Here is a 72,089-nt window from a genome sequence, read left to right as displayed (position 1 = left end):
CAGAGATAGTGGCGGCAATGGACGCTGAGAAGGCATTTGATAGGGTGGAGTGGGAGTATTTATGGGAAGTGTTAAGGAGGTTTGGGTTTGGGAACGGGTTTATTAGCTGGGTTAGACTTCTTTATGGGGCTCCAACGGCAAGCGTAGTTACAGGTCGACATAGATCGGAGTATTTCCGACTATATAGGGGAACAAGACAGGGATGCCCGCTGTCTCCATTGTTGTTCGCGTTGGCAATTGAACCTCTGGCCATGGCGTTGAGAGACTCCAGGAAATGGAGAGGGATGATTAGAGGGGGAGAAGAACACCGAGTCTCGTTATACGCGGATGACCTATTGTTATACGTGTCGGACCCAGCGTGGGGGATGATAGAGGTTATGCGAATTTTGAGGGGGTTCGGGGATTTCTCGGGGTATAGGCTAAACATGGGGAAGAGTGAATTATTTGTGATACATCCAGGGGACCAGAGTAGAGAGATAGAAGGCTTGCCTCTAAGGAAAGTGGAAAGAAACTTCCGATACCTGGGGATTCAGATCGCTAGGAGCTGGGGAACCTTGCACAGACTTAATCTGACACGGTTGGTAGAACAAATGGAGGAGGACTTCAAGAGGTGGGACATGCAGCCTCTATCGCTGGCGGGCAGGGAGCAAGCAATTAAGATGATGGTCCTCCCGAGGTTCTTATTTGTATTTCGATGTCTCCCTATACTAATCACCAAGACCTTTTTTAATAAAATAGACAGGAGCATCACGAGCTTCGTGTGGGCAGGGAAAGTTCCGAGAGTAAGGAGGGGGTTCCTTCAGCGTAGTAGGGACAGAGGAGGATTGGCACTACCGAACTTGGGCGATTACTATTGGGCCGCCAATGTGGCAATGATACGTAAATGGATGATGGAGGGTGAGGGAGCGGCGTGGAAAAGACTGGAGAGAAAGTCCTGTAAAGGGACGAGTTTAGAGGCGCTGGTGACGGCGCCGCTACCGATCTCACCTAAAAGGTTTACCACGAACCCGGTGGTGGCGGCAACATTGAATATGCGGGGACAGTGGAGGCGACAGAGAGGGGTGCGGGGAGCCCTGGTGGGGTCCCCAATCAGGAACAACCATAGGTTCGCCCCAGGAAGAATGGATGGAGGATTTCAGAGCTATTACCAGTTGGGAATTAGGAGGGTGGGAGATTTATTTATAGATGGGACTTTTGCGAGCTTGGGAGCATTGGAGGAAAAGTATAAGTTGCCCCGGGGAAATTCCTTGAGATATATGCAGGTGAGAGCGTTTACTAGACAACAGGTGCGGGAATTTCCGTTGCTCCCGACACAGGGGATACAGGACAGGGTGCTTTCAGGGGTGTGGGTCGGAGAGGCCAAGGTGTCAGAGATTTATCGAGAGATGAGGGAAGAGGGGGAGGAGTCGGTGGGCGAACTAAAAGGAAAGTGGGAAGAAGAACTAGGGGAGGAGATAGAGGAGGATATGTGGGCTGATGCCCTAAGCAGGGTAAATTCCTCTTCCTCATGCGCCAGGCTTAGCCTGATTCAATTTAAGGTGCTACATAGAGCACACATAATGGGAGCAAGATTGAGCAGGTTCTTTGGAGTGGAGGGCAAATGTGGGAGGTGTGGTGGGAGCCCGGCAAACCACGCACATATGTTTTGGGCGTGCCCGGCACTGGAAGGGTATTGGAAGGGAGTGACGGGAGTGATTTCGCGGGTGGTGAAGGCCCGGGTCAAACCAGGCTGGGGGTTAGCTCTATTTGGAGTTGTGGAAGAGCCGGGAGTGCAGGAGGCGAAAGAGGCCGACGTTGTGGCCTTTGCGTCCCTAGTAGCCCGGCGCAGGATCCTGCTCATGAGGAAGGAGGCGAAACCCCCCGGACTGGAGGCCTGGGTAAATTATATGGCGGGGTTCATTAAACTGGAGCAGATAAAGTTTGCCCTGAGAGGATCGGCTCAAGGGTTCACCAGGCGGTGGCAGCCATTTCTCGACTACCTAGGGGAACGTTAGAGGGAAGACAGATGACCAGCAGCAGCAACCCAGGGGGAAGGGGGGGGGAGGGGGGAGGGGGGGGGTAAGTTTAGTTTAGGTCAAAGATAAAGGGGTTTTGTTACTTGTGTATTGTTAAAAATTTCTGTATTGTTATTGTTGCGTTTGCTTTGTAAGAGGGGAAAAATTGTTGTTTGGGAAAAAAATTTCAATAAAACATATTTTTAAAAAATACTGTATTATTGCACTGGGTCGCTCACTACACCTGACACTCGGAAATGGTCAATACCATATTACTGCAGTGGGTCATTCCCTACACCTGACACTAGGAAATGGCCAATTCATTTTACTGCAGTGGGTCGCTCACTCCACCTGACACTAGGAAATGATCAATATCGTTTTACTGCACCTGGTCTCTCATTACATATGACACATCGAAACGGTCAATACCGTTTTACTGCACCGGGTCTCTCACTACACCTGACACTAGGAAACGGTCAATACCGTTTTCCTGCACCGGGTCTCTCACTACACCTGACACTAGGAAACGGTCAATACCATTTTACAGCACCGGGTCACTCACTACACCTGACACTAGGAAACGGTCAAAACTGTTTTACTGCACCGGGTCTCTCACTACACCTGACACTAGGAAACGGTCAATACCGTTTTACTGCACCGGGTCTCTCACTACACCTGACACTAGGAAACGGTCAATGCCGTTTTACTGCACCGGGTCTCTCACTACACCTGACACTAGGAAACGGGCAATACCGTTTTACTGCACCGGGTCTCTCACTACACCTGACACTGGGAAACGGTCAATACCCTTTTACTGCACCGGATCCCTCACTACACCTGACACTAGAAACGGTCAATACCGTTTTACTGCACCGGGTCTCTCACTACACCTGACACTAGGAAACGGTCAATACTGTTTTACTGCACTGGGTCGCTCACTACACCTGACACTAGGAAACGGTCAATACTGTTTTACTGCACCGGGTCTCTCACTACACCTGACACTAGGAAACGGTCAATACCGTTTTACTGCACCGGGTCTCTCACTACACCTGACACTAGGAAACGGTCAATACCATTTTACTGCACCGGGTCACTCACTACACCTGACACAAGGAAATGGTCAATACTATTTTAGTGCACTGGGGCGCTCACTACACCTGACACTGGGAAACGGTCAATACCGTTTTACTGCAACGGGACTCTCACTACACCTGACACTAGGAAACGGTCAATACCGTTTTACTGCAATGGGTCTCTCACTACACCTGATACTAGGAAACGGTCAATACCGTTTTACTGCACCGGGTCTCTCACTACACCTGACACTAGGAAACGGTCAATACCGTTTTACTGCACCGGGTCTCTCACTACACCTGACACTAGGAAACGGTCAATGGCGTTTTACTGCACCGGGTCTCTCGCTACACCTGACACTAGGAAACGGTCAATACCGTTTTACTGCACCGGGTCTCTCACTACACCTGACACTAGGAAATGGTCAATACTGTTTTACTGCACTGGGTCTGTCACTGCATCTGACACGAGGAAACGGTCAATACCGTTTTACTGCACCGGGTCACTCACTACACCTGACATTAGGAAACGGTCAATACCATTTTACTGCAATGGGTCTCTCACTACACCTTACACTGGGAAACGGTCAATACCGTTTTACTGCACCGGGTATCTCACTACACCTGACACTAGGAAACCGTCAGTACTGTTTTACTGCACCGGGTCCCTCACTACACCTGACACTAGGAAACGGTCAATACCGTTTTACTGCACCGGGTCTCTCACTACACCTGACACTAGGAAACGGTCAATACCGTTTTCCTGCACCGGGTCTCTCACTGCACCTGACACCAGGAAACGGTCAATATCGTTTTACTGCACCGGGTCTCTCACTACACCTGACACTAGGAAACGGTCAATGCCGTTTTCCTGCACCGAGTCTCTCACTACGCCTGACACTGGGAAACGGTCAATATCGTTTTACTGCACCGGGTCTCTCACTACTCCTGACACTAGGAAACGGTCAATATCGTTTTACTGCACCGGGTTTCTCACTACACCTGACACCAGGAAACGGTCAATACCGTTTTACTGCACCGGGTCTCTCACTACACCTGACACTAGGAAACGGTCAATACCGTTTTACTGCACCGGGTCTCTCACTACACCTGACACTAGGAAATGGTCAATACCGTTTTACTGCACCGGGTCTCTCACTACACCTGACACTAGGAAACGGTCAATATCGTTTTACTGCACCGGGTCTCTCACTACACCTGACACTAGGAAACGGTCAATACTGTTTTACTGCACCGGGTCTCTCACTACACCTGACACTAGGAAACGGTCAAAACCGTTTTACTGCACCGGGTCTCTCACTACACCTGACACGAGGAAACGGTCAATACTGTTTTACTGCACCGGGTCACTCACTACACCTGACACGAGGAAACGGTCAATACTGTTTTACTGCACCGGGTCTCTCACTACACCTGACACTAGGAAACGGTCAATACCGTTTTACAGCACCGGGTCTCTCACTACACCTGACACGAGGAAACGGTCAATACTGTTTTACTGTACCAGCTATTCTGTCACCTTTCAGTTTAAATCCTTAGGATCGATTACGCACGCTCCTCTCTCTTTCTCTCTCGAATATCTGAACCTGTTTATATCACTTCGCAACCTCTCTGTATCCTCCTGACAGCTTTCGTTCCCCATTTGCTCTGTATTGTCAGTGAATTTGAATATCTTACACTCAGTCTACTCGTCTAAATGATTGATCTGGATTGTAAATATCACAGACAGAAACAGGGGAATACATAATAAGGGTCAAAGAAATGGCTGAGCAATTGAATACATACTTTGGTTCTGTCTTCACAAAAGAGGACACAAATCACATACCGGAAATGTTGGAGAATGAAAGGTTTAGTGAGAGGGAAGAACTGGGGGAGATCAACATTAGTAGAGAAATGGTGCTGGGAAAACTGATGGGATTGAAGGTGGATAAATCCCCAGGGCCTGAGAATCTGCATCCCAGAGTGCTTAAGGGGGTGGCTCTGGAAATAGTGGATGCATTGGTGGTCATCTTCCGGGATTCTATAGACTCTGGAACTGTCCCTGCAGATTGGAGGGTAGCTCACGTCACTCCGATATTCAGAAAGGGAGGTAGAGAGAAAGCAGGGAATTATAGACCAGTAAGCCTAACATCGGTAGTGGAGAAAATGCTTGAATCCATTATCAAGGACTTTATAGCAGAACATTTAGAAAGCAGTGGCAGGGTCAGTCAGAGTCAGCATGGATTTATGAAGTCAAAACCATGCTTGACAAATCTGTTGGAATTCTTTGAAGATGTAACCAGTCCAGTCGACAAGGGGGAGCCAGTCAATGTGGCATATTTGGACTTTCAAAAGGCGTTTGACATAGTCCCGCATAAGAGATTATTGTGCAAGATTAAAGCGCATGGAATTGGGGGAAGTGTATTGAGGTGGATAGAAAACGGGTTGGCAGAGAGGAAACAAAGAGTAGGGATTAATGAGTCCTTTTCAAATTGGCGGGCAGTAACTAGTGGGGTGCCACAGGGATCGATGCTGGGACCCCAGCTATTCACAATTTACATGAATTATTTGGATGAGGGAACAAAATGTAACATCTCAAAGTTTGCAGATGATACCACGTTAGGAGGGAGAGTGAACTGTGACGAGGATGCAGGGATCCTACAGCAAGATCTAGACAGGTTGGGCGAGTGGGCAAACCAATGGCAGATGCAGTACAATTTGGATAAGTGTGAGGTTACTCACTTGAGAAACAAAAAAGGAAGGCAAATTATTACTTGAACGGTTGTAAATTGGGAGAGGGGAGTGTGCAGCGGGACCTGGGTCCCCTTGTGCACCATTCGCTGAAGGTAAGCATGCAGGTGCAGAAGACGGTAAAGATGTTGGCCTTTATTGCGCGAGGTTTCGAGTACAGAAGCAGGGATGTGTTGCTGCAATTGTACAGGGCCTTGGTGAGGCCATACCTAGAATATTGTGTGCAGTTTGGTCTCCTTTTCTGAGGAAACATGTTCTTGCTCTTGAGGGAGTGCAGCGAAGGTATACCAGACTGATTCCAGGGACGGCGGGACTGTCATATGAAGAAAGATTGACTAGGTTGGGATTGTTCTCGCTGGTGTTCAGAAGAATGAGGGGGGATCTCATCGAGACTTATAAAATTCTAACGGGACTAGACAGGGTAGATGCAGGGAAATGTTCCCAATGGTGGGTGTGTCCAGAACCATGGGTCACAAGCTGAGGATTCAGGGTAAACCATTTCGGACAGAAATGAGACATTTCTTCACACACAGAGTGGTGAGCCTGTGGAATTCATTACCACAGGAATCATAGAATTTACAGTGCAGAAGGAGACCATTCGTCCCATTGAGTCTGCACCGGCCCTTGGAAAGAGCACCCCGTTTAAGCCCATACTCCTAACCTATCCCCGTAACCCAGTAACACCACCAAATCTTTTGGATTCTAGGGGCAATTTATCAGAGCCAACCCACCTAACCTGCACGTCTTTGGGAGGAAACCTGAGCACCCGGAGGAAACCCACGCAGACACGGGGAGAATGTGCAGACTCCGCACAGACAATGACCCAGCGGGGAATAGAACCTGGGACCCTGGAGCTGTGAAGCAACTGTGCTAACCACTGTGCTGCCGTGCTGCCGTAGTTGGTGCTAAAACATTGAATATATTCAAGAGGCGGCTAGATATAGCACTTGGGCGAAAGGGGTCAAAGGCTATGGGGAGAAAGCAGGATTAGACTGTTGAGTTGGATGATCAGCCATGATCGTAATAAATGGCGGGATGGCTCAAAGGGCCAAAAGGCCTCCTCCTGCTTCTATGGATCTATGTATCCTGTCCCCCGTGAGTTACAGCTGCCCATCTTGAGAATGATTTGATTATTCCCACTGCCTTCTGTCCATTAGCTTGTCTTGAATCCAAATTAATAAATTTCCCCCAATCCCACAAGCCTTAATCTTGTGTCACAGTCTCTCCTGTGTCACCTGACCAAATGTTTTCTGAAAAAGCCAAATATTCTGAACCTATGTTTCCTTCCTATCGACCCTGCCAGTTACACACTGAAAAATCCATCATGGTTTTGTCAAACATGAATTCCCCTTTCATAAATCCATGTTGACTGTGTCTAATCACATTGGGATTTTCCAAGCTTCCTGTTACCACATCCTGAATAATAGATTCCAGCATTTTCCCTGTTCCTGATGTCAGACTAACTGGTCTAGAATTCCCTGTTTTCTCTCTCACTCGTTTCTGGAGCAGAGGGGTTACATTTACTACCTTCCAATTCACAGGGAATGTTCTAGAATCTAGGGAATTCTGGATGATGAAATCCCATGGGTCTGATATCTCCTCACCCACCTCTTTCAAATAACGAGAAATATTTTTGTTCATTTGGTCATGTGATGTGGGCATTGCTGGCTAGACCAGTATTTATTGCCCATCCTTAATTGCCCTTGTGGAGGTGGTGCTGAGCTGCCTTCTGAACCCCTGCACTCCATGTGGTGTAGGTACACCCTCAGTGCTGTCAGGGAGGGTGTTCCAGGAATTTGACCCAGTGATGAGACAGGTAATAGGTTTGGAAGGTGATGTTAAAGGAGGCTTGGTGAGTTGCTGCAGTGACATCGGCTGGAATATCGACAAGAACCTCCATTAAATACTGTAAACTGAATTGTCCATTTGACACGGGTCATAATCATCCCAAAGTTACAAGGCAGGCATCATCCCAAATCCAAAATAGGCAGCGTATGAGAGAGGTTCAAAGTGACATGGCTGTGATCAGCACCCCTCCATCCAATATGGGATTCAGATGTCAAGTTGTTGGGCTGGATTCTTAGACAACCTATAATCAATGACGGAGTGTCTCAGCTATAGGGGTGAACAGGGAAAGGCGGATAACACAAGCACAGGTCAAGGGCATGGCAGTGGTTTTCTGGCTGGGGGTGGAAGGTCAGTCATTGTTGGCTGATATACATTTGTCTCTTGGATCTATCTGTCCACAGGAAGGGGAAGGATTACAGAATGGAGGCTGTGCCCAATGCTGCCTTCTTGGTGTCACTGCTCAGACTGAGGAGGTGAATAAGGGCCCGGTGCCGTCTAGCACAGCTTAGAGAGGAGCCCTGGCCTGAGCTCATGGTCCAGGGGAGTCCCAGGAAGACCCAGAGGCTGAGGAGGTCAGGCCTAATCCATGGAGGTGAATGGCATGACCAAGTCCACAGCAAAGAGGCCTCTCCTATTTGGAAATGTGCGAGAGACACTGATGGGCATGTCTGATTTGTCAATTGTTGCGCTGGTCCGTAGCTGCCACATTCTGTGGGAGGATGTGATGGTGCATTTACTAGTAACCATTCTCTGTCAGTGCCCCTGAAGGTCACTGTTGCACTGAGTGTACCTGCCAGAGGCTGGTTCCAGGGATCCACAGGGACCCTATGCAGCATCTCTCGTTCCTCAACATATTAATTCAGGAGGTGACAGATATCCTTTACAGTGAGCCTCATCATTATATAAAGTTCACATTGGATGATAAGAACCAGACTGCGAGATTTTGGGGATTTGCAGCAATCTCCGGCTTTCCCAATGGACACAGTGCAATCGATTGTCCACATAACACATAACGGGTCACAGGGCACAAGACATCCAATCATCCACTGGTCTTCATTAACAGAAAAGGGTTCCACTCGATCACCATTCAGCTGGTGTGTGATCATCAGAAGCACATCATACACGTTTGTGCCAGGACCCCTGGGAGTTCCCACAACTCCTGACTCAACCCGAGGTCTCACAGATGTTCAAAAGGCCCTGGCACTTCCAGGAATGGTTACTGGGTGACATAAGGTACCCGCTGAAGGGATGGCCCATTATACCTGGTGTCATCCTCAAAGTGCCTCGCAGAAGAGAGACAACACGGTGGTGGTGGTTCCAGGTGGGGGAGATGGGTGCCCTTGGGGCCCTTCGACCAGACTGGCCTCTTGGAATGTGAGGGAACGGAATGGGCCGATCAAGAGGTCCCGGGTTTTCACCCATTTAAAGAGTCTGAAGTCAGATGTGGTGTTTATGCAAGAGACTCATCTGAGGGATCTGCGGATCAGACGATATTGAGGAAAGGTTGGGTGGTGCAGGTGTTTTATTCTGGGTTAGATATGAAGGTAAGGGGGCTTGCGACACTGATTAGTAAAAGGGTGTCTTTTTTAGCTTGTAGCATAGTGAGTGATCCAGGCGTTGATATGTGCTGGTGAGTGGGAGGCTGGAGGGTGCGCCGTGGTGTTGGTGAACATTTGTGCCCACAACTGGGGTGATGTAGATTTTATGAAGAGGGTGCTAGCGAAGGTTCCAGATTAGTGTTAATGAGGTCAGTCCATAAGAGGGTCGTTTAGGAATCTGGTAACAGGCTGTGATGCAGAGAGATAGGATGCTTTTTATGGTGCATCTGTAAAAGTTGGTCAGGGTTAATGTGGACATGCCGAATTTCCTTAGTTTCCTGAGGAAGTATAGGCGCAGTTGTGCTTTCTTGGTGGTAGTGTCGACGTGGGTGGACCAGGATAGATTTTTGGAGATGTGTACCCCTCGGAATTTGAAACTGCTAACCATCTCCACCTCGGCCCCGTTGATGCTGACAGGGGTGTGTACAGTACTTTGCTTCCTGAAGACAATGACCAGCTCTTTAGTTTTGCTGGCATTGAGGGATAGATTGTTGTCACTGCACCACTCCACTAGGTTCTCTATCTCTATATTTTATTTCTAGATATTTCTAGAATGGCAATAATCGTATTTTTTGCTGAAAAACATAATTTGTTTGAATTGAGCACATGTGCAGCAGATGTTTATATCTTACAGGGTGCAAAGGAGCTGGACACAGTGATTGTATAATGTGACAATCAGTCCCATTGTATTGATTGATGTCAACCAACACAATCATCAATCATTTACTCATAAATGTTTCCCCCATTTTGTGAATGTACAATGTTCGCAATTTTGTGCCAAAAGAGCTTGGACCTCTTTGTGTCTTTTGGACAGGGAAAGAAAGGGGAGTTTTCTTTTTTGTAATTACATCCAATTGGCTATATTTTCTGTGGTTAAGATTTCCGGGTGGCACGGTAGCACAGTGGTTAGCACTGCTGCCTCACAGTGCCAGGGACCCGGGTTCAATTCCAACCTTGGGTGCCTGTCTGTGTGAAGTTTGCACTTTCTCCTCGTGTCGCCGTGGGTTTCCTCCGGGTACTCCGGCTTCCTTCCAAACGTGCAGTTTAGGTGCATGGGAGTGGGTTTCAGTACGGTGCTCTTTCATAGGGTCGGTGCAGACCTGATGGGTCGAATGGCTTCGTTCTGCACTGTTGTGATTCTATGGATTGTAAGATGTTGCTAGGTTTCCATGGTATCCATTTTCTGTTCTATTCTATGTGTTTGATGCAGTCTGAGAAGGCCCGGGGTTCGGACACGTTCCCAGTGAAACTCTATAAAAGATTTGTTCCAGATTTGGGGCCCCTTTTAGTGGAGATGTTTAACGAGTTTGTTGGCAATGTGGAGCTTCTGCCCACATTGACACAGGCATCAATTTCACTAAATTTGGAGAAGGATAAGGACGCAGAGGAGTATGGATCATATCATCCGATATCATTGCTGAATGTGGATGCAATGCTGTTAGAACATAGAACATAGAATCCCTTCAGGGCAGAAGGAGACCATTCAGCCCATCGAGTCTGCACCGACCCTGTGAAAGAGCACATTACCCAGGCCCACTCTCCTGTCCTATCCCCATAACCCCACCTAACCTGTACATCTTTGGTCACTAAGGGAAAATTTTAGCAAGGCCAATCCACCTAACCTGCACATGTGTTGGACGTTTGGTTAAGTTGCTGGTGACGTGCAAGGTGGAGTGTACGGGGGGTGATAGATGAGGACCAAACGGGATTCGTGAAGGGGCGGCAGTTGTCGGCTAGCATTAGGAGGGTGTTAAATGCGATTATGATGCCCCGAGAGGTCAGGAAACGGAGGTGATAGTATCGAGAGACACGGGGTGGAGGGGTATTGAGGGGGGGGGGGGGGGGTGTGGAGCACCGGCTCTCCCTGTATGTGGACGACCTGTTGTTGCATGTCACGGAAAAGTCACAAGGACTTTAAACTAGCAAGTTGGGGGGAAGGGAAGCGTAAAGCTATGGACAGTATAATGGTTAATGGAGATCAAGGCAGCAGGTTACATGACAGGCTATTATGTAGAGATATGGGTTCAAAGACAAGGAAAATTAGGAGAAAGGGTAAGAGGAAAAATAAATTGCGAAAAGTTACTGATCAAGGTGTTAGGATTCATAACAAAGACATAAAAAACAGCATAAGTGTACTTTACCTGAATGCTTGTAGTATATGAAATAAGGTAAATGGTTTCTTGGCGCAAATCATCGTGAATGACTATGATTTAGTGGCCATTACTGAAACATGGTTAAAAGATGGTCACGACTGGGAGTTAAATATCCAAGGGTATCAGACTATACGAAAGGATAGAATGGATGTTAAGGGTGGTGGTGTAGCTTTGTTGTTTAAGGATGGCATCCGGGCAATAGTAAGGGATGATATTGGTGCTATGGAGGACAAGGTTGAATCAATTTGGGTGGAAATCAGGAATAGTAAGGCGAAAAGGTCACTGATAGGAGTAGTCTATAGGCCACCAAATAGTAACAGGATGGTAGGGCAGGCAATAAGCAAAGAAATAACGGATGCATGTAGAAATGGTACAGCGGTTATCATGGGAGATTTTAATCTGCATATCGATTGGTTTAACCAGGTTGGCAAAGGCAGCCTTGAGGAGGGGTTTATAGAATGTGCCCGGGATAATTTCCTGGAACAGTATGTAATGGAACCTACAAGGGAACAAGCGGTCCTAGATCTGGTCCTGTGTAATGAGGCAGGATTGATTAATGATCTCATAGTTCGGGATCCTCTTGGAAGGAGTGACCACAATATGGTGGAATTTAAAATACAGTTGGAGGATGAAAAGGTAAAATCAAACACTAGTGTTTTGTGCTTAAACAAAGGCGATTACAATGGGATGAGAGAAGAAGTAGCTAAGGTAGACTGGGAGCAAAGACTTCATGGTGAAGCAGTTGAGGAACAGTGGAGAACCTTCCAAGCGATCTTTCACAGTGTTCAGAAAAGGTTCATACCGACAAAAAAGAAAGGGGAAAAATCGACCGTGGATATCTAAGGAGGTGAGGGAGAGTATCAAATTGAAGGAAAAAACATACAAAGTGGCAAAAATTAGTGGGAGGCTACAGGACTGGGACGTCTTTAGGGGACAACAGAAAGCTACTAAAAAAGCCATAAAGAAGAGTAAGGTAGACTATGAAAGTAAACTGGCTCAGAACAGAAAAGCAGATAGTAAAAGCTTCTACAAATATATAAGACACAAAAGAGTGGCTAAGGTAAATATTGGTCCTTTGGAAGATGAGAAGGGAGATTTAATAATAGGAGACGGGGAAATGGCTGAGGAGCTGAACAGGTTTTTTGGGTCAGTCTTCACAGTGGAGGACACAAATAACATGCCAGTGACTGATGGAAATAAGGATATGGCAGGTGAGGACCTTGAGATGATTGTAATCACTAAGGAGGCAGTATTGGGCAAGCTAATGGGGCTAAAGGTAGACAAGTCTCCTGGCCCTGATGGGATGCACCCCAGAATGTTAAAAGAGATGGCTAGGGAAATTGTAAACGCACTAGTGATAATTTATCAAAATTCACTAGATTCTTTGGTGGTCCCAGAGGATTGGAAAGTAGCAAACGTGACACCACTGTTTAAAAAAGGAGGTCGGCAGAAAGCGGGTAATTATAGGCCGGTAAGCTTAACTTCGGTTGTAGGGAAAATGCTGGAATCTATCATTAAGGAGGAAATAGCGGGGCACCTGGAGGGAAATTGTCCCATTGGGCAGACGCAGCATGGGTTCACAAAGGGTAGGTCGTGTCTGACTAATTTGGTAGAATTTTTTGAGGACGTTACCAGTGCAGTAGATTATCATAGATATCATAGAATTTACAGTGCCGAAGGAGGCCATTCGGCCCATCGAGTCTGCACCGGCTCTTGGAAAGAGCACCCTACCCAAGTTCAGCACCTCCACCCTATTCCCATAACCCAGTAACCCCACCCAACACTAAGGGCAATTTTGGACACTAAGGGCAATTTATCATGACCAGTCCACCTAACCCGCACATCTTTGGACTGTGGGAGGAAACCGGAGCACCCGGAGGAAACCCACGCACACATGGGGAGGATGTGCAGACTCCGCACAGACAGTGACCCAAGCCGGAATTGAACCTGGGACCCTGGAGCTGTGAAGCAATTGTGCTATCCACAATGCTACCGTGCTGCCCTTTAATAATGGGGAGCCAATGGATGTGGTATATCTGGATTTCCAGAAAGCTTTTGACAAGGTGCCACACAAAAGGTTGCTGCATAAACTAAAGATGCATGGCATTGAGGGTAAAGTGGTAGCATGGGTAGAGGATTGGTTAACTAACAGAAAGCAGAGAGTGGGGATAAATGGGTGTTTCTCTGGTTGGTAACTAGTGGGGTCCCTCAAGGATCAGTGTTGGGCCCGCAGTTGTTCACAATTTACATCGACGATTTGGAGTTGGGGACCAAGTGCAATGTGTCAAATTTTGCAGACGACACTAAGATGAGTGGTAAAGCAAAAAGGGCAGAGGATACCGGAAGTCTGCAGAAGGATTTGGATAGGTTAGGTGAATGGGCTAGGATCTGGCAGATGGAATTCAATGTTGCCAAGTGTGAGGCTATCCATTTTGGGAGGAATAACAGCAGAATGGATTATTATTTAAACGGTTAGATGTTAAAACATGCTTCTGTGCAGAGGGACCTGGGTGTGCTGGTGCACGAGTCACAAAAAGTTGGTGCGCAGGTGCAACAGGTGATTAAGAAGGCTAATTGAGTTTTGTCTTTCATTGCGAGAGGGATGGAGTTCAAGTCTAGTGAGGTTATGCTGCAATTGTATAAGGTGTTGGTGAGGCCGCATCTGGAGTATTGTGTTCAGTTTTGGTCTCCTTACCTGAGAAAGGACATATTGGCACTGGAGGGGGTGCAGAGGAGATTCACTAGGTTGATCCCAGAGTTGAGGGGGTTAGATTATGACAAGAGGTTGAGTAGACTGGGACTGTACTCATTGGAGTTTAGAAGGATGCGGGGGGATCTTATTGAGACATATAAAATTATGAAGGGAATAGATAGGATAGATGCAGGCAGGTTGTTTCCACTGGTCGGGGAAAGCAGAACTAGGGGGCATTGCCTCAAAATAAGGGGAGGTAGATTTAGGACGGAGTGTAGGAGGAACTTCTTCACCCAAAGGGTTGTGAATCTCTGGAATTCCTTGCCCAGTGAAGCAGTTGAGGCTCCTTCTTTAAACGTTTTTAAGAAAAAGATAGATACCTTTCTAAAGAATAAAGGGATTCGGGGATATGGTGTACGGGCCGGAGAGTGGAGCTGAGTCCACAAAGATCAGCCAGGATCTCATTAAATGGCGGAGCAGGCTCGAGGGGCCAGATGGCCTACTCCTGTTCCTAGTTCTTATGTTCTTATGTTCTTATTGATAAGATTATGGCGATGCTGGCGGAGTTTGGGTCATATTCAGGGTACAAGCTCAATTTCGGAAAGAGCGAGGTGTTCCCGGTCAATGCTCGGATGCAGGGGAGGGGCCTGGAGAGGTTGACGTTTCGGCGGGTCACGTCGACATTTCGATATTTGGGTGTATGAGTTGGGCATAGTTGGGCGCAATTGCATAAATTGAATTTGGCGAACTTGGTGGAGGGGGTGAAAGAGGTTTTTAAGAGGTGGGATGTTCTTACGCTGGCTGGGAGGGAGGGCCCAGACAGCAAAGATGACGATTTTGCCAAACCTTTTGTTTATTTTCCAGAATTCCCGATTTTGTGTAAATGCCTTTCTTTGGAATAATGAATAGGATGATTCAGGAGTTTATTTGGTCGGGTAAGGTACCCTGGATTAGGAGGGTGTTTTTGGCGAGGTGCAGGCAGAGAGGGAGGTTGGCACTGCCGAGCTTGCTGAATTATTACTGGGTGGCAATTGTTGAAAAGGTCAGGAAGTGGGCTGTGGGGGAGTGGTCGGTGTGGGGGCAGGTAGAGGAGGCCACGTGAGCTTGAGTGCACTGTTACCGGCACCTCTTCCGTTCTTGCCGGTGAGGTACACCACGAGCCCGGTGGTGGTTTAATCGCCCAGAGTGTGGAATCAGTGCCGGCAACATTTTAAGATGGAGGGTGCGTCATTGTAGGCGCCGATCTGTGGCAATCATAGATTGAAACGGGCAGGGTTAGATTCTATATTCAGTGTGTGGGAGCCGGTGGGGTTAGAATGATTTTGGGACCTTTTCTCGGGGTGGGGGTGGGGGGGGTGGGGGGTGGGGGGGGAGTTGGAGGAGGAGTTACAGTTGCTGAGAGGTAATGGGGTTCGGTACCTGCAAGCCAGGGATTTTGTGAGGAAGGAGTTGGCCACGTTTCCGAGGTTGCCAACTCTGTCGCAGCATGAAAACATTCTGTCTGAGGACCAGATAGGGGAGGGTAGGATCTCGGACATATACGGGGAATTGAGAGGAATGGAGAGGTCCTCGGTGGAGGGTATAAAGCGAAGTGGGAGGAGGAGCTGGGGGGGCGGTATTTGAGGTGGGATTATTGAGTGAGGCCCTGTGAAGGGTAAATACGACCTCCCCTTTTGAGAGACTGTGTCCCATTCAGTCTAAAGTGGTGCACAGAGCACACATGACAGTGTCGCGAATGAGTCGGTTTTCCCAAGGGGAGGGCAGGCGGTGCTCAAGGGGACCGGCTAATCAGACTCATATGTTCTGGGCCTGCCCGGAGTTGGAGGAGCTCTGGGAGTCCTTTGCAGGGACTATGCCGAGGATTCTGGGGGTGAGGGTGGCTCTGAGCCCATGGTGGTGATATTTGGGGTGCCGGAGGATCCGGGAGTGCAGGTGGAGGACAGAGGCTGACGTGTTGACCTTTGCCTCCCTGATAACCCGGATGGATCTTGTTAGGGTGGTGGGATCTGAAGCTGACTGAGGTGGAGGATTGGCTGAGTGACTTGGTGGAATTCCTACATCCGGAAAAGATAGAATTTGCCATTAGGGGGTCAGAGGAGGGATTCATTTCGAGGTGGAGGTGGTTCATCAGCTTCTTTAAGGAGTGGGAAATGTCAGCGGGGTGGGGGGGAGGGGTTTTACTGTGTTGTGTGTTACTTTGGGATTTTCTTTGCGCTGATTATAATTGGAAAGTGGATTGGGTTGGGACTTGGAGGGATTTTGTATGAGGACCACGGTTTGTGGAGGATGGTTATTTGTATTCTGTGGTCTGTAAATCATTTGAATATGTCTTGAAGAAAAATATTTTAAAAAGGACTGTAACAGATGCACCAGTTGCTGCCACGCTCCCTCCTTCCCACCATTTATACGGCATTCTCCCGATCCTGACTCCATTTCCAGCTGAATCCTCCCGTTCCCCAGCCTTCCCTGTGGTGAGGGTCACCTGAACCCTTCCCCTTGGGAATATTCCACAGCTTCGTTCCAGAAACCTCCTGGTTGTGGTCAGGCTCCTCTCCACCGCTACCCAAACCATTCGGCCTGGGGTGTCATCGATGTTTAACACACCTGCATGGACTGAATACAGAACCAGTGAGAGCCCACCCCACACGATGAAAGTTCTCCATCGTAAAAGAGACAGTGATCTGTAAGCAGAAAGTGTGGTCATTCTCACTCTCGAATCCTCCGTATCGGAATCTCATCCTGTCCATGGATGCCTTTCACTGAAGGGTTAAAGTTCTGTGAACTGATACTTGTACTGGATAAACTGTCAATCCTCTTACACTGTTCATTTGTATTCGATTGTTTTTCCTGTTTCAATGAATTGTATTTTGTAATTTCTGTTGCTGTGACAATAGCCTCTTGTCCTGATTGTTGTTGTAAATGCGAATTGGTTCACAATTGACCCACCTGACGAAATAAAGGTCAATAAAATCAGTGAATAAGTCCATCAGAAAGCTGCCCTGTGTAGGGCAGGTTTGGACTGTCTTGTAAGCCCCTTCAAGAGGTTTAACTGACAGCACAGTGGCAGAATCAGTACTGATGTGTTCAGGGTATTACAGGGGCAGATGATGTGATGCTGAGATTCATCACAACATACATAATATAATATTTATTATTGTCACAAGTAGGCTTACATTAACACCGCAATGAAGTTACTGTGAAAATCTCTGAGCCACCACACTCCGGCACCTGTTCGAGTCACAGGGAGAATTCAGAAAGTCCAATTCACCTAACAGCATGTCTTTCAGAACTTGTGGGAGGAAACCAGAGCACCTGGAGGAAACCCACGCAGTCACAGGGAGAACGTGCAGACTCCACACAGACAGTGACACAAGCCATGAATCGAACCCAGGTCCCTGGCACTGTGAAGCAACAGTACTAACCACTGTGCTACCATGCCGCCCTTAACATTCTCATGTTGTCATTAGAAGGGGACTATTCGAGCTCAGAACCAGATATCTCCGGGGTCCGACCTGGTCCACCCACCCACTCAATCCCACTCCCAGGAATTTAAATTTATATCCCCGCCTCCCCATCCCGACATGTTCCGTTATGATCTTCCTGTGGTAAACTCATCAGAAATGTTATTGTGTCTCCCGTGCCTCCTGCCAGGGGCTGTGTAAGTACTAATTCCTGTCAGTTTTCCTGTACATTGATAATGTTTAATTTCTCCACAGTCTGATAAGTGTGTTGAAACACTGCGCCAAATCTTAAATCTTCAATATCTGACTGAACTTTCTCTATCAGCTCCAGATCCAACATGTGCCATGCCCTCCCCTTCGACTGTGGGTTAGTCATATTAATGAGTTTTAACCCCTCTGGTATACTTTCCCCCTGGAGTTGTATCGCTGTAATTTCCTGCGCTGTGAATCACAATCCTCCTGCCGTCACTTTTGTTACCCAGGAGACACAGCTGTTGTAGCTTTTCTATTGGCCAAACAGCCAATAAGAGCAGGATGAGGTTGGTCAAATAGTCGGTCACCTCCAGGTGTAACATCCCATAATGTCACTTTGGCTTTCTCCACTTCTAATTATCCCATCCTGGGGCAGTGACATGGAGGCTGGGCACTTAGTGTATTTCTGATAGCCACAGGTTGACAAATTAAAACCTCTCGAATGTCTATAGCCAAGCCGATTAACAACATTTGTACATTGCTTTGGCAATACTGTCCCTCAAATCCTGCCACCCAAAGAAGGGGGGCACATTAGTCCATCCCACCATAATGTCCATTCCTGTGTTGGACACAGATAACAGAATTGTCCCCACACCTGAGCTGGTGTTGGGCAATCCCTTTACGTCCACATTTCCAGCTGGGTCATTAGTGTAAAGGTTGGGACAATGTTACCTGAGTCACATTGTTCCCTTTTGATAATTTAACCTGAATGACAGTTTCCCTATTACCTCGATCATTTAAAGAAATGTTTTCTTACTCTGGCGACCACATTAACCATTTCATGTCTAAGGGGGAGGGGTATCTATCTCCGGATCTTTGCTTTATCTCCCCCTGTCCAGTTCCAATGTTACAGCTGAGGGTCAGATTATCAAATTCAGTTTTCTTTAAAAAGTTTGTACTTTGTGTCCTTTTTCCCAAACTCCACCTGTGATCCTTAATCAATCAGAGGAGCACAGTCCTTAGCAATGCTGCTTCACAGCGCCAGAAACCCTGGCTCGAGTTGGGCCATGGGTGTCTGTGTGGAGTTTGCCCATTCTCCCACTGTCACCGTGGGTTTCGTCGAGTTCCTTTGGTTTCCACCCACCAGCCAAAGATGTGCAGGTTAGGTAAATTGGCCATGCTAAATTGTCCCTTTGTATCCAAAGATGTGCAGCTGAGGTGGATTGGCCATGCTAAATTATTCTTTTGTGTCCAGCGATGTGCAGGTTAAGTGGATTGGCCATGCTAAATTGTCCCTTAGTGTCCAAAGATGTGCAGGTGAGGTGGATTGGCCATGCTAAATTGTCCCTTTGTGTCCAAAGATGAGCAGGTTAGGTGGTTTGGCCATGCACAATTGTCCCTTTGTGTCCAAAGATGTGCAGGATAGGTAGATTGGCCATGCTAAATTGTCTCTTAGTGTCAAAGATGTGCAGGTTAGGTCGATTGGCCATGCTAAATTATTCTTTTGTGTCCAGCGATGTGCAGGTTAAGTGGATTGGCCATGCTAAATTGTCCTTTAGTGTCTAAAGATGCGCAGGTGAGGTGGATTGGCCATGCTAAATTGTCCCTTTGTGTCCAAAGATGAGCAGGTTAGGTGGTTTGGCCATGCACAACTGTCCCTTTGTGTCCAAAGATGTGCAGGATAGGTAGATTGGCCATGCTAAATTGTCTCTTAGTGTCAAAGATGTGCAGGTTAGGTCGATTGGCCATGCTAAATTGTCCCTTTGTGACCAAAGATGTGCAGGTTAGGTAGATTGGCTATGCTAAATTGCCCCTTAGAGTCCAAAGAGGTGCAGGTTAAGTGGATTGGCCATGCTAAATTGCCCCTTAGTGTCCAAAGATGTGCAGCTTAGGTGGATTAGCCATGCTAAATTGTCATTTTGTGTCCAGGGATATGGAGGTTAGGTGGATTGGCTTGGCTAAATTATTCTTTTGTGTCCAGGGATGTGCAGGTGAGGTGGATTGGCCATGCTAAATTGCCCCTTAGTGTCCAAAGATATGCAGGTTAGGTGGATAGGCCATGCTAATTTGTCATTTTGTGTCCAGGGATATGCAGGTTAGGTGGATTGTCCATGCTAAATTATTCTTATTGTGTCCAGGGATGTGCAGGTTAGGTGGGTTGGCTATGCTAAATTAATCTTTGGTGTCCAGGGATGTGCAGGTGAGGTGGATTGGCCATGCTAAATTCGCCCTTAATGTCCATAGATGTGCAGGTTAGGTAGATTGGCTATGCTAAATTAATCTTTTGTGTCCGGGGATGTGCATGTTAGGTGGATTTGCCATGCGAAATTGTCCGTTAGTGTCCAAACATGTGCAGGTTAGGTGGATTGGCCATGCTAAATTTCCCCTTCGTGTCCAAAGATGTGCAGGTTAGGTGGATTGGCCGTGCTAAAGTGTCCCTTAATGTCCAAAGATGTGCAGGTTAAGTGGATTGGCTCTGCTAAATTATTCTTTTGTGTCCAGGGATGTGCATGTTAGGTGGATTGGCTATGCTAAATTGTCATTTTGTGTTCAGGGAAATGCAGGTGAGGTGGATTGGCAATGCTAAATTGTCCGTTAGTGTCCATAGATGTGCAGATTAGGTGGATTGGTCATGCTAAATTGCCCCTTCGTGTCCAAGGATGTGCAGGTTAGGTGGATTGTCTATGCTAAATTATTCTTTTGTGTCCGGGGATGTGCATGTTAGGTGGATTTGCCATGCGAAATTGTCCGTTAGTGTCCAACCATGTGCAGGTTAGGTGGATTGGCAATGCTAAATTGCCCCTTTGTGTCCAAAGATGTGCAGGTTAGGTGGAATGGCCATGCTAAATTGCCCCTTTGTGTCCAAAGATGTGCAGGTTAGGTGGATTGGCTATGCTAAATTGTCCCTTTGTGTCCAAAGATGTGCAGGTTAGGTAGATTAGCCATGCTAAATTATTCTTTTGTGTTCAGGAATGTGCAGGTTACGTGGGTTGGCTCTGCTAAATTATTCTTTTGTGTCCAGGGATGTGCAGGTGAGGTGGATTGGCTATTCTAAATAATTCTTTTGTGTCCAGGGATGTGCAGGTTAGGTGGATTGGCCATGCTAAATTGTCCCTTAGTGTCCAAAGATGTGCAGGTTAGGTAGATTAGCCATGCTAAATTATTCTTTTGTGTCCAGGAATGTGCAGGTTAGGTGGGTTTAGCTGTGCTAAATTATTCTTTTGTGTCCAGGGATGTGCAGGTTAGGTGGATTGGCCATGCTAAATTGTCATTTTGTGTCCAGGGAAATGCAGGTTAGGTGGATTGGCCATGCTAAATTGCCCCCTCATGTCCAAAGATGTTCAGGTTAGGTGGATTGGCCATGCTAAATTGTCCCTTTGTGTCCAAAGATGTGCAGGTTAGGTAGATTGGCCATGCTAAATTGTCCCTTAGTGTCCAAAGATGTGCTGGTTAGGTGGATTGGCCAATGCTAAATTGTCCCTTTGTGTCCAAAGATGTGCAGGTTAGGTAGATTGGTCATGCTAAATTGCCCCTTAGTTTCCAAAGATGTGCAGGTTAGATGGATTGGCCATGCTAACTTGCCCCTTCGTGTCCAAAGATGTGCAGGTTCCGTGGATTGGACATGCTAAATTATTCTTTTGTGTCCAGGGATGTGCAGGTGAGGTGGATTGGCTATGCTAAATTATTCTTTTGAGTCCAGGGATTTGCAGGTTAGGTGGGTTGGCTATGCTAAATTATTCTATAGTGTCCAGGGATGTGCAGGTTAGGTGGATTGGCCATGCTAAATTATTATTTTGTGTCCAGGGATGTGCAGGTTGGATGGGTTGGCTATGCTAAATTATTCTTTAGTGTCCAGGGATGTGCAGGTTAGGTGGATTGGCCATGCTAAATTATTATTTTGTGTCCAGGGATGTGCATGTAATGTGGATTGGCCATGCTAAATTGTCATTTTGTGTCCAGGGAAATGCAGGTTAGGTGGATTGGCAATGCTAAATTGCCCCCTCATGTCCAAAGATGTTCAGGTTAGGTGGATTGGACATGCTAAATTATTCTTTTGTGTCCAGCGATGTGCAGGTTAAGTGAAAAATGAAATGAAATGAAAATCGCTTATTGTCACAAGTAAAGCCCCCAGTCGCCACATTCCGGCGCCTGTTTGGGGACGCTGGTACGGGAAGTGGATTGATCATGCTAAATTGGACCTTAGTGTCCAAAGATGTGCAGGTGAGGTGGATTGGCCAGGCTCAATTATTCTTTTGTGTCCAGGGATGTGCAGGTGAGGTGGATTGGCCAGACTAAATTATTATTTTGTTTCCAGGGAAATGCAGGTTAGGTGGATTGGCCATGCTAAATTGCCCCCTCATGTCCAAAGATGTGCATGTTAGGTAGATTGGCCATGCTAAATTATTCTTTTGTGTCCAGCGATGTGCAGGTTAGGTAGATTGGCCATGCTAAATTGTCCCTTAGTGTCCAAAGATGTGCTGGTTAGGTGGATTGGCCAATGCGAAATTGTGCCTTTGTGTCCAAACATGTGCAGGTTAGGCGGATTTTCCATGCTAAATTTCCCCTTCCGGCCCAAAGATGTGCAGGTTAGGTGGATTCGCTAGGCTGAATTATTCTTTTGTGTCCATGGATATGCAGGTGAGGTGAATTGGCCATGCTAAATTGTCCCTTAATGTCCAAAGATGTGCAGGTTAAGTGGATTGGCCATGCTAAATTGTCCTTTAGTGTCTAAAGATGCGCAGGTGAGGTGGATTGGCCATGCTAAATTGTCCCTTTGTGTCCAAAGATGAGCAGGTTAGGTGGATTGGCCATGCACAATTGTCCCTTTGTGTCCAAAGATGTGCAGGATAGGTAGATTGGCCATGCTAAATTGTCTCTTAGTGTCCAAAGATGTGCAGGTTAGGTCGATTGGCCATGCTAAATTGTCCCTTTGTGTCTAAAGATGTGGAGGTTAGGTAGATTGGCTATGCTAAATTGTCCCTTAGTGTCCAAAGAGGTGCAGGTTAAGTGGATTGGCCATGCTAAATTGCCCCTTAGTGTCCAAAGATGTGCAGCTTAGGTGGATTAGCCATGCTAAATTGTCATTTTGTGTCCAGGGATATGGAGGTTAGTTGGATTGGCTTGGCTAAATTATTCTTTTGTGTCCAAAGATGTGCAGGTTAGGTGGATAGGCCATGCTAATTTGTCATTTTGTGTCCAGGGATATGCAGGTTAGGTGGATTGGCCATGCTAAATTATTCTTATTGTGTCCAGGGATGTGCAGGTTAGGTGGGTTGGCTATGCTAAATTAATCTTTTGTGTCCAGGGATGTGCAGGTGAGGAGGATTGGCCATGCTAAATTGTCCCTTAATGTCCATAGATGTGCAGGTTAGGTAGATTGGCTATGCTAAATTATTCTTTTGTGTCCAGGGATGTGCATGTTCGGTGGAATGGCCATGCTAAATTATACTTTTGTGTCCGGGGATGTGCATGTTAGGTGGATTTGCCATGCAAAATTGTCCGTTAGTGTCCAAACATGTGCAGGTTAGGTGGATTGGCCGTGCTAAAGTGTCCCTTAATGTCCAAAGATGTGCAGGTTAAGTGGATTGGCTCTGCTAAATTATTCTTTTGTGTCCAGGGATGTGCATATTAGGTGGATTGGCTATGCTAAATTGTCATTTTGTGTTCAGGGAAATGCAGGTGAGGTGGATTGGCAATGCTAAATTGTCCGTTAGTTTCCATAGATGTGCAGATTAAGTGGATTGGTCATGCCAAATTGCCCCTCGTGTCCCAGGATGTGCAGGTTAGGTGGATTGTCTATGCTAAATTATTCTTTTGTGTCCGGGGATGTGCATGTTATGTGGATTTGCCATGCTAAATTGTCCGTTAGTGTCCAAAGATGTGCACATTAGGTGGATTGGCCATGCTAAATTGTCCCTTCGTGTCCAAAGATGTGCAGATTAGGTGGATTGGTAATACTAAATTGCCCCTTCGTGTCCAAAGATGTGCAGGTCAGGTAGATTGGCTATGCTAAATTGACAGTTTGTGTCCAAAGATGTGCAGATTAGGTGGATTGGTCATGCTAAATTGCCCCTTCGTGTCCAAAGATGTGCAGCTTAGGAGGATTGGTCATGCTAAGTTGCCCCTTTGTGTCCAAAGATGTGCAGGTTAGGTGGATTGGCTATGCTAAATTGTCCCTTCGTGTCCAAAGATGTGCAGGTTTGGTGGGTTGGCTATGCTATATTATTCGTTTGTGTCCAGGGATATGCAGGTTAGGTGGATTTGCCATGCTAAATTGTCACTTTGTGTTCAGGGATATGCATGTTAGGTGGATTGGCCATGCTAAATTGTCCCTTCGTGTCCTGGGAAATGCAGGTTAGGTGGACTGGCAATGCTAAATTATTCTTTTGTGTCCAGGGATATGCAAGTTAGGTGGATTGGCCATTCTAAATTGTCATTTTGTGTCCAGGGATATTCAGGTTAGGTGGATTGGCCATGCTAAATTGTCATTTTGTGTCCAGGAATGTGCAGGTTAGGTGGATTGGCCATGCTAAATTGTCATTTTGTGTCCAGGGATGTGCAGGCTAGGTGGATTGGCCATGCTAAATTATTCATTTAGTGTCCAGGGATGTGCAGGCTAGGAGGATTGGCCATGCTAAATTATTCTTTTGTGTCCAGGGATGTGCAGATGAGGTGGATTGGCCATGCTAAATTGCCCCTTTGTGTCGAGGGATATGCAGGTCAGGTGGATTGCCCATGCTAAATTGTCCCTTCGTGTCCAGGAATAGGCAGGTTAGGTGGATTGGCCATGCTAAATTGTCCCTTCGTGTCCAGGGATATGCAGGTGAGGTGGATTGGCCATGCTAAATTGTCCCTTCGTGTCCAGGGACATGCAGGTGAGGTGGATTGGCCATGCTAAATTGTCCCTTCGTGTCCAGGGATATGCAGGTTAGGTGGATTGGCCATGCTAAATTGTCCCTTCGTGTCCAGGGATATGCAGGTTAGGTGGATTGGCCATGCTAAATTGTCCCTTCGTGTCCAGGGATATGCAGGTTAGGTGGATTTGCAGTGCTAAATTGTCCCTTCGTGTCCAGTGATCTGCAGGTTAGGTGGATCGGCCATGCTAAATTGTACCTTCGTGTCCAGGGATATGCAGGTTAGGTGGATTGGCCGTGCTAAATTATTCTTTTGCGTCCAAAGATGTGCAGGTTAGGTGGATTGGCCATGCTAAATTGCCCCTTCGTGTCCAAAGATGTGCAGGTTTGGTGGGTTGGCTATGCTAAATTATTCGTTTGTGTCCAGGGATATGCAGGTTAGGTGGATTTGCCATGCTAAATTGTCCCTTAATGTCCAAAGATGTGCAGGTTAGGTGGATTGTCTATGCTATTCTTTTTGTCCAGGGATGTGCATGTTAGGTGGATTGGCCATGCTAAATTATTCTTTTGTGTCCATGGATGTGCATGTTAGGTGGATTTGCCATGCTAAATTGTCCGTTAGTGTCCAAAGATGTGCACATTAGGTGGATTGGCCATGCTAAATTTCCCCTTCGTGCCCAAAGATGTGCAGGTTAGGTGGATTGGCCATGCTAAATTGCCCCTTTGTGTTCAAAGATGTGCAGGTAAGGTGGATTCTCTTGGCTGAATTATTCTTTTGTGTCCATGGATATGCAGGTGAGGTGAATTGGCCATGCTAAATTGTCCCTTAATGTCCAAAGATGTTCAGGTTAGGTGGATTGGCTATGCTAAATTGTCCCGTCGTGCCCAGGGATATGCAGGTTAGGTGGATTGGCCATGCTAAATTATTCTTTTGCGTCCAAAGATGTGCAGATTAGGTGGATTGGTCATGCTAAATTGCCCCTTTGTGTCCAAAGATGTGCAGATTAGGAGGATTGGCTCTGCTAAATTGTCCCTTTGTGTCCAAAGATGTGCAGGTTAGGTGGATTGACCATGCTAAATTGTCACTTCGTGTTCAGGGATATGCATGTTAGATGGATTGGCCATGCTAAATTGTCCCTTCGTGTCCTGGGAAATGCAGGTTAGGTGGACTGGCAATGCTAAATTATTCTTTTGTGTCCAGGGATATGCATGTTAGGTGGATTGGCCATGCTAAATTGTCATTTTGTGTCCAGGGATATTCAGGTTAGGTGGATTGGCCATGCTAAATTGTCATTTTGTGTCCAGGAATGTGCAGGTTAGGTGGATTGGCCATGCTAAATTGTCATTTAGTGTCCAGGGATGTGCAGGCTAGGTGGATTGGCCATGCTAAATTATTCATTTAGTGTCCAGCGATGTGCAGGTTACGTGGGTTGGCTATGCTAAATTATTATTTTGTGTCCAGGGATGTGCAGATGAGGTGGATTGGCCATGCTAAATTGCCCCTTCGTGTCGAGGGATATGCAGGTCAGGTGGATTGCCCATGCTAAATTGTCCCTTCGTGTCCAGGAATAGGCAGGTTAGGTGGATTGGCCATGCTAAATTGTCCCTTCGTGTCCAGGGATATGCAGGTGAGGTGGATTGGCCATGCTAAATTGTCCCTTCGTGTCCAGGGACATGCAGGTGAGGTGGATTGGCCATGCTAAATTATTCTTTTGCGTCCAAAGATGTGCAGATTAGGTGGATTGGCCATGCGAAATTGTCCCTTCGTGTCCAGGGATATGCAGGTTAGGTGGATTGGCAGTGCTAAATTGTCCCTTCGTGTCCAGTGATCTGCAGGTTAGGTGGATCGGCCATGCTAAATTGTACCTTCGTGTCCAGGGATATGCAGGTTAGGTGGATTGGCCGTGCTAAATTATTCTTTTGCGTCCAAAGATGTGCAGGTTAGGTGGATTGGCCATGCTGAATTGCCCCTTCGTGTCCAAAGATGTGCAGGTTTGGTGGGTTGGCTATGCTAAATTATTCGTTTGTGTCCAGGGATATGCAGGTTAGGTGGATTTGCCATGCTAAATTGTCCCTTAATGTCCAAAGATGTGCAGGTTAGGTGGATTGTCTATGCTATTCTTTTTGTCCAGGGATGTGCATGTTAGGTGGATTGGCCATGCTAAATTATTCTTTTGTGTCCATGGATGTGCATGTTAGGTGGATTTGCCATGCTAAATTGTCCGTTAGTGTCCAAAGATGTGCACATTAGGTGGATTGGCAACGCTAAATTGCCCCTTCGTGTCCAAAGATGTGCAGGTTAGGTGGTTTGGCTATGCTAAATTGTGCCTTTGTGTCCAAACATGTGCAGGTTAGGTGGATTGGCCATGCTAAATTTCCCCTTCGTGCCCAAAGATGTGCAGGTTAGGTGGATTGGCCATGCTAAATTGCCCCTTTGTGTCCAAAGATGTGCAGGTAAGGTGGATTCTCTTGGCTGAATTATTCTTTTGTGTCCATGGATATGCAGGTGAGGTGAATTGGCCATGCTAAATTGTCCCTTAATGTCCAAAGATGTGCAGGTTAGGTGGATTGGCTATGCTAAATTGTCCCGTCGTGCCCAGGGATATGCAGGTTAGGTGGATTGGCCATGCTAAATTATTCTTTTGCGTCCAAAGATGTGCAGATTAGGTGGATTGGTCATGCTAAATTGCCCCTTTGTGTCCAAAGATGTGCAGATTAGGAGGATTGGCTCTGCTAAATTGTCCCTTTGTGTCCAAAGATGTGCAGGTTAGGTGGATTGACCATGCTAAATTGTCACTTCGTGTTCAGGGATATGCATGTTAGATGGATTGGCCATGCTAAATTGTCCCTTCGTGTCCTGGGAAATGCAGGTTAGGTGGACTGGCAATGCTAAATTATTCTTTTGTGTCCAGGGATATGCATGTTAGGTGGATTGGCCATGCTAAATTGTCATTTTGTGTCCAGGGATATTCAGGTTAGGTGGATTGGCCATGCTAAATTGTCATTTTGTGTCCAGGAATGTGCAGGTTAGGTGGATTGGCCATGCTAAATTGTCATTTGGTGTCCAGGGATGGCAGGCTAGGTGGATTGGCCATGCTAAATTATTCATTTAGTGTCCAGGGATGTGCAGGTTACGTGGGTTGGCTATGCTAAATTATTCTTTTGTGTCCAGGGATGTGCAGATGAGGTGGATTGGCCATGCTAAATTGCCCCTTTGTGTTGAGGGATATGCAGGTCAGGTGGATTGCCCATGCTAAATTGTCCCTTCGTGTCCAGGAATAGGCAGGTTAGGTGGATTGGCCATGCTAAATTGTCCCTTCGTGTCCAGGGATATGCAGGTGAGGTGGATTGGCCATGCTAAATTGTCCCTTCGTGTCCACGGACATGCAGGTGAGGTGGATTGGCCATGCTAAATTGTCCCTTCGTGTCCAGGGATATGCAGGTTAGGTGGATTGGCCATGCTAAATTGTCCCTTCGTGTCCAGGGATATGCAGGTTAGGTGGATTGGCAATGCTAAATAGTCATTTTGTGTCGAGGGAAATGCAGGTTATGTGGATTGGCAGTGCTAAATTGTCCCTTCGTGTCCAGTGATCTGCAGGTTAGGTGGATCGGCCATGCTAAATTGTACCTTCGTGTCCAGGGATATGCAGGTTAGGTGGATTGGCCGTGCTAAATTATTCTTTTGCGTCCAAAGATGTGCAGGTTAGGTGGGTTGGCTATGCTAAATTATTTGTTTGTGTCCAGGGATATGCAGGTTAGGTGGATTTGCCATGCGAAATTGTCCCTTAATGTCCATAGATGTGCAGGTTAGGTAGATTGGCTATGCTAAATTATTCTTTTGTGTCCGGGGATGTGCATGTTAGGTGGGTTTGCCATGCGAAATTGTCCGTTAGTGTCCAACCATGTGCAGGTTAGGTGGATTGGCAATGCTAAGTTTCCCCTTTGTGTCCAAAGATGTGCAGGTTAGGTGGAATGGCCATGCTAAATTGCCCCTTTGTGTCCAAAGATGTGCAGGTTAGGTGGAATGGCCATGCTAAATTGCCCCTTCGTGTCCAAAGATGTGCAGGTTTGGTGGGTTGACTATGCTAAATTATTCGTTTGTGTCCAGGGATGTGCATGTTAGGTGGATTGGCCACGCTAAATTATTCTTTTGTGTCCGGGGATGTGCATGTTAGGTGGATTTGCCATGCAAAATTGTCCGTTAGTGTCCAACCATGTGCAGGTTAGGTGGATTGGCCATGCTAAATTGTCCGTTAGTGTCCAAAGATGTGCAGGTTAGGTGGATTGGCCATGCTAAATTGCCCCTTCATGTCCAAAGATGTGCAGGTTAGGTGGATTGGCCATGGTAAATTATTCTTTTGCGTCCAAAGATGTGCAGGTTAGGTGGGTTGGCTATGCTAAATCATTCTTTTGGGTCCAGGGATATGCAGGTCAGGTGGATTTGCCATGCTAAAGTGTCCCTTAATGTCCAAAGATGTGCAGGTTAAGTTGATTTGCTCTGCTAAATTATTCTTTTGTGTCCAGGGATGTGCATGTTAGGTGGATTGGCCATGCTACATTATTCTTTTGTGTCCGGGGATGTGCATGTTATGTGGATTTGCCATGCTAAATTGTCCGTTAGTGTCCAAAGATGTGCAGATTAGGTGGATTGGCCATGCTAAATTGTCCCTTCGTGTCCAAAGATGTGCAGGTTAGGTGGATTGGATATGCTAAATTGTCCCATAGTTTCCAAAGATGTGCAGATTAGTTGGATTCGTCATGCTAAATTGCCCCTTCGTGTCCAAAGATGTGCAGGTTTGGTGGATTGGCTATGCTAAATTATTCTTTTGTGTCCAGGGATATGCAGGTGAGGTGGATTGGCCATGCTAAATTGTCCCTTAATGTCCAAAGATGTGCAGGTTAGGTGGATTGGCCATGCTAAATTGTCCCTTCGTGTCCAAAGATGTGCAGGGTAGGTGGATTGGCTCTGCTAAATTGTCATTTTTTGTCCAGGGGTATGCAGGTTTGGTGGATTAGCCATGCTAAATTACTCTTTTTGTGTCCAGGGATGCGCAGGTTTGGTGGGTTGGCTATGCTAAATTATTCTTTTGTGTCCAGGGATGTGCAGGTGAGGTGGATTGGCCGTGCTAAATTGTCATTTTGTGTCCAGGGAAATGCAGGTTCGGTGGATTGGCCGTGCTTAATTGTCATTTTGTGTCCAGGGATATGCCGGTTAGGTGGTTTGGCCATGCTAAATTGTCATTTTGTGTCCAGGGAAATGCAGGCTTGGTGGATTGGCCATGCTTAATTGTCTTTTTGTGTCCAGGGATATGCCGGTTAGGTGGTTTGGCCATGCTAAATTATTCCTTGATGTCCAAAGATGTGCAGGTTAGGTGGATTGGCCATGCTAAATTGTTCTTTTGTGTCCAGGAATGTGCAGGTTCGGTGGGTTGGCTCTGCTAAATTGTCATTTTGTGTCCAGGGATATGCAGGTTCGATTACGGGGTTAGGACGGAGTGGCTGGGGTCGTGTACCTGTGTCGGGTGCTCTTTTAAAACATTTGTTCATGGGATCTGGGCGTGCTGGCTGTGTCAACATTTATTTTCCATCCTGAGGGCATTCAAATCCCAGCCCTGAGGGCATTTCATGGACAAACACATTGCTGTGGCTCTGGAGTCACATGTAGGCCAGACCAGATAAGGATAACAGATTTCCTCCCCTAAAGGACATTTGTGGGTTTTTACGACAATCGAGAATGGTTTCATGATCGTCATTAGACTTCTAATTCCAGATTTCTTTAATTCAATTTAAATTCCACCTTCTGCCCTGACAGTATTTGAACCCACATCCTCAGGGCATTACCCTCAGTTTCTGGATTACTCGTTGATTGACAACACACTGCGCCACTGTCTCCTGAAGAATAGGTGCAGACTCGATGGGCTGAACGGCCTCCTTCTGCACTGTAGCGATCCTATGAGTCGATGAAATTCTATGATTTCCTCAGACCCTTTTACACCGGGAATAGTTACCAGCTTATCTCGTTCAGTTTGTCTGGAGGGACTCACCGTACAATAAAGTGTTTCCGTGAGGAGAGGTGAGAATCCCTTTCAGAGTCTCACTGAGGTTCGAAGCCGCACTCTGGACGTGACAGGAATGAGCAACTCTGAGAAGTGTTGTGTGAAAGTAACAATTTTATTGAATAAGGATAGTAATATGACAATTATCACTGATAATATATCTAAAATGATATAAAAGAAAGATAATGGGCAGGATTCTCCGTTACGCTCGCCGGTCAATGTGGTCCCATTGTGGGCAGCCCCACGCCGTCGGGAAATCTCTCGTGTGGGTGCGCTGCCGGCGCAATGGGGAATCCTGACAGCGGAGAATCCAGTCCCATGTGTATGAAAAGAACTTTATTTATTGAAAGGAGAAGCAATTTGTATATATCTGAGGAAATTGGTGCCCACGTTACTGTCCCCTCGGTACACACATCACCAAGTCACTGAGTCACCCCAATGGGTGGGCACTCTGGTCAGTCACTCCGTTTCTGACCCTTCCTCCTGTTGTCCGTGGATGACTATTCCACCCGGCTGCAGCACTGAGTCTCTGAAGCAATGTCTCTTCAAACTGGATTTCTGGCTCCATTCCAGTCTCGTGAAGCCTGCCACACAATCTTTCCCCAAACAAATCTCAGCTCTTCTCAGTTCCTCTCACAGGGACCTCAAGGTGAAGCAGACTTTGGAATGTTCAGCTTGTTTACGCAGCTCTTGATGGTGTTTTCCCATCTGTCATCAATCAGGTGTTATGTCCATCAATGAAACTTCATCTTCTGATGCTTCAGGTGACCACGGCAGATAAGATTACTCAGCGACTTGCTCTGTAGTCCAAGGTCACAGAATGCCAGAGGACAGGAATTCTAATCAACAAAAAACAACTTGTTTTAATATTCTAGTTTGAGAAAGTGGAAAAACAAATGATTCGTCTAAACAACAACTGTGCAGTCAATACTTAGAGAAAACAAAGGCTGCAATTTAACAGCCACAATGCGGCCGGTACGAATCCGTACATACCGGTTAAATCACGGGAGAGGCCGAAAGCGGGATCCACGTCTAACCGGCTCGCTCCTATTGGCGGGTTCCAGATCCCGCCTCGACGTGGCAAGACACCAGTTGAGACCTATTAAGGGCAATCTCCATCTTATTAATGAGATGGAAGCCCAATCTAACGGCCTCCCAGGAACTAACCAGCTCCCCAGCAAGCGCTCAAGCTGGTACCGTTTAGCACTCCTATTTAAAAATGGGATCCTAGTGCAATGACCGCTGAAAGGATCGGAGGAGGTGAGTGGCCATTTTAATTGGCATGCAGTCCAGCGGCCCCAGTGCTCGGGGGTGGGGGTGCTCACGGGGGTGATGGTCCTGGTCGGGAGCTGGGAGCCATCGGTGGTGGGTCGACCTTGGATTGGGTGGCTGAGGGGCTCAGCACCCATGGTTCCTAAAGGCCATCCCCCAAATTGTGTATACCCCTAACAGGGGCAACTACAGCTTCTGCCGGTTTGTCCTAAACACTCCAGGACAGAGCCCCGTTCTTGGTTAGATGCTGAAGGACACTTTAACTGCCTTTGGTTGTGAGCAGCCTCTGGCTGCACAGCTGAAGGCTATTGTTAATAAAGAATTGGTCCCAGATGCAGGTTGTGTTTGTTGCTTGCTCCTGCTGGTGACATATAGATGCCTGGAGGCAGCTGTAACTGAGAGTTTGTTTGCTGCTTACTGCTGCCTTTTCTGCTTGCCTGCTGCCTCTTCCGCTTGGGCTTACTTGCTGCTTTCTGGATGAGGGAAGGAAGAAAGAAGTTTGTTGCCTTTCGATCTTTATTACCTGGAGTGCAGCAAGGGGAGGATTTTGTTGGTCCTACTACCGGGTTCAGGATGCAGGGGGATTTGCTTGAGCAATCTGTGGATGTTTTTTAAAGGCCTGTTTTGTGAGTTGACTTTGTATTCTGTTCTGGACCTGTGGACCACCTGTTAATGCCCCTCTTTGTGAGGCCTGGTCCACAGACAGGGTGGTGATGGAAGATCAGATGGTGACACTGCAGGAGAGGAGGGACGGCTCGACTGCGCAGACCTCAGATTGCGCTGGGACACTTTCATGGATTACCGGTGATTTTTTATGTTCAGTAGCCATCTGCTGTTCCCTTTATGGGAGCCGTGCAGGTCGCTGGTGTTCCTTGTTTTCCATTTGCACTGTGTTTGGTGTATTTTTGTTTTGGGGCAGAGGAGGGTTAGAACATAGAACATACAGTGCAGAAGGAGGCCATTCAGCCCATCGAGTCTGCACCGACACACTTAAGCCCTCACTTCCAACCTATCCCTGTAACCCAATAACCCCTCCTCATCTTTTTTGGTCACTAAGGGGAATTTGTCATGGCCAATCCATCTAACCTGCACGTCTTTGGACTGTGGGAGGAAACCGGAGCACCTGGAGGAAACCCACGCAGACACGGGGAGAACGTGCAGACTCCGCACAGACAGTGACCCAGCGGGGAATCTAACTTAGGACCTTGGCGCTGTGAAGCCACAGTGCTATCCACTTGTGCTACCGTGCTGCCCCTAATTTGGATGATGGATACCATGTACCCATATTTATCTTTTTGCCAGTTGCAGTCCCTCCTGCCTCTGTGGCCTGGGAGTCGCTGGAGGATGCTGCCAGTGCTGGAGAGGGGGAGGTGATTTTCTCTCTCGCGCCCTCCTCCGCCATGCTCCAGGTCGGTGAAACTTTCCGGTAGTTGGCTTACCAAGCGACTTCTCACTGATACAGATCCACTGTAGGGGCTGTGGAGGGATACATAGGTACATAGAAGATAGGAGCAGGAGGAGGTCTTTTGGCCCTCGATCCTGCTCCACCATTTATCACAATCATGTCTGATCATCCAACTCGATAGCCTAATCCTGCTTTTTCCCCATAGTCTTTGATTCCATTCGCCCCAAGTGCTATATCCAGCCGCATCTTGAATATATTCAATGTTTTAGTATCAACTACTTCCTGTGGTAATGAATTCCACAGGCTCACCACTCTTTGTGTGAAGAAATGTCTCCTTATCTCTGTCCGAAATGGTTTACCCTGAATCCTCAGGTTGTGACCCCTGGTTCTGGACACACCCACCATTGGTAACATCTTCCCTGCATCTACCCTGTCATGTCCTGTTAAAATTTAGTAAGTCTCTATGAGAATCCCCCTCATTCTTCTGAACTCCAGCGAGAACAATCCCAACCTAGTCAATCTCTCCTCATATGACAGTCCCGCCATCCCTGGAATCAGTCTGGTAAACCTTCGCTGCACTCCCTCGAGAGCAAGAACATCCTCCCGCAGAGAAGGAGACCACAACTGCACACAACACTCCAGGTGTGGCCTCGCCAAGGCCCTGTACAATTGCAGCAACACATCCCTTCTTCTATACTCAAAACCTCGCGCAATAAAGGCCAACATCTTTACCGCCTGCTGCACCTGCATGCTTACCTTCAGCGAATGGTGCACAAGGTCACTCAGGTCCCGCTGCACACTCCCCTCTCCCAATTTACAACCGTTCAAGTAGTAATTTGCCTTCCTTTTTTGTTTCTCAAGTGAATAACCTCACACTTATCCACATTATACTGCATCTGCCATTGATTTGGCCATTCGCCCAACCTGTCCAGATTATTCTGTAAGATATCTGCATCCTCATCACAGTTCACCCTCTCACCCAACTTGGTACCATCTGCAAACTCTGAGATGTAACATTTTGTTCCCTCATCCAAATCATTAATATATATTGTGAATAGCTGGTGTCCCAGCACCGATCTCTGTGGCACCCCACGAGTTACTGCCTGCCAATTTGAAAAGGACCCGTTAATACTTACTCTTTGTTTTCTCTCTGCCAACCAGTTTTCTATCCACCTCAATACACTTCCCCCAATTCCATGTGCTTTAATTTTGCACAATAATCTCTTATGCGGGACTTTGTCAAACACCTTCTGAAAGTCCAAATATACCACATCGACTGACTCCCCCTTGTCAACTGTACTGGTTACATCTTCAAAGAATTCCAACAGATTTGTCAAGAATGATTTCCCCTTCATAAATCCATGCTGACTCTGACTGACCCTGCCACTGCTTTCTAAATGTTCCGCTATAAAGTCCTTGATAATGAATTCAAGCATTTTCCCCACTTCTGATGTTAGGCTTACTGGTCTATAATTCCCTGTTTTCTTTCTACCTCCCTTTTTGAATATTGGAGTGACATTAGCTACCCTCCAATCTGCAGGGACAGTTCCAGAGTCTATAGAATCCCGGAAGATGACCACCAATGCATCCACTATTTCCAGAGCTCTGGGATGCAGATTCTCAGGCCCTGGGGATTTATCCGCTTTAAATCCCATCAATTTTCCCAGCACCTTTTCTCTACTAATGTTGATCTCCCCCAGTTCTTCTCTCTCACTAAATCTTTCATTCTCCAACATTTCCGGTGTCTAATTTGTCTCCTCTTTTGTGAAGACAGAACCAAAGTATGTAAAGTGTCATGGACCTGTGTACACAGACTGGAATTATGAAGTGTGATGTACCTGTGTACACTGACTGGATTGTGAAGTGTGATGTACCCGTGTACACAGCCTGGATTGTGAAGTGTGATGTACCTGTGTACACTGACTGGATTGTGAAGTGTGATGTACCTGTGTACACAGACTGGATTGTGAAGTGTGATGTACCTGTGTACACTGATTATATTGTGAAGTGTGATGTGCCTGTGTATACAGACTGGATTGTGAAGTGTGATGTACCAGTGTACACAGACTGGATTGTGAAGTGTGATGTACCTGTGTGCGCAGACTGGATTGTGAGTCTGATGCACCTGTGTATACAGACTGGATTGTGAAGTGTGATGTACCCGTGTACACAGACTGGATTGTGAAGTGTGATGTACCTGCGCACACAGACTGGATTGTGAAGTGTGATGTACCTGCGTACACAGACTGGATTGTGAAGTGTGATGTACCTGCGTACACAGACTGGATTGTGAAGTGTGATTTACCTGTGTACACAGACTGGATTGTGAAGTGTGATGTACCTGTGTATACAGACTGGATTGTGAAGTGTGATGTACCAGTGTACACAGACTGGATTGTGAAGTGTGATGTACCTGTGTGCGCAGACTGGATTGTGAGTCTGATGCACCTGTGTATACAGACTGGATTGTGAAGTGTGATGTACCCGTGTACACAGACTGGATTGTGAAGTGTGATGTACCTGCGCACACAGACTGGATTGTGAAGTGTGATGTACCTGCGTACACAGACTGGATTGTGAAGTGTGACGTACCTGCGTACACAGACTGGATTGTGAAGTGTGATTTACCTGTGTACACTGATTATATTGTGAAGTGTGATGTACCTGTGTATACAGACTGGATTGTGAAGTGTGATGTACCTGTGTACACTGATTATATTGTGAAGTGTGATGTACCTGTGTATACAGACTGGATTGTGAAGTGTGATGTACCTGTGTGCACAGACTGGATTGTGAGTCTGATGCACCTGTGTATACAGACTGGATTGTGAAGTGTGATGTACCTGTGTACACAGACTGGATTGTGAAGTGTGATGTACCTGTGTACACAGACTAGATTGTGAATTGTGATGTACCTGTGTACACAGACTGGTTTGTGAAGTGTGATGTACCTGTGTACACAGACTGGATTGTGAATTGCGATGTACCTGTGTACACAGACTGGTTTGTGAAGTGTGATGTACCTGTGTACACAGACTGGATTGTGAATTGCGATGTACCTGTGTACACAGACTGGATTGTGAAGTGTGATGCACCTGTGTATACAGACTGGATTGTGAAGTGTGATGTACCCGTGTACACAGACTGGATTGTGAATTGCGATGTACCTGTGTACACAGACTGGATTGTGAAGTGTGATGTACCTGTGTACACAGACTGGATTGTGAAGTGTGATGTACCGGTGTACACTGATTATATTGTGAAGTGTGATGTACCTGTGTGTACAGACTGGATTGTGAAGTGTGATGTACCTGTGTGCACAGACTGGATTGTGAAGAGTGATGGACCTGTGTACACTGATTACATTGTGAAGTGTGATGGAACTGAGTACACAGATGCTATTCTGAAGTGTGATGACCCTGGTTAAACAGTCGGGTGGTGACGTGTGATGTGCCTGTGTACACAATCTGGGTTGTGAATTCTGATGTACCTGTGTACACAGACAGACTTGTGTTGTGTGATGTGCCTGTGTACATAGATTGGAATGTGAAGTGTGATGACCCTGTGTACACTGATTGATCTGTGATGTGAGATGTTCCTGTATAAACAATGTGATGTACCTCTACACAAACTGGATGGTGGGGCTTGTAATGTTCTCTGTTATGGCCATAGTACAGATTCATACAATACATTTTGTTTTTTTGACGAATAAGGCAATTTATTAACAAGATCAACATATGGAACAATAACTGACGAACAATAATACAAACAGTAACTGACACTTGAATTCTCCTGGAGCTACTGGATTGTGAATTGTAAACACAAAGTTCAATGTGAAGTATGGTGTACCTGTGTACACACACTGGATTGTGAAGTGTGATGTACCTGCGTGCACACACTGGATTGTGAAGTGTGATGTACCTGTGTACACACACTGGATTGTGATGTGTGATGTACCTGCGTACACAGACTGGATTGTGAAATGTGATGTACCTGCGTAAACACACTGGATTGTGAAGTGTGATGTACCTGTGTACACAGACTGGATTGTGAGTTTGATGCACCTGTGTACACACACTGGATTGTGAAGTGTGATGCACCTGTGTACACAGACTGGATTGTGAAGCGTGATGTACCAGTGTACACAGACTGGATTGTGAAGTGTGATGTACCTGTGTACACAGACTGGATTGTGAAGTGTGATGTACCTGTGTACACAGACTGGATTGTGAAGTGTGATGTACCTGCGTACACACACTGGATTGTGAAGTGTGATGTACCTGTGTACACAGACTGGATTGTGAGTTTGATGCACCTGTGTACACACACTGGATTGTGAAGTGTGATGTACCTGTGTACACAGACTGGATTGTGAAGCGTGATGTACCAGTGTACACAGACTGGATTGTGAAGTGTGATGTACCTGTGTACACACAATGGATTGTGAAGTGTGGTGTACCTGTGTACACAGACTGGATTGTGGAGTATGATGTACATGTGCACACAGACTGGATTGTGAAGTTTGATGTACCTGTGTACAAAGACTGGATTGTGAAGTGCAATGTACCTGCGTACACACACTGGATTGTGAAGTGTGATGTACCTGTGTACACAGACTGGATTGTGAAGCATGATGTACCAGTGTACACAGACTGGATTGTGAAGTGTGATGTACGTGCGTACAGACACTGGATTGTGAAGTGTGATGTACTTGTGTACAAAGACTGGATTGTGAAGTGTGATGTACCTGTGTATACAGACTGAATTATGAAGTGTAATGTACCTGTGTACACAGGCAGGATTGTGAAATGTGATGTACCTGTGTACACAGACTGGATTGTGAAGAGTGATGTACCCGTGTGCACAGACTGGATTGTGAAGTGTGATGAACCTGTGTGCATTGACTGGATTGTGAAGTGTGATGTACCCGTGTACACAGACTGGATTGTGAAGTGTGATGTACCTGCGTACACAGACTGCATTGTGAAGTGTGATGTACCTGTGTACATAGACTGGATTGTGAACTGTGATGTACCCGTGTACACAGACTGGATTGTGAAGTGTGATGTACCCGTGTACACAGATTGGATTGTGAAGTGTGATGCACCTATGTACATAGACTGGATTGTGAAGTGTGATGTACCCGTGTACACAGACTGGATTGTGAAGTGTGATGTACCTGCGTACACAGACTGGATTGTGAAGTGTGATGTACCTGCGTACACAGACTGGATTGTGAAGTGTGATGTACCTGCGTACACACACTGGATTGTGAAGTGTGATGTACCTGTGTACACAGACTGGATTGTAGAGTATGATGTACATGTGCACACAGACTGGATTGTGAAGTTTGATGTACCTGTGTACACAGATTGGATTGTGAAGTGTGATGTACCTGTGTTCACACACTGGATTGTTAAGTGTGGTGTACCTGTGTACACAGATTGGATTGTGAAGTGTGATCTACCTGTGTGCACAGACAGGATTGCGAAGTGTGATGTACATGTGTTCATACACTGGATTGTGAAGTGTGATGTACTTGTGTACAAAGACTGGATTGTGAAGTGTGATGTACCTGTGTACACAGACTGGATTGTGAAGTGTGATGTACCTGTGTACACAGACTGGATTGTGAAGTGTGATGTACCTGTGTACACAGACTGGATTGTGAAGTGTGATGTACCTGTGTACACAGACTGGATTGTGAAGTGTGATGTACCTGTGTATACAGACTGGATTGTGAAGTGTGGTGTACCTGTGTACACTGACTGGGTTGTGAAGTGTGATGTACCTGTGTACACAAACTGGATTGTGAAGTGTGATGTACCTGTGTACACAAACTGGATTGTGAAGTGTGATGTACTTGTGTACAAAGATTGGATTGTGAAGTGTGATGTACCTGTGTACACAGACTGGATTGTGAAGTGTGATGTACTTGTGTACAAAGAATGGATTGTGAAGTGTGATGTACCTGTGCACACCGACTGGATTATGAATCGTGATGTACCTGTGTACACTGACTGGGTTGTGAAGTATGATGTACCTGTGTACACAAACTGGATTGTGAAGTGTGATGCACCTGTGTGCACAGATTATATTGTGCAGTGTGATGTACCTGCGTACACAGACTGGATTGTAAAGTGTGATGTACTTGTGTACAAAGACTGGATTGTGAAGTGTGATGCACCTGAGCACACAGGCTGGATTGTGAAGTGTGATGTACCTGTGTACACAAACTGGATTGTGAAGTGTGATGCACCTGTGTGCACAGATTATATTGTGAAGTGTGATGTACCTGCGTACACAGACTGGATTGTAAAGTGTGATGTACCTGTGTACACAGACTGGATTGTGAAGTGTGATGTACTTGTGTACACAGACTGGATTGTGAAGTGTGATGTACCTGCGTACACAGACTGCATTGTGAAGTGTGATGTACCTGTGTACATAGACTGGATTGTGAACTGTGATGTACCCGTGTACACAGACTGGATTGTGAAGTGTGATGTACCCGTGTACACAGATTGGATTGTGAAGTGTGAAGCACCTATGTACATAGACTGGATTGTGAAGTGTGATGTACCCGTGTACACAGACTGGATTGTGAAGTGTGATGCACCTGTGTACACAGACTGGATTGTGAAGTGTGATGTACCTGTGTACACAGACTGGATTGTGAAGTCTGATGTACCTGTGTACACAGACTGGATTGTGAAGTGTGATGTACCTGTGTACACAGACTGGACTGTGAAGTGTGATGTACCTGTGTACACACACTGGATTGTGAAGTGTGATGTACCTGCGTACACACACTGGATTGTGAAGTGTGATGTACCTGTGTACACAGACTGGATTGTGGAGTATGATGTACATGTGCACACAGACTGGATTGTGAAGTTTGATGTACCGGTGTACACAGATTGGATTGTGAAGTGTGATGTACCTGTGTACACAGACTGGATTGTGAAGTGTGATGTACCTGTGTACACAGACTGGATTGTGAAGTGTGATGTACCTGTGTACACAGACCAGATTGTGAAGTGGGATGTACCTGTGTACACAGACTGGATTGTGGAGTATGATGTACATGTGCACACAGACTGGATTGTGAAGTTTGATGTACCGGTGTACACAGACTGGATTGTGAAGTGTGATGTACCTGTGTACACAGACTGGATTGTGAAGTGTGATGTACCTGTGTACACAGACTGGATTGTGAAGTGTGATGTACCTGTGTACACAGACCAGATTGTGAAGTGGGATGTATCTGTGTACACAGATTGGATTGTGAAGTGTGATGTACCTGTGTTCACACACTGGATTGTTAAGTGTGGTGTACCTGTGTACACAGATTGGATTGTGAAGTGTGATCTACCTGTGTGCACAGACAGGATTGCGAAGTGTGATGTACATGTGTTCATACACTGGATTGTGAAGTGTGTTGTACCTGTGTACACAGACTGGATTGTGAAGTGTGATGTACCTGTGTACACAGACTGGATTATGAAGTGTGATGTTGCTGTGTACACAGACTGGATTGTGAAGTGTGATGTACCTGTGTACACAGACTGGATTGTGAAGTGTGATGGACGTGTGTACACAGACTGGATTGTGAAGTGTGATGTACCTGTGTACACACACTGGATTGTGAAGTGTGATGTACCTGTGCACACAGACTGGATTATGAATTGTGATGTACCTGTGTACACAAACTGGATTGTGAAGTGTGATGCACCTGTGTGCACAGATTATATTGTGAAGTGTGATGTACCTGTGTACACAGACTGGATTGTAAAGTGTGATGTACTTGTGTACACAGACTGTATTGTGAAGTGTGATGTACCTGCGTACAAAGACTGGATTGTGAAGTGTGATGTGCCTGTGTACACGGACTGGATTATAAAGGGTAATGTACCCGTGTACACAGACTGGACATTCAGTGGGAGGGATGGAGCTCAGGGAGGTGTGTATATGAGAGGAAGGTCAGACACTCAGAGGGAGGGATGGAGCTCAGGGAGGTGTGTATCTGAGAGGAAGGTCAGACACTCAGAGGGAGGGATGGAGCTCAGGGAGGTGTGTACCTGAGAGGAAGGTCGGACACTCAGAGGGAGGGATGGAGCTCTGGGAGGTGTGTATCTGCGAGGAAGGTCGGACACCCAGAGGGAGGGATGGACCTCAGGGAGGTGTGCATCTCAGCGATATGTGTGAAGCCACTGGCTCGCTCAGCCTGGCTGGCTTTGTCCATCCGGAAATGATTGAATGTCCTGAGCCGTCTGGAGAGAGTGTCAGTGACCAGCTTGATACAACTGTGGACAGCTGATTGAGGCACTCGACACTGATTCCCCCACTGACCCCTGCGCCGATCCGGAGGCTAAATTGTTGAGGGTGACTGTGCCCATTAGAGCCAATGGCATTGGCTGTCCAGCCAGACACTTGGAGATAAGCTGCCCAATCATCCGGCCTGTGGTGGTCACAGTGTCCGTGGAGAGGCTGAGGGAGCCTCCTTCAGCTCGGGACCTCTGACATGTTGAGGTAGCTGGATCACTGCCTGCGGACTCTGGCAGCAGGACAGTTGCATCTTCTGCAGACTGTGGTGGTATGTATTAGGGGTAATACGGTACACCACGTGTCGACAGGCTATTGGTGGAGGGATGCCAGGTCCTGATAGGATCTGCCACCTACTGGACTCCACCCAGAAATGCCGGTATAAGAACCCAGTTTTTCCCTCCATTTCCCTCAGCAGTTGCATTCTGTAACCACGCTGCTGGGGATAAAGTTCTACTTAATAAAGCCTTCAATTGACATTACCTCAACCTGCCTCGCGTCATATTGACGGTGCTACACAGACCCTTCAGCTCTCCATCCCTGCTGGTCCTGCGACGGCACCTCTCCTCCCACAGGACGCTCCTTGGGATGCTGCCAGTAGACACCTGACCCCCTCTCCCTTCTGCCCCTCTCACCCTCTTCAGAGGAGGTCTCACCAGCAGAGAATACAATCCCCATTTGCAGAGATGCAGACGGCAGTGTCTCCTGCACTGAAGGCTGAACTCATCAGAAATCCTCCCAGAGAGTTAATGAAACAAAAGTGTCCTCAATAAAAAGCTCCCAAAGCAAAGAGTCCAACAGAAACCTCAGCAATAATCCAGCAGCAAACTCTCACCTAAACTGCTCACTATTCAAACAGCCAATGCTCCCGTCTCCTGCCCTGAAATGAGAAATCCAGCAAAACGGAATGTCCGTGTTGCCCGTGAGATGCCCCCCAAATCACAACAGGCAGTGTAAGATTCTAGACCAGGCATTGTCAAACACGGGGGCGTGACCCGCGGGTGGGTCGCGGGCAGGTGTCGGGAGGGTCGCTGAGCCGTCCGTCGCGGCGCTCCCGATCGCGCAAATGTGCGCGCAACAGCTGGTTGTCAATAACGCCGGCTGCAAGCGGCCTTCAAAATGGCCGCGAACATGTAAAAAGAATGCAGCCGCACTGCACACGCGTGCCATATCATCGGAGCTCATGCGCAAAACTCTGCGCATTCGCGCCGATGATCGGGCAAGCATGCGCAGTGCGGCTGCTTTTTTTTAAACGGTCGCAGCTTTTTGTTTTACAAGTTCGTGGGGGGGTTTTATTCATTTTATTTATTCATTTAATTTTTATTTTTTTCATTTATTTTATTCTTTTTTTTTATTAAGTTCGGGGGGGTTTATTTGATAAAATTTTACAGGAATAAAATGGAAAACTTTGGACAGATGGAGACTCGAAACATTCCGACACCGGAAGGCTTCACCTTCACCCAACAGGTTCCATTAGAGGAGCGTGTACGAGGGCCAAAGGGACCCAAAACCATTTCCTCCAATTTTGTCAGCAGCAAACAAGGTAAGAGAAAATGTTGGGTCACGGAGGTCGGCCGGCGTGGGTCGCGATGGTCGCGCGGGGTGGGTCACGAAGGCTGGCCGGTTAAGAACAAAGAAAAGAAAATTACAGCACAGGAACAGACCCTTCGGCCCTCCCAGCCTGCGCCGATCCAGATCCTTTATCTAAACCTGTCGCCTATTTTCCAAGGATCTTCTTCCCTCTGTTCCCCGCCCATTCATATATCTGTCTAGATGCATCTTAAATGATGCTATCGTGCCCGCCTCTACCACCTCCGCTGGCAAAGCATTCCAGGCACCCACCACCCTCTGCGTAAAAAACTTTCCACGCACGTCTCCCTTAAATTTTCCCCCTCACCTTGAAATCATGATCCCTTGTAATTGACACCCCCACTCTTGGAAAAAGCTTGTTGCTATCCACCCTGTGCATACCTCTCATAATTTTGTAGACCTCAATCAGGTCCCCCCTCAACCTCCGTCTTTCCAACGAAAACAATCCTAATCTACTCAACCTTTCGTCATAGCTAGCACCCTCCATACCAGGCAACATCCTGGTGAACCTCCTCTGCACCCTCTCTAAAGCATCCACATCCTTCTGGTACTGTGGCGACCAGAACTGCACGCAGTATTTTAAATAAACAATGGTTGGTGAAAATGTGTCCCTGGAAAAAAAGTTTGAAGAACTCTGTTCTCGAGAATTGGCCAGTTTCATTGTCTGTACTCTGCCCAAGTCTTTCACTCGTCTCCTCCCTGTTTGTGAAACCTCTCCTGTGTAATCAGCACATTCCAATTCTCGGGGGAAGTGGCTGATCTTTGTGATGTGGAGGATTTGGGTGGGTTCAGATCGGGGTCAAAGATGAGGCCAATGTTGTAAAGAGTCTGGTTGGGCAGCAGACAGTTGCTCAGGGAGAGGGTTGGAGTTTGTATCGGGAGCTGGAGTCGATGGCTTTGATCTTCCCAATGTGTTTCCCAGTGAGCCTGGCTCCTCAGTCCTGACTGCTCTTAGCTGCTGTTCTTGTCACTGATTGGACAGTTATTGTTAGAGATTCAGACCACAGCAGCAACCCCCAGTGTAAAAAATAACAGCAAAGACTGTCAGATCGGAAGATTGAAACGTAACCAACAGAGGAAGTGAAAGAAGGGCTCAGAGCAGCTGGATGTTTGTTACTGACACGGGAGAAAACTGTGAACCGTGTCCACTACCTCGAATCCTCCAGCACAGAAGGAGGCCATTCTGCCCATCGTGCTGGGACTTACCCAATTAGTCCCACTCCCCCTCTCTATCCCCATAACCCAGCAAATCTTTCCTTTTCAGGGATATCTACAATTGCCTCTTGTAGACCTGGGTCCACCGCATGAGACTGTCCCTAACCTGGCTCCAAATTGGCATCTCATTCATTCATTGGAAGACAAAATGCCTGGGCTGGGAAATGGAGCTCAGGGCTCCGAACATTCCCTCTCCCCTCCTGAGGGACACTTCATGCTGGGATATAGTTCCATGGAGCCCCACAGCACAATGTGGGGGAGGCCGTGGGATAGTGGTAATGTCACTGGCCTAGTAATCCAGAGGCCCAGGCTAACGCTCTGGTCACAGGTTCAAATCCCACCATGGCAGCTGGTGGAATTTAAATTCAATGAATAAATCTGGAATTAAAAGCTCGTCTCAGTAATGATGACCATGAAACCATTGTCGATTGTCGTAAAACCCCTTCTGGTTCACTCATGTCCTTTCGGGAAGGAAATCTGCCGTCCTTACCTGGTCTAGCCCACATGTGACTCCAGACCCTCAGCAATGTTGTTGACTCTGAAATGGCCACTCAGTTGTTTAATTTGTCAATGTCTGTGCGGAGTCTGCACATTCTCCCCGTGTGTACGTGGGTTTCCTCCGGGTGCTCCGGTTTCCTCCCACAGTCCAAAGGTGTGCCGGTTAGGTGGATTGGCCATGCTAAATTGCCCTTGGTGTCCAAAAAGGTTGGATTAAGTGGGGTGATGGGGATAGGGTGCAGGTGTGGGTTTTGGTAGGGAAAAAAAGAGAGCAAAAAAGAAAAGATAAAAAGCCAAAAATGCTCTTTCTGAGGGCCGGTGCAGACTCGATGGGCTGAATGGCCTGTAAATTCTATGATTCTAATTGTCCACCAAAACTCATAACTGGATATGACAGGACTGCAGAGCTTGGGCCTGATCCATTGGTCCTGGAATCGCTAAGCTCTGTCTTGTTCATTGATGACTACACAATGTTCAGCACCATTTGCAACTCCTCACACTCTGAGGCAGTCCGTGTCCAAATGCAGAAAGACCTGGACAATATCCAGTTTGGGCTGACAAATGGTAAATGACATTGTCGCCGCACAAGTGCCAGGCAATGACCATCTCCAACAAGTGAGAATCTAACCATCACCCGTTAACATTCCGTGGCATTACCATCACTGAATCCCCCACTCTCAACATCCTGGGGTTACCATTGACAAGGAACTGAACTGGACCAGCCATATAAATACTGTAGCGACAAGAGCATGTCAGAGGTTGAGAATCCCCAACCCCCGTCCGCCATCTTCAAGGCACAAATCAGGCGTGTAATGGAATACTCCCCACTTCCCTGGATGGGCGAAGTTCCAACAACACTCAATGTGGTGCTTCCACTGTCTGAGCCAGCTGGTGTATTGCCCAGCTGAGTGTTCCAACAGTGATTTTCTTTTAACTGGCTGTGTCTGGATTGCTCTCGAGCTTCCTCGCAGGTTTCTCTTTCCTGAGGGGGGTTCCTGACAGGAGTTTATTTTCTTGTGGGCTCCTGACAGGGGTCTCTTTTTTGTGAGCTGGACACCCAATTAGCCGTGGAGATGATGGGAAGGAGGTGCCACATGAGACCTCGTGTGTACCGGCAGCGCCTGTCATTCGAGGAGCTGCTGGACCGGGCATGTCATCGAAGACTCCGACTAAGCAAGAGGACCATCTGGCATAGCTGCCAGATTATGGCGCACTTGACAACGCAGGGCTATGAAGGAGGACATCTGCTCCTGGTGGCCATCAAGGTGACGGTCGTCGTGAACATTTATCCATGGGGTCCTTCCAGGCTCCGAGTGGGGACCTGTCGGGAGTCTCACAGAACTCGGTGCCCAGGCGCATCCGTGCCGTCACAGAGGTCCTATATGCTCAGTCGGCTCAATACATCCATTTTAATGTGGACCAAGCCCACCAGGATGCCCGGGTTGCGGGGTTCGCCATCATCGGTGTGATGCCCCAGGTCCAGAGGGTAACCGACAGGATGCATGTCGCCCTACGAGGCACCTGCAGATGGTGTATGACCATGAGATTCACATCATACACATCTGCGCCCAATACCCAGGCAGTGTGCATGATGCCTTCATCCTGGCACACTCCATGGTTCCAAACATCTGTGAAGTGCAGCCCCTGCTGAGGAGTTGGCTCCTGGGCACAGGGGTTATCTGATTCGGTCGTGGTTGATGAAGCCTATCCGGAGGCCACAGAACAATGCGTTGACCCGCTACAATGACACCCAGACAGCGACTAGAGATGTAATCGAGCGGTGCGTGAGCATCCTGAAGATGTGGTTCAGGTGCCTGGACTGCCCTGGAGGGACCTCCGATATAGCGCCAGGAAGGTCTCCCACATCGTGGCAGCCTGCTGCGTCCTCCACAACATTGCGCAGCAGAGGGGTGACGTGCTTGAGGAGGAGATGAACGTCAGTCCTCGTCCAACAAGGAGGATATGGTGAAGGCCAGGGATGGGCAGAACATGGAATCCAGGCAGGTCGACGCGCATGGGACGCCCTGATCACCAGCAGGTTCACCGACAAAGGGGGCGTGATCACGGCACAACCACACCGTCTTACTCACCCCCCCCCCACTGCAACCCCATCCGTGATCCCTACCTGCAGCGCTACGGAGTGTGGGTCCTGGGTTGGCAGTAACAGCAGGTCTGGCCCATGGGATGGAGGATCATAGAATCTACAGTGCAGAAGGAGGCCATTCGGCCCATCGAGTCTGCACCGGTTCTTTTGAAAGAGCACCCTACCCAAGGTCAACACCTCCACCCTATCCCCATAACCCAGTAACCCCACCCAACACTAAGGGCAATTTTGGACACTAAGGGAAATTTATCATGGCCAATCCACCTAACCCGCACATCTTTGGACTGTGGGAGGAAACCGGAGCCCCCGGAGGAAACCCACGCACACACGGGGAGAACGTGCAGACTCCACACAGACAGTGACCCAAGCTGGGAATTGAACCTGGGACCCTGGAGCTGTGATGCAAATGTGCTAACCACCATACTACCGTGCTGCCCTTCGATGATGACAACCTGCTCTGCAATGAGCCCTGGTGCTCCACATCATTTGACGTTTGACTCCTGCCCAGGACAGCACCTTCTCCCTGGGTGATCCCTGCATGCGAGCTGACCATTCCATCACACGGTCCCAATGAACCGTGGGCGGCACGGTAGCACAGAGGTTAGCACAGTTGCTTCACAGCGCTAGGATCCCAGGTTCGATCCCCGCTGGGTCACTGTCAGTGCGGAGTCTGCACGTTCTCCCACTGTGTGTGTCGGTTTCCTCCGGGTGCTCCGGTTTCCTCCCAGAAGTCCAAAGATGTGCGGGTTAGGTGGATTGGCCATGCTAAATTGCCCTTAGTATCCAAAAAAGGCTTGGTGGTGTTACTGGGTTATGGGGATAGGGTGGAGCTGTGGGCATAGTTGGGTGCTCTTTCCAATGCAGACACGATGGGCCGAATGGCCTCCTTATATTTTGAGGAGGAGAGGGATGGGTATGGGGCAGATTATCAGGTAGTAAGCAGCAGCTGCACTGGGGTGCCTGCCCCGAGCCCCGCCCCCCCCACACAACCCCCAGTGCTGTCTCCGCGACAAGCCCAGACCAGCCCCCCACTCACTCCCATCAGACAGAGCACCGAGGCAGGTTGTAACAGTGGTAACAGGTATTTATTGTGAACAAATATATACGGATTAGTGTCCTAGCCCCTATCACTAAGCTATGCCCTTTCCTGTGCCAACTTAACTGGTGTCTAACCTTCTGGCCTTACGGGTCCTAACGCTATGCCGAGGTGGATCCCCAGACGATACATCAGGAGTGGGGGTGGCCTACTGTGATTCCCGCCCTGTGACCTGGGTCTCCTTTGGCAGCCGTCTTCTAGGGGGACCTGGCCTGGATGGGCCCGGCTGGTGCTCAGCTGTCCCAGGTGGCATGGTGCTGCCCTGTTCTGCCTGCTGGCGATCAGATGTGCCAGGGACAGGAAGGGGTTTCTGGGACGCTGTGGTGTTCTGGCACCTCCCTTACGAGAGTCATCGGCACGGACCCATCACCTCCACCTCCCTTGGGGTGCCTGATGGCCCCTGGGCTACTCCGTGGGGCAGGGGTGTGAGCAGAGCTAACCCCTGTGGCTCTCCCGCCAACTGCTGCTGCCAGTCCTGGAGGCCTGCAGTCGTCTCAACCAGTGTCTCAATCCTCACCGCCATGGAGCACAGGGAGTGTGCCACCTCCCTCTGGGACTGTGCCACATCACCCAGTGACTGTGCCACCACCTTCTGGGAATGGGCCACCACCCTCTGTGATTGGCTCAGGTCAGCCAGTGCCCGGGCAATCCCACCCCACTCCCAGCCATGATCCTCTGTGACTGAGCCAACCTCTGGAGCGCCGCTGAATGTCCAGGTGACTCTGGTACATTGCTGCCTGTGAGAAGGCAGCCCTGTCCTGTGCTTCGGCCACTACCCGCACAGAGGCCCCAGGCCTTGGACATCCTGCCCCAAGGCCTCCAATGTGGACGCCACCCTTGCGGTGTTGGCATGGGTGACATGCATGGTTGGCACCACCTCCTGCCCCTGCAGGCGGTTGGACTCCTCCACCTACACCTGTAGGCGCTGGATGGATCCTGACACCGCCTCATGCAGTTCCCGGCTTTGCGTCTGCATCTCCACTATTGATGGGACCGCCCTTTCAGGAACCCAGAATCCGTCTGAATGGCAACTAGTCCCTGGGTCAGGCCACCCTCTGACTGTCTGCCCATTGGAAGGTTCCGACCTCCACCTGATGTCTTGCAGCACGTGTATGGTCCACACCAGATAGTGTCCCAGGAGCCTCTTCACGGAATTGCCCAACCGAGGTGAGTGTCTCTGGGATGGTTTGAGACAGCTGGGGTGGGAAGTCAGTGCCTTCCCCCTCCGGGGTATCCCTGGCTGTGGGCTGAGTGATCCCGTCCCTGTCCATGTCCTCCTCCCCCTCGCTGCTCTCCTCCTGGGGTTAGGGTTGGGTTGTGGTTTGGTTTGGGGGCAGAGTACACTATAGTGTCCCGCCTCATCAAATTGGCACCATTCCCAGACCAAGCCATTGACTGTCAATTGGCTAGCACCGGTGCCATGTGGAACGCAACCGATTCCAACGAACAACGGTGTCTGATCCGTGGGAGCCGGGATTGACACTCGAGAGGCTGACAAGCTGCAGCTGCATACAAGCACTCCACTCGCCACACATACTCATCCCAGCCAACAAGATGGCAGCACGGAGAGTGGCACCCCGATTCATGGATTCTGAGCTGGAGACCCTACTCGACGCCGTGGAGGAGAGGTGGGTCACCCTGTACCCTGGGGTGGGAAGGCGGTTGCCATCCGCCGCCGTGCACCGGGCCTGGGGGCAGGTGGGAGAGATTGTGATCACCGTCGGCAACACTGCCACAACCGGCCAGCAGTGCCGCAAGAAACTGCACAACCTCCCTCAGGGCAGCCAGGGTCAGTAGGCAACACTGTGCCACTGGCACTAACCCCCGTCCTTCCCCCCCCACGCCCCCCCCCCCCCCCCCCCAGGGAGGGGGCGACTGAACAACCTCTTACTGGCCGCCATGGCCAGCTGCCCAGGGCCATTAAGGCCACCAGGTACCCACCCCCTGTGCTGCTTGCGTCCAACTGTCTAACACTGTGCATTGTCTGTCCCCCGCCGCCTCCGCGCCCCCCCCCCAACATCCCCACCAAGATAGGGAGAAAACCGGAGGAGGACCTCTGGACCTGTGGCCCCTCACCGCAGCAGAGCCACGGGCACTAGATCTGATCGGCAGGCCCGCAGGGAGGGCAGTCGCCGAGGTGGAGCTTGGCATCGGGCGAGCAAGTGAGAACCCGCTGTGCTGCTGTCCTCCATGGCTCGTGTGTCACCACACCCACCACCACACCCACCACCACACCCACCACCACACCCACCACCACACCCACCACCACCACACACCTCCCCACGGCCCCCTCCACCACCACCGCCACCACAACCTGCGGTCCAATCATGCACCTTGCCTTGTGTCTTGCAGGATCACCTGGTGATGCGATGGACCCTTCCGGTGCCCCCCGACCCCGACCCCAATAACAACCCCAACCCCAGGAGGAGAGCAGCGAGGAGGAGGCACGGGCACGGACGGGAGTCCGCAACCTGCAGCCCGAGACACCCCAGAGCACCAGTCCGGGACGACACTGACCTCCCATCACAGCTGTCTGCAACGCCCTCCACCATCCCAGAGACACACACCTCAGTCGTGGAAAGGCTCCTGGGACACTATCTGGTGCGCACCACACACACGTGCATCGGTACAGCAGGTGGAGGTAGGAACACCTGAGGGGAGGGACAGTCAGAGGGCGGCTCAATCCCAGGGACTAGCTGCCGTCCGGACGGGTTTCAGGCTTCTGGGAAGGGCGGTCCCATCGATTGTGGAGATGCAGGTGCAGAGCCGGGGAATGTATGAGGGGGTGTCAGCAACCATCAGTGCCCACAGGTGCAGGTGGAGGAGTCCAATCACCTGCAGGAGCAGGAGGTGGTGCCGACCATGTGTGCCACCCAGGTCAACACCGCACAGGTGGCGTCCGCGGTGGAGGGCTTGGGGGCGAAGAATTCGGCCATGGGTCAGTCCAAGGCCTGGGCACTCTGTATGGGCAGTGGCAGAGGCCCAGGACAGGGCTGCCCTATCCAGTCACAGCAGGTCATGGCTGAGGGCGTCAGCAGAATTGCTGGAGGGCCCCTCCAGAGTGGTCCAGGCACCGGAACTGCATCTTCCGGAGGACAAAGCACCGCTCGACACACCCCTGGTCACAGCACAGGCGTTCTTGTAGCGGGTCCCTACGTCGGTCTGTAGCCTCTAGATAGGTATCATCAACCATGATCGGGCTACACGGTGGCCCCGTCTGCACTGCCAACCTTTCCCCTGCACGTCCCTCTCCCTCCTCCCCCATTCCCACACACACCACCGGCCATTCCCCTGGCACTCTGCCCACCATATCCTTGGCTCCGTCTGTGCCCTGCACAATGGAGGCCTTTGGCCCTGGTGCCTGTCCCTGCTGCCAGGGGTAATGCCAGCTGGCACTACACATGTCAGCAGTTTGCTCCGCAGCCCCCGTCCAGTGCCCTCCTGCAGAGGCTACTGTGGGTATTGCCCTTGGGTGGACAATGTGCTGCCCCTCCAGCGGGTAGAGCCATTGGGGGGGGATTTCTGGGGGTTGAGGAGCGTGAGGTGGGGGCAGTCATATGGCCGGTGTCACTGCATGACCAGGGGCCACAGTGGGTGGTCAGTACAGTGTGCAGCAAGATGGCTGCCTTGCAGGCCACGGCAATGATATATTTGCCTGGACACCCCGGTCCCATGGGGGGTCACCCCGACGCCAGGGCCCATCCCCTGGTAACCCCAGTCACCTCCACTGCCCCCCCGGGTGTGGCAGAGACCCCTGGTTCTCAGCCCCCCCCCCCCGCCGCCAGCTCTGCCAGTAGCAGGCCAGCCGCCTCTGCAGGTCCTACCTCCTCTCTCTCCCTCTTCGACCACGGCACCTGTTTCCCGATTTTGAAATCACAAGTGCAAATCGCCATTGGCAATTCCTCCCGGCAGGGGAGGAGCATCACGGAGGCCCGGAAGAATACCGGGTAGGGCCCGCTAATGATATGCGAATGGCATTTACTGTACGTGAGGAGTAGAATGCATTGAGGTCACTGTCAAGGCGCTGTCGATGGCAACCTGGCATGCGCCCGGCGCTGACCACAATTTTGGCTTCACGACCGATTTTCTGCCCAATCGCCTTTCCCGTTTTCGGGGTCGTTCCATGGAAACACCCACCTTTAGTATCCCAAATGGAGAATTTTGTCCAATGTAAGTGAGTGGGAAAACATTTGGGGCTGGATTTTCGGATCGGAGACGCCAAAATCTCGATTGGTGACAGGCCGTAAAATCCAAATTCCCCACTGTAACGGGGGCGGCACCGCTTTCGCGATGCTCCAACCACTCCAAAGTGGCATACTCTCGGAGTACGCCGCGCCACGTAGCCACAGCCTCAGGCCATTGTCTGAGGCCCGCCCCCGATACTCCACGCTGGCCGGCCGAGTTCCCGACGGCGTGGGTCTCTCATTCTCACCCGTCGGGAACCTGGCACGGCAGCTGCAGACTCAGTCCAGCGCCGCCACAGGGGAGGGCCGATCCGTGGGTTGGGGGGACTTTCTTCGGGGCTGTGGGCACTGTGGTGGGGCGGTCGGCGGCGCATGAGCCGGCTGAAGGTGGGGACTATTCCGCGGGCCGGGTCCGCGAGTGGCCTCCACCATGAAGCACGGCATGGCCAGTGCAGTTCGCTGCCGTGCGCATGCGTGGCCATGGACCCGGCAATTCTCCGGGGCATATCGGCAGCGAGAGCTGAGTGCTCTACACTGCGTTCCTGCTAGCTCCCAGCAAAATGGGGAATCGGTGGCCGTTTTGCGCCAGTTTTCCTGGCGTAAAATGCCCCCGTTCCCATGTCGGCGTAGGGACATGGTGCCAGAATCGGAGAATCCAGCCCAGGGAGTATAACGTGGGTAAATGTGAACTTGTCCACTTTGGCAGGAAGAATAGAAAAGCAGTAAAGTATTTAAATGGAGAGAGATTGAGGAACTGGCTGCTACAGAGGGATCTGGGTGTCCTGGTACATGAATCACAAAACGTTAGTCTGCAGGTCCAGCAAGTGATCAGGAAGGGAAATGGAATGTTGGGGTTTATTACAAGGGGAACGGAAAATAAAAATAGGGAAGTTTTACTGCAGCTGTACAGGGTTTTATTGAGAACACATCTGGAATAATGTGTACAGATTGGGTCTCATTATTTTTTTCCCATTTATTTATTTCTAAATTTTTCCAATTAAGGAGCAATTTAGCGTGGCCAATCCACCTACCCTGCACATCTTTGGATTGTGGGTGTGAGACCCACGCCGACACGGGGAGAATGTGCAAACTCCACATGGTCAGTGACCCAGGGCCGGGATCGAACCCCCGGCTCCTCAGCGCCGTGAGGCAGCAGTGCTAAACACTGGGCCAACAGGACATAGAGAATTACAGAGCGATGGAGAGTGGGAGAGAGAGAGGCAGTGAGGGGGAGAGAGAGAGGGAGAGATAGCGAGAGAAGGGGAAAGAGAGAGAGAGAGAGAGCAGAGACTCAGGGACAGATACTGAGGAAGAGAAGGAGATGGAGGGAGGGGTGGAGTGAGAGAGAAGAGGAAGTGAAGGTGCTGACGTGGTGTCTCTGCCTCATACCATTTACATACTGAGGACCGGGCAGTGAGACTCTCACAGGCTGCAGCTTTATAAAGCAGAGCCCAGTGAAGGGAGAGTTTATCAGTAGCCAGGCACAGGGACAGGAGCAGACACCATGATTTCAACCATCCAGCTGATCTGGCCTCTGGCATTCTGCATCGCAGGTACAAATCTCTCTCTTTCCACCTGGAATATTTTCCTGCTCTCCATTTCAATCCAATTCTACTGACTTGTGATTGAAGGGGAAATGCTGAAAGCAGAGGAACAGTCAGTGTCTCCAACAATATCTCATTGTACAGGCTCTTTCTGTGACAGTTCTTACTTCACTCTGTTTCTCTATTACTCCTCAGGTGTCAGTGGAGACATCATCATGAACCAGTCTCCCCCGGTGTTGTCATTGAGCCTGGGCCAGACCGCAACCATCACCTGTACGGCCATCACGTACTCTGGCAGCTACGTTGCTTGGTATCAGCAGCGGGAAGGTCAGAAACCCACTCTGCTGATTTACAGCACATCAAGCAGATTCACAGGAACATCGGACCGATTCACCGGGAGCCGACAGTCTAATCAATACACCCTGACAATCAGCAATGTGCAGAATGACGATGTCGCTGATTATTACTGTCAGCAACATAGCAGCTCCCCCTACACAGTGATTCAGAGCCTTACAAAAACCTCAATACGCACAGCACCACCTTCTGTACTGACACATCCCACAGTTTATATATTATATAATAAACATAAGATAGGAAACTGAACAAATTATTCTCACTGTCCACTACACATTCCAGTCCCTGTGGTGACCACCGCTTGCTGAAGGCCTCAAGTTTCCATCTGACTCTCCATGTCCACGTATGAAGAGCAGCTCAAAGATTTATCATCCAAAATTAGAATTCTCAACTCTGCCAACAAAACACAGAGACATTGAGAGAAACAGAGAGAGAAAGAGTGAGAGAGAAAGACATGAGCGAGAGACAGAGAGAGACAGAGAGAGGGTGAGAGTGAGTGAGTGAGAGACAGAGAGGGTGAGAGTGAGTGAGTGAGAGACAGAGAGAGGGTGAGAGTGAGTGAGTGAGAGACAGAGAGAGGGTGAGAGTGAGTGAGTGAGAGACAGAGAGAGGGTGAGAGTGAGTGAGTGAGAGACAGAGACAGAGAGAGGGTGAGAGTGAGTGAGTGAGAGACAGAGAGAGACAGAGAGAGGGTGTGAGTGAGTGAGTGAGAGACAGAGAGAGGGTGAGAGTGAGTGAGTGAGAGACAGAGAGAGGGTGCGAGTGAGTGAGTGAGAGACAGAGAGAGACAGAGAGAGGGTGCGAGTGAGTGAGTGAGAGACAGAGAGAGTCAGAGAGGGGGTGAGAGTGAGTGAGTGAGAGACAGAGACAGACAGAGAGAGGGTGAGAGTGAGTGAGTGAGAGACAGAGGGTGAGAGTGAGTGAGTGAGAGACAGAGAGAGGGTGCGAGTGAGTGAGTGAGTGAGTGAGTGAGAGACAGAGAGAGAGTGAGAGTGAGTGAGTGAGTGAGAGACAGAGAGAGGGTGAGAGTGAGTGAGTGAAGCAGAGACAGAGGTTTTTGTACAGCCCCTGTACTGGAAGCTGCCAGTGTGGCTCACGTTCGGTAAAGGAACCAAGCTCAGACTGAGTAAGTAAATCCCAATCCTCCGTTATTAACCCTTTCAATACTGAAACTTTCTCAAACACAAATGCTGAATAGTTGAAGGTGTTAGTGCGGAGCTGCAGTGAATGAAATGGTTCATTGAAGAACACTGTGTAGAACAGGGTGCCCAGCTGTATTTCTTTAGTTCCATTCCCCCCTTTAAGCAGCAAGATATAAGTAAGCAGCTTTTACCCACCGTGTCGAGGAGATCTGGACGTTTGCAGACTGTGTTCACATTCCTGGACCATGGAGTGAAATCACTCACTAGACTCCTGTCAGTCTCCGTGTGACAGACACGGGCAGTGTTTGATGTGAGCTCTGGCTCCCTGTCACACTCTCTGATATAACTGATCACAGCAGTAGCAGCACAGTGAGACACCGAGGTCCCACTTCCCCCAGCTTTAACTCTGCTCTCTCCACTCCCTGCTTATCTCTTAGCAAAGTTCTGATGACAAACAGGTCCAGCAGGGCTTACAGTCCAGTGGCTTCAGTGTTCCAGGTTTTTGGGGAGACTCTCAGTTACTTTCTCTTTGGGTCGAGTTCAGTCCGATATTTATTCCTGATCCAATATTCCTGAAAATCCCTGTCGATATTTTTATTGTTTGATATGATGTGTGATCTCTGACGGGACCAGCATTTATTGCCCATCCCTAATTGCCCTTGAACTGAGTGTCTTGCTCGGCCATTCCAGAGGACATTTCAGAGTCAACACATTACTGCGGATCTGGAGTCACTTCTAGGCCGGACAAGGTCAGGATGGCAGATTCCCACTTCAGACCCACACATCCCATAAATTAACTTTTAAAAATGGCCTGAACTCCACTTTCCTGTCGGTCCCCATAACCCTTGACCCCTCGTCAATCAAAAATCTGTCTAACTCAGCCTTGACTATAATCAGTGCCCCAGCCTGCACTGCTCTCTGGGAAAGAGATTTCCAAAAACTAGCGACCCTCTGAGAGAAGAAATTCCTCCTCATCTCCGCCTTAAATGGAAATCCCTTATTTTTAAACTGTGTGCACTAATTCTAGATTTCCCTTTTCAGACTCTGTATCCTCCTCACAACTTGCTTTCCTACCTATCATTTTATGATCAGCAAATTTAGCTACAATACTGTCCATTCCCTTCATCCAGCTCAATAACATAGATTGTAGAGTTGATACCCCAAACAACAGCCATCTTCCTTTGTGCTGGGTATGACCCGACCAGCGGAGAGTTTCCCCCCTGATTCCCACTGACTCCAGTTTTGCTCGGGCTCCTTGATGCCAAACTCGGTCAAATGCTGCCTCGATGTCAAGGCAGTCACTCTGGCCTCACCTCTGGAGTTCAGCTCTTATGTCCATGTTTGAACCAAGGCTGTAATGAGGTCAGGAACTGAGTGACTCTGGCAGAACCCAAACTGAGCGTCAGTGAGCCGGTTATTGCTGAGTCAGTGCTACTTGCTGGCACTGTTGATAACAACACCAATCATTTTGCTGATGATTGAGAGATGATTGATGGACAGTAATTGTCCTGATTGGATTTGTCCAGCTTTTTGTGGCCAGGACACACCTAGGTAACTGGTCGATGCCAGGATTGTAGCTAAACTGGAGCAGCTTGGCTGAAATAAGGGGCGGAATTCTCCCGTCGTTGCGATTGAATTTTCCCGCCAGCAGCACATCACCGCCAGCGGGTTTCACAGCGGTGTGGGGTGGTTGCAATGGCAAATCCCATTGACAATCGGCGGGAAGATAGAATCCTGCCGCCAGTGAATGGCACGTGGCCGGGAATCATGAGGGTGGTGAACTGGACGTTCCCGCACAGGAACAGGGATAGAGCCTGCTCCACCATTCACAAATGTTTAATCAACATTCCAAAATGATTTAACCAGTCTAACATCAAACCTTTACCTCCTGACACTGAACCGATTTGAAATCTCCAGTCTCTGTGATTCACTTTTATCAACAGCAGTGCACCCCCTGCCCGTGGGATTCATGGCCACGTGGGGTGGCGTCCATAGTAAATTGCATTGACAAGGGGCAGGAGTAATTAATCCCTGCGCCAGTGAACAGTGAGCTATGAAGGAACGCTCGGCTGGAACACGGAGAATCCAGCCTAATTCGTCACCTTCCCTTGGATTCCATCAACTTTTAATTTTCACAACTGCTTGTCATTGGTAATTTGTCAAAATCCTTGGAAAATCCATGTTGTCAACATCAAAGTCCCTCCCCTCATCATCCCTCCTCGTTCCTTCCTCAACAGATTAAATTTTTAAAAACAGAGTCAGCTCTCAGTGGGTTTGTACAGGCGCCTGTATCGGCGGGAACCCCCCTATCGAACGCACTCTGTTTTTTTGTGCCTTTGAATTTCCTGCACTGAGGAGATTCACAGCACAAAGAGAAAATTGGCACCCTGATATCCTGATCCCCGAACACGATCTCCGGACGCCCGGAGATTTGGCATGCCCCAAATCACCTGTTGTGGTATCCTTTAGCCCCCCGTACCCCACCTTATATGGGCAGGGAAAACCCCAGGCTAGCACAAGAAAATGTCAGCTTGACACCATGGTGCTGCCATCCGACATTCTGGCTGTTTCCCTGCCAGCCTGGCATTGCCATCTGGGCATCTTTGCAGTGCCCGGGTGACAGCTGGCAGTGCCAAGGTACCTGGGTGACATCATCACTACCAGGATGCCACCTTGCCCAGAGGCTGACCACCCGGAGGCCTCCGATTGCCTTGACGACCGCCTCAAGTGCCTTTGGGCCTGGTCCTCATTTGTGGGAGCAGTGCTAAACAACGCCCGGCTGGGGTACCCTCGCGAGGCCAGTAGGTGCCGGGTGCCAGTTCGATCCGGTGTCAGCAAAGTGAAGTGAGGATCCTGGAAGAGGCCTCTCCTGGGATCCACCAGCCATGTCCTGTCCCATCCCGATTCCAGCAGGGCGCAGCCAGTAAATCATTCCCTCAGCCTCTCCCTTCACCCCTTGTTAAACAACGGTACAACATTATCAGTCCTCCAACACCACACATGTAGCCAGAGAGGATTGGAAAATAATGGACAAAGCCTCCGCTATTTCTTCCCTTAGCAGCCTGGGATACATTTCACCCGGGCCTGGGGGTATCTCCACTTTCAAAGGTGATAAACACGTTAATATCTCCTCTCTCACTATCTTTATCACATCCAATATTTCACAATTCTCCTCCTCCTGAACTACAATGTCTGCTTGTCCCTCTCATTTGTGAAAACTAATGTAAATTATTAATTAAGAACCATCTCCATGTCTTCTACCTCCACACACAAGTTACATTTTGCTCTCTAATTGGTCCCACTCATTCATTAGTTATCCTCTCGCAATGTCCCGCACTATTGCTTTGTGTGAACATATTGGTTCTGAAATCTCTCTATCTCCAGCTTGAATATCCTCCCACTGCTCTGACATTGTTTTACATCAAATCGCTGTTTCCTGTCCATTTTGGCAAATTCCAGTTTAGTAAAATTGGTCTTTCCCCAATTTACAAAAGAACAAAGAACAAATAAATGTACAGCACAGGAACAGGCCCTTCGGCCCTCCAAGCCCGTGCCGACCATACTGCCCGACTAAACTACAATCTTCTACACTTCCTGGGTCCGTATCCTTCTATTCCCATCCTATTCATATATTTGTCAAGATGCCCCTTAAATGTCCCTATCGTCCCTGCTTCCACTACCTCCTCCGGTAGTGAGTTCCAGGCACCCACTACCCTCTGCGTAAAAAACTTGCCTCGTACATCTACTCTAAACCTTGCCCCTCTCACCTTAAACCTATGCCCCCTAGTAATTGACCCCTCTACCCTGGGGAAAAGCCTCTGACTATCCACTCTGTCTATGCCCCTCATAATTTTGTATACCTCTATCAGGTCGCCCCTCAACCTCCTTCGTTCCAGTGAGAACAAACCGAGTTTATTCAATCGCTCCTCATAGCTTATGCCCTCCATACCAGGCAACATTCTGGTAAATCTCTTCTGCACCCTCTCTAAAGCCTCCACATCCTTCTGGTAGTGTGGCGACCAGAATTGAACACTATACTCCAAGTGTGGCCTAACTAAGGTTCTATACAGCTGCAACATGACTTGCCAATTCTGATACTCAATGCCCCGGCCAATGAAGGCAAGCATGCCGTATGCCTTCTTGACTACCTTCTCCACCTGTGTTGCCCCTTTCAATGACCTGTGGACCTGTACTCCTAGATCTCTTTGACTTTCAATACTCTTGAGGGTTCTACCATTCACTGTATATTCCCTACCTGCATTAGCCCTTCCAAAATGCATTACCTCACATTTGTCCGGATTAAACTCCATCTGCCATCTCTCCGCCCAAGTCTCCAGACAATCTAAATCCTGCTGTATCCTCAGACAGTCCTCATCGCTATCCGCAATTCCACCAACCTTTGTGTCGTCTGCAAACTTACTAATCAGACCAGTTACATTTTCCTCCAAATCATTTATATATACTACAAACAGCAAAGGTCCCAACACTGATCCCTGTGGAACACCACTGGTCACAGCCCTCCAATTAGAAAAGCATCCCTCCATTGCTACCCTCTGCCTTCTATGGCCTAGCCAGTTCTGTATCCACCTTGCCAGTTCACCCCTGATCCCGTGTGACTTCACCTTTTGTACTAGTCTACCATGAGGGACCGTGTCAAAGGCCTTACTGAAGTCCATATAGACAACATCTACTGCCCTACCTGCATCAATCATCTTAGTGACCTCCTCGAAAAACTCTATCAAGTTAGTGAGACACGACCTCCCCTTCACAAAACCGTGCTGCCTCTCACTAATACGTCCATTTGCTTCCAAATGGGAGTAGATCCTGTCTCGAAGAATTCTCTCCAGTAATTTCCCTACCACTGAAGTAAGGCTCACCGGCCTGTAGTTCCCGGGATTATCCTTGCTACCCTTCTTAAACAGAGGAACAACATTGGCTATTCTCCAGTCCTCCGGGACATCCCCTGAAGACAGCGAGGATCCAAAGATTTCTGTCAAGGCCTCAGCAATTTCCTCTCCAGCCTCCTTCAGTATTCTGGGGTAGATCCCATCAGGCCCTGGGGACTTATCTACCTTAATATTTTTTAAGACACCCAACACCTCGTCTTTTTGGATCACAATGTGACCCAGGCTATCTACACCCCCTTCTCCAGACTCAACATCTACCAATTCCTTCTCTTTGGTGAATACTGATGCAAAGTATTCATTTAGTACCTCGCCCATTTCCTCTGGCTCCACACATAGATTCCCTTGCCTATCCTTCAGTGGGCCAACCCTTTCCCTGGCTACCCTCTTGCTTTTTATGTACGTGTAAAAAGCCTTGGGATTTTCCTTAACCCTAATTTAAAATGTTTACTCTTGGTCTATCTTTACCCTTTTCCATAACTACTCTAAATCTAACTGAATTATGATCACTATCATCCAAATACTCTCCCACTGATATCCCTCCCACCTGCCCAGATTCATTCCACAAAACTGTCCAAAACTGTCCGTTCACTTCTTGGTATTGTTTTGTACTGGTTGGAAAAGTTCCCCAAAATGGAATGTCTGAATTCCGGATCATCTATACACTGACTTGATCCCTGTTAATAATAATAATAATCTTTCTTCGTGTCACAAGTAGGCTTACATTAACACTGCAATGAAGTTACTGTGAAAAGCCCCTAGTTGCCACACTACAGCACCTGTTCGGGTACACAGAGGGAGAATTCAGAATGTGCAATTCACCTAACAGCATGACTTTCAGAACTTGTGGGAGGAAACTGGAGTGCCTGGAGGAACCCACGCAGACACGGGGAGAACGTGCAGATGCTGCACTGACAGTGACCCAAGCCGGGAATCGAACCGGAGAACCTGGCACTGTGAAGCAACAGTGCTATCCACTGTGCTACCGTATTTGGAAAGATGAAATCCTTTATCATGGCAGCGAATAAAATTCCTTCTCTTCTCTTTCAGGCCGTGAGAATTCACAACCCACTCTGACCCTGCTGCCCCCTTCCCCGGAGGAGGTCAAGACCAAGGGCACTGCCACCCTGGTGTGCCTTGCCAATCACTTCTATCCCAATGAGGTGGTGGTGGAGTGGAAGAAGGACGGCGCAGCCATTTCGGACGGGGTTCAGACCAGCAACTACCTGCGAGCTTCGGACAACACCTACAGCGTCAGCAGCCTGCTGACCCTCTCTGGCTCTGCCTGGGAGTCCAACGCCCGCTTCTCCTGTGCCCTCACCCATGTGAGCCTCTCCTCTGCCCTCAGCAAGAGCATCAGGAGATCAGAATGTGCGTAGAGTGTTAGAGACAGTCCACAGAGGAGACACAATTTTAAATAGAACAGGGGTGAGCTGGGAGGGCAAAGGTCATTGTCAGCACTGAATTACAACTCTCTTCTCGGGACTGGGTCTGAGACACTTCTGAGCGTCAGGGGTGAAGACATTCTTTTGGGACAGTGTAGAAGGAGCTTTACTCTGTATCTAACCCCATGCTGTACCTGCCCTGGGAGTGTTTGATGGGACAGTGCAGACTCGTGATGCCAAGTAAAACCTCTCTGAGATGCTGAAGACGTCAGCTTTACAAAAATAATGTGACCCTCTGAAGTCTCTGCTCCAGGAAACCAGACCTCCTTCCTGCTCACCCTGCAGTTACAATTTAAGGTTTAGTCACTGTTTAAAGGGACAGGATTCTCCTATTATTGAGAAAATCTCCACCAGTGTTTTAATAAACCTCCATTCTCCCTGTGAATTCCTCCAGCTTCCTCTGGCTGGGCTGTTGATTGAAGTCTTTTATCTGACAATGTAATTCTGTAAAAGGTAATAAACATTAAGAATATTCAGTATGTGTCTCGTGTGTGCTTTGGAAATGTCCCTCCTCCCCATCAGCTGATTGGCTGCATTTCATCAAGTGATTGTCATGATTGGCTGGTTTGCCTGTCAATCAATGACACATCAGCAGAAGATTGGATTCAAAGACATTTATCAATCATTTTAAAATGATCAGTTTTATCTGGAATCTCTGAGTTTACAAGATTCAAATCAGAAAAGAAACTGAAAGTTGCTGGGATTAAATCATCACAATCACAATTCCCCAACCCATATTCCCCACCTCCCCTGTGACCTTACCATCTCACGTGGCCTCAGTACTCCCAGAGTTTCAATCACAGATAAGACCATCTCTGATCACTTCCTTGTATCACTCCCCACCCACATCCCCCTTCCACACCCCAACCCTACCCCCTTCTTTATCCATCCCTGGAAAAACCTATTCCCCAATTCACTTACAACGGCACTTTCAAAATCCCAACTCTCTGTCTCTGGCCCTCCGATCACCACAACATTTCTGCAGCGACTGATTTACTCAACCTCACCCTCACCTCCACCTTTGATATCCTCATCCCCAATAAAACCATTCCTCTCTCTCACCCTGGCCATTCCCCTCTACGGCCTCATCTCCACTCACTTCATCCAAGTGACGCAGACTTGAAAGGATATGGTGGAGAACTGGTTTATCCATCCATTGCCAGATCCGGCTGGACCACTTCAAACACTCCCGGCTCCTACTCCCATCTGCTAAAACTGCTCACCATTCCAGGATCACCCTGGAATGTAAAGATAATCCCCGGCTTCTTTTCTCCATTGCAGACCATTTTCTTAACCCCCTCTCCCCTGTCCCCTCCACCCTCACCTCCAACAACAAGTGGGAGGAGCTCATGGACGTCTTTGTCACTAAGATTGAGACGATCCAATCAGCTGCCTCTGCCACGTCCCTCCCACTAGCCCGTCTGGACAAACTTCCTCTAATTCTCCCCCCCTGCCTGAGCCCTGAACTCACATCTTTCTCTAGTTTCTCTCCTATCTCCCCTCATGCCCTCTCTGAGCTCATCTTATCCATGAGACCCACCTCCTTCTCTCAGCTTATCAGCTGCAGAAACCCTCATCATGTCTCTGTTACCTCTAGACGTGACTATTCCAATACACTCCTGGCTGCTCTCCCACATCCTACCCTCCGGAAACATGAGCTCATCCAAAACTCTGCTGTCCCAGCCTGAACTCACACCAAGTCCCGTTCCCCTATCATCCCCTGTGCTCACTCACCCACATTGGCTCCTGGTCAAGCAATGTCTCGATTTGAAAATTCTCATCCTTGTTTTCCAATTCCTCCATGTCCTCGCCCCTCCCTATCTCTGGAACCTCCTCCAGCCCCACAACCCTCCGAGATATCTGCGCTCCTCTAATTCCGGCCTCTTGTACATTCCTGATCATAATCACTCCCCCATTGGTGGCCGTGCCTTCAGCTGCCTGGGCCCCAAGCTCTGGAATTCCCTCCCTAAACCTCTCCATCTCTCTACCTCACATTCCTCCTTTCACACTCTCCTTATTGTCCACCCCTTTGTCCAATCTTTGTTTTATCTGAGTGATTGACCTCTGCTCTCCGGGTGGTCATACCCCTAGCTCCCTGCCAAGATGCTCTGTGGGTCCACTCGGAACTCCCTTCGCACTAACTACACGGCAATTCCCCGGGAAGTTTAACTTCCGATGGGAATTCCCCTGCATCTGGAACCCCGCAGACTGAAACCTGGAGACTTCAGTGGCCGGATTCGCCGTTCCCTAGACTAAGGGCGGGATTCTCCAATTACCGACGCCAAAATCCCATTTGGCGATTGGTCGGAGAATCCCTTTGACGCCGAAATCGGGGACAACGCCTGATTTTGGATGCTCCGCCCTCTCCAAAACGCCGACATTGGTAAGTATGCCGCATGGCGTTGGGGCGGCCTTAGGATGTCATCTAAAGGCCCTCCCCTTGATGCTCCGCCCCCGATGGGCCGAATTCCCGACGGCGTGGATCACTTGTGGTCTGAGGTTAGGTCAACCTCGCATGATGGCTGGGGACTGTGTCCAGCGCCGTCACAGTCGAGGGGAAGGGGAGGCACTCTGCTGCCCAGGGGGCCTTTGGCCGGGGCTGGGGGCACTCGTGGGGTTGGTCCGGGAGGGTGGCGAGGGGGGTTACAGGGGGGCACTCTCTGGCAGGCAGTGTCCGCGCGTGACCGGCGTCATGTTGTAAGTCACGACCGCGGCCAATGACCCGTCAATTCTCCATCCGTATCTGCAGGGAAAGCCGGGGGTTTTACGTGGCGTGGCTGCTAGCTCCCTAATGTTGGGTGCAGGGGCACCGCCGATTTTTCGGTCGTAATACTGGACACATGCTCTGGACATAGCGTCAAAATTGGAGAATCCAGCTGTAAATGTTGACTCCGCGGCAGGATTCACTGTCTTCTATGACAGCAAAACTGGCGCCTCATCTGGACAGATTCAACGACCATTAAGGGGCTAGCACTGGTGTCACATGGAACACAATTGAATCCAATGGGAAACGGTGCAGGATTGGTCGGATTTGCAATTGACACCCAGGAAACTGACAAACTGCAGCCGCAGATACTCATTTCATTCACCACACACACCATCGCAGACAACAAGAGGTCAGCGAGGAGAGAGGCGTCCCGTTTTATGGACGCTGAGCGCGAGACCCGGCTAGGCACCATGGAGGAGAGGCGGGAGTCCCTGTACCCCGGGCCAGGAAGGGGGCTGCCAGCCGTGGCTGTTCGCCGTGCCTGGGTGCAGGTGGCAGAGGCGGTCAGCGCTGTGAGAAACACTGTCCAGACCCCCGGCACCAACCCCCGTTCCACAAGCCCCTAACCGTACTCCCGCACCCAGGAGGGTGGCCAAACCCCTACCCTGCACCACATGCCAGCACACCCATATCGTCTGCCATGGCCGGGTGCCCTAGCTACTGAAGCCACCTGCTACCCATCCCCTGGGCTGCATGTGTCGGACTGTCTGCCGCTGTCCATTTTCTGTGTCCCTGCTCGCCCCCCCTCCTCCTTCCCCAACACACCCCACTCCCCCCAGCTCGCGACCTAATCATGAGTCTTGTCTTGTGTATTGCAGGAGCTGCTGGTGACGGGCCCTTCTGGTGACCCCCGCCCCCAACCCCAGCCACAGACAGAACCACAGGTGCCGACCAGTGATGAGGACGAGACTGACATCGGACGTGAGTGATCGACACCCAGGACACCCCGGAGCTTAAGTCTGAAGATGACACTGACTTCCCATCACTGCTGTCAACACCCTCCACCATCCCAGAGACACTCACCTCAGTTGTGCATTGTTAGTGGAAGAAATTGCTATATGTGTGTCAGAATTGATATAAGTAATAATAAAGATGTCTCAAGTATTATAGCAGCACAGGTCAAGGGAAAACCAGAAAGCAAGGGGTTAAAATGTTGAAACTTATAGAAAAGTCACCTGCGCTCGATAATTCAATCATCCTACAGGGCATTAGCATAAGAAGGGGGACCCACATCACAGAAATCATGGCTTCAGCCTGTCTGTAGGGGATTCATTGTCCAGCCCAGTGCAGTGAGCACAGTAAGAAGTCTTACAACACCAGGTTAAAGTCCAACAGGTTTGTTTCAAATCACTAGCTTTCGGAGCACTGCTCCTTCCTCAGGTGAATGAATAGGTATGTTCCAGAAGCATATATATAGACAAAGTCAAAGATGCAAGACAATGCTTTCCCGCTTGGGTCACTGTCTGTGCGGAGTCTGCACGTTCTCCCTGTGTCTACGTGGGTTTCCTCCGGGTGCTCCGGTTTCCTCCCACTCGTCCTGAGAGACATGCTGTTAGGTAATTTGGACATTCTGAATTCTGAATTCTCCCTCTGTGTATGCGAACAGGCCCTGAAATGTGGTGACTCGGGGCTTTTCACAGTAACTTCATTGCAGTGTTAATGTAAGCCGACTTGTGACAACATTATTATTATTATGTGACACAGGCCCAGAAGGTGGTGGCACATTCAATGGGTGTACGTTGGCCCTTGTGCATATGTCGTGTGGCCTCCTGTGCCTACCCGGGCCCAATGTCCTGCCTATCTCGCCCTCCCTCACATCCTCCTCCTCGTCGGAGGAGGCTTGGTGTTCATCCTCAGCACGTCGCCCCCCCTGCTGGGTGATGTTGTGGGGGATGCAGCAGGCCGCCACGATGCAGGCGACCCTCTCAGCATCTTACTGGAGGGCCTCTCCAGAGCGGTCCAGGCACCTGAACCATATCAAAAGGATGCGGAAGCACCGCTCAATGACGCCCCTGGTCGCTACATGAGCGTCATTGTAGCAGGTCTCTGCGTCGCTCTGTGGCCTCCAGATATGCGTCATCAGCCACGACTGCAGTGGATAACCCCTGTCACCCAGGAGCCAACCCCTCACCCGGGGGGACATGTCGATGAGGCCGGGAATCATCGAGTGTGCCAGATGAAGGCGTCATGCACACTGCCCAGGTATTGGGTGAAGTCGTGCATGATGTGCAGCTGATGGTCACATATCAGCTGCATGTTCATTGAGTGGAACCCCTTTCGGCTTGTGAAGACGGGCAGTAGGGGGACATCCTGGTGGGTTCGGTCCACATTGAAGTGAATGTATTGTGCCTACTGGGCAAATAGGGCCTCCATGATGGCGTGGATGCACATTTGCGCCGAGCTCTGTGGGATCCTGGACAGGTCCCTCCCGGCACCTGGAAGGACCCCGTTGCGTCATGACGGGAGATGGGTCATCTGGGTTCGAAACATTAGCTCTTTTCTCTCCCCACAGCTGCTGCCAGACCTGCTGAGATTTTCCAGCATTTTCTCTTTGGTTTCAGATTCCAGCATCCGCAGTAATTTGCTTTTATCCAGTGTTTAACTCACTGCCACCTCTCTTCCAGGAATGCCTACCCTGAAGAAGTACTGCTCTTCTCTCCGACAGGATTTCCGTAAGTCCCTCCCCCACTATCCACCTTCACTGCTTTCCATTTCTCTCTTAGTGTTGGACAAGGTATTTACCAAGACTCGCTTCCACAGCCATATTTCCTTCCTCAGTGACTGTCTTCGTCTCCGACTTACCTCACGGGATTTCAACTTAAATTCCACCCTATATTTAACCTCCAGGATTATAGGTACCACCAGGATATACAACATTCTTCCAACTGCTGCTCTCGCCGCATCCTGAAAGCCACACTCAGTGCCACATTGCGCCACATGAAGACACTCGACATCTCTCTCCAGTAGCACCGTCTTATCCTCTTTCAAAGCTGTCCCTGTCCCCAGTTTCATTTCATCCATTGCATCATTCGACACCTTAACAAGAATCTTTTCCTGTTTCTTGCAGATATGAAGGAACACAAGCTTCAACAACTCATCAACACCACTGCCCATTCTAGGCCCTCCACCAGTCCCAATCCCTCGTCCCCCATTTCTCCCAGTTTCAACACCACTGCCCATTCTAGGCCCTCCACCAGTCCCAATCCCTCGTCCCCCATTTCTCCCAGTTTCAACACCACTGCCCATCCCAGGCCCTCCACCAGTCCCAATCCCTCGTACCCCATTTCTCCCAGTTTCAACACTACTGCCCACCCCAGGCCCTCCACCAGTCCCAATCCCTCGTATCCCATTTCCCAGCCCCAGCCCTTGCCGCGTGTTCACCATACCCTCCGACCTTCCCCTCTCTGAGGCTGAGCGTGCTGTTCTCAGCAAAGGGCTCAGCTTTGTACCCTTACGTCCCGACCTCAATGAATTCCGAGCTCGACATGATGTTGAACTCTTCTTTCGTCGCCTTCGTCTCCGTGCCCACTTCTTTGGGCAAGAGTCCTCCCCCCGTTCCACTGATCCTTTCATGTGCCTCCAACATTCTGTCTCCAAGTGGACATCCCCGCCGGGACAATTACCTGCCCTCCATCTTTTCATTGAGAACTGTCGATGAGACATTGGGCGTCTTAATTTTTCTGCCCCCTCACTCATTCCAACCTCTCTCCTTCCGAACCTTCCACTCTTCACTCCATCAGGTCTAACCCCGACTTTGTCATCAAACCTGCCGACAAAGCTGCCTGTGTCGTTTGGCGTACTGACCTCTACCTCACAGAGGCTGAGCACCAACTCTCAGATACTTCCTCCTGGACCATGACCAGACCACTGAACATCAAGCCATTATCTCCAACACCGTTAGCGACCTCATTTCCTCCGGATGCCTTCCCCCTATGGCTTTCAACCTCATAGTCTCCCGACCCCGGACAGCCCGCTTTTACCTACTTCCCAAAATCCACAAAAAGGACTGTCCCGGCTGGCCCATTGTGTCAGCAATGCTCCTGCCCCACAGAACTTATTACCTCTTATCTTGACTCCATCCTCACTCCTCTGGTCCATTCCTTCCCCACCTACATCCGGGATTCCTCTGATGTCCTGCGTCATATTTACAGCTTCCTGTTCGCGGGCCCTAACCGCACCCTATTCACCATGGATGTGCAATCACCCTACACCTCCATCCCACACCAGGATGGCCTGAGAGCTCTTTGCTTCTTTCGCGAAAAGAGGCCTGGTGTAGCCACCTGGGTTGGCCACTTCCCGACTTAAAATGGAGGTCCGCAAAGAATGCAGGGAAATTCAGCCAACACAAGCAAAAACTAGCAAGTGCAGAAATCCTGTGTATTAGAACTTGCAAAAGCCCAGCCAGCACTGAAACTCACAGCCATCTGCATACTAATGAGCGATCCCCGGGTAAAATGGAAACATTTAAGGTGAATAAGGCCAAGCCAGACTCCTCGGCGCCAGCAGGAGCCAAGACAAAGGAAGGCAAATGGACACTCAGGGACCGCACAGCGATCAGGGAACAGCTCCAGTATTGGAGAAATCGATCCAAGTGATCGGAACGTAGTCCAATCACTTGGAACCAGATACGGGGTCCGCCCCAAACGGCGCAAAGCCCCTGGGGACTATAAAGTAGAGCCCCCAAGTTCAAATCGGTCTTCTTGGCAGGGTCACTCAGCAACTCGAATCAACCCTTGAGAGTGAACTGTCTAAGCTGCCGCATCAACCAAGTAAGTCTCCAGCCAACACACGCTACGAGATAGGCGCTCCTAGCTACCAGTCTATACCAGCTTTTGAATCCTGCAGACTCAGATCGAACGAAAGGCCATTTGTTCCCCTGACCTGGTGGGCCAATTCCGAAGCTAGGTCTAGGCCTTTTAGTGATAGAGAATAGTCTAGAAAGTAGAGTATATGCAGGAGTAGTGATTTACTGTGTATAATAAATGTGTTTTGATTTAAATCTTACTATTTGGTGTGTTGAGTTATTGATCAGTACTTGAACTTGAACCTCGTGGCGGTATCATACAGATACCTGGCGACACTAGAGCAAGGGTTATAGAAACAGAGCAAATTCAGTAAAGACCCAATGGGCAACGAATTAAGAGCCAACCAAAGTTAGCAACATATTACTGGTGACATCTGACGGGACCCGACTTAGAAGTGGTCTAACCACTCTGGGAGAACCCAAAATTTGAATTAGAATCCAATTGGGAACAGAAAAACCACAAGTATTCAAGCAGTTCTGATCAATCCTCATAATTCGGAAGCGGGTTAATGCATGCATAACTAACAGGGCTATAAGGTAAAACCGCTAGATTTTTGTTGCGAAAAAACTGTCGGGAATTTGCATTCCGGAAAATAGCGAAAGCCGTATCCGTAATTACAGCACCGCCTTAGTACCCCTCGTTCCACATTTTAAGAGAGTATTTAGAGAGGAAAGATGGCAATGAAGGCAATGGAACGCCTTATGGACCCTCAAAGATTTGTGGTTGCAGCGACCAGCAGCAGAGTAGGACAGTGTCCCGTTTGGGAAGAAGAGATCAGAAAATATCTCAAAGGGAATGGATGGCCCCTTTGGAGTGAATTCTGTGACAACGAGAAAACAGGACCCGGGAGTATAGGACATACTTGGTGGGAGAACCTGTCAGAGATCCATAAGAAAAGCTTAGGGAAAGCTCGCAAGCCGATGGCAATCATGTCCTGTTTGGCACAATTGCGAGGCACAGAGGAGGACGCTCCACAAAGAGATAGAGGAGCGACATCGAATGAGCAAGGTCGATGTGAGCGAGATCGAGAAAGAGACTATAGAGTTGAGAAGGAAGTTGGCAGCAAAGGACGGAGAGGTGGATGATGCCAAGTGGGCATACCAGTCTTGTCTAGCGCATCTGAGCAGCTTCCAAACCCAATATGAGAAGGCCTATCAGGACATGCAACGTGCAGTCCTGGTAAGAGAAGAGACAGAGAAACAGGGAGAGGCATTGCAAAGGCAGTGCAGCGATCTAAAGGCAGCGTTAAGAGCACTCCATGCTGCCACCACAGAGCACAAACAAAGCTCAGTGGATCATGCGAAATGCTGGAAGCAGATTGTGGAACTGTAGTCTTTGCTTTCAGTGCAAAATGGGTTTCAGAGCACCTTTGGATCCCAATTAGATGAGGAAGACGGCCCTGATTGGCAAGAATTAAATGAAACCGCGCATAGGTATGTTCAGGGAACATGTGTGCAAGGAAAGCCCCAAAAGAGAATAGCACCCCAACCCCCCACAGAGCAGATAGATCAGGCACCCATGAATCCAGTAACTACCCACCGCACTGTCACATCGGAAGGAGACGCGGAATTCCTTTACACCACCCCCTTAACCGTGACCCAATTACGGGACACGTGCGACAAGATCACACCGTTCCTCCCCACCTCAGACCCCCACCACTTCTTTGCTAGAGTGAAGCAGCAGGCCACCATGTACGGCCTGGATGAGCATGAGCAAGTGAAGCTCACAGTTTTGAGTTTAGACCCTTCGGTTGTAGCAGCCCTTCCCGACCCACAGAATGTAGGAGGAGGCTCCTTGCAGAGATGCACACGGCGATCCTAGACGCGATCGGTTACAACAGAGGTGACCCAGTAGAAGTGCAGGCAGAAAAAGACAGAACACCCCACAGCGTTTGCTGGACGCCTGTGGATCCATTTCACAGCCGTTTTCGGCAATTTAGACCGTGCCCATTTGTCCCAACCCGCACCCTTATCTCCCATGCCACAGAGCCAGGACAAAACGCCTGTACCAACTATGACCCCTCAGAAGAAGCGCACAACGTAAAGTGGGTTTTAAAAAGACTGTTCCGCGGCTGGGAGCAATCTGTCCAAAACAAATCCGTAATTAAGAAACCCGAAGAATAGCAGGCAGAGGCAGATATCCACGCAGTTAAGACGCACCAGAAACCCGCATGGGTGAACGAAGGCAGGAACATCCCCCCACAGAAACCACAGGAGTGTTACAATTGTGGACAATTAGGTCACTTTGCACGAGAGTGCAATTCCCCACGAAAGCCACAGAGAGCCCAGCAGGCAGGTACTCTGAATAAGAATAGGACAGAGCCCATACATAGTGTAGGCACCCGTTCAGACCCGACAGACATGAACGGAACTGAGTGACGGTGTTCGGGCTTCCCCACCTGGGTCTGTGACACCCTTTGGGATAGGTCCGGCAGACCAGTATTTGCAGCAAAAGTACGGGGACAGCCCATCGAATTTCTCTGGGACACAGGAGGGTCCCGCACCACAATAAATTCCTCCACCATGTTCCAAAAAGACATGTGGCCCACCGCAGCCACAATCACCCTCAGCGGCTTTACAGGCCACTCACAGCAGGGACACATCACAGCCCCTGTACCCATTCAAATTGGCAATATTACGACAAAACACCCCATAGTTTTAGTCGATCTGGACCACACAGCAGAGCACATTTTGGGCATTGATTTTATGAACTCCCACCACCTTTCACTTGATCCAGTAAACCAATGTGTCTGGAAAATGGCAAA

At 49.0% G+C, this 72,089-nt stretch overlaps 1 long non-coding RNA gene and 1 gene segment (V, D, J or C); one reads left to right on the top strand and one right to left on the bottom strand.

Annotated features, from left to right (window-relative positions):
- Positions 1-30,771: 30,771 nt before the first annotated feature.
- Positions 30,772-55,798, bottom strand: LOC140426689 (uncharacterized). Its single transcript, XR_011948270.1, has 2 exons — positions 55,600-55,798; positions 30,772-31,514 (listed from the first exon to the last, which is right to left on the bottom strand). It is a non-coding gene; the product is annotated as an uncharacterized lncRNA (long non-coding RNA).
- Positions 53,866-54,510, top strand: LOC140427231 (immunoglobulin kappa variable 3-20-like). The segment is given in 2 exon segments: positions 53,866-53,917; positions 54,104-54,510. Coding segments are annotated over 2 exon segments (456 nt in total).
- Positions 55,799-72,089: the final 16,291 nt, after the last annotated feature.

This window comes from Scyliorhinus torazame, chromosome 7, assembly GCF_047496885.1.
Source record: "Scyliorhinus torazame isolate Kashiwa2021f chromosome 7, sScyTor2.1, whole genome shotgun sequence".
In the NCBI taxonomy this organism is placed as follows: domain Eukaryota; kingdom Metazoa; phylum Chordata; class Chondrichthyes; order Carcharhiniformes; family Scyliorhinidae; genus Scyliorhinus; species Scyliorhinus torazame.
This window is presented reverse-complemented; position numbering and strand designations above follow the sequence as displayed.